This window comes from Hibiscus syriacus, unplaced genomic scaffold (assembly GCF_006381635.1).
Source record: "Hibiscus syriacus cultivar Baekdansim isolate YM2019G1 unplaced genomic scaffold, ASM638163v2 tig00110940_pilon, whole genome shotgun sequence".
Taxonomy (NCBI): domain Eukaryota; kingdom Viridiplantae; phylum Streptophyta; class Magnoliopsida; order Malvales; family Malvaceae; genus Hibiscus; species Hibiscus syriacus.
Genome location: NW_024062923.1, coordinates 1975698 through 2034814, shown reverse-complemented (window position 1 = coordinate 2034814; position 59117 = coordinate 1975698). Strand labels below are relative to the sequence as shown.

The following is a 59117-nucleotide window of genomic DNA, read 5'->3' as shown; positions in this document are numbered from 1 at the left end:
TGAAATCAGCTAGAAAGAAGCCTTCTTTTTGGGGGGTTTTGAATTGATGATGTTGAATTGTTTAAGGTATTTTGAGTTTACTTTTCTCTCTTCTCTTTGTCTTCTTCAAGAAACAGGCCTAAATCCTGGTTTAGTCATCAAGTTGAAATTGAAATTATAACGGGGAGTCTATTATTATGTGATGATGCTTTACCATCACCATCCTATTTGAGGTTGGTTCGAAAATAAAATAATAAAATAACAATTACAAGCAGATAATATACTGAATCGAATGAAAAAAAATAAATACATAATTAAAATAGAAGAACAATAATTTGTCTGTAGACATAAAACTAGATAAATAAAAGAAGAATTTTTGATTAGAAATGAATGAATAGTTTTTTTATCATATCTTCGATGTTTTAAGTAATGTTAAATATTAATAGTAGTGAATAGTCAGAAAACAATATTATCTTTCTCAATCACAATAAATAATGAATTTAAAAGGAATTTTTTTAAGTCTCTTTCTTCTCAAAGTTGTATGTAAATTATGTCTTAAGTAGCTTTCATATAGTAGGCATGAAAGAATTGAAATGAAAAGACAACTTGATGAAGAAAATTTGACACTTAATCAAGAAAATTGTTAAAAGTTTTATAGACATGATTGAATTGATAAAAGGAATTTTTTAAGTCTCTTTCTTCTCAAAGTTGTATGTAAATTATGTCTTAAGTAGCTTTCATATAGTAGGCATGAAAAGAATTGAAATGAAAAGACAACTTGATGAAGAAAATTTGACACTTAATCAAGAAAATTGTTAAAAGTTTTATAGACATGATTGAATTGATACAATTTTAAGTCAATATATATATATATATATATTCTCAAATGACGTGATTTATTATTAATAAGTTTATTTGTCAAGTAATATGATTTATCATTAGTATTAATATTGTTAAATTAAGACTTAATACAAAAATAAGTGTCTAAACACAACTTCGAAAAAAGTTTTGTTCCTAAATAAGTTTTTGCTAAAATAAGTGTTAATGTTTTTCTCAGTTATACTTTTAGGTGTAAATTGTTATATTTTTAATTTTTTTTAAAAAATTTAATAAAAATATTATTTTAAAAAAACTTTGAAAAAATAATTTATTTATAAAAAACCCCACAAACTTTTAATGAATATAAAAAAAACTCTAAAAAAATTAAAATATCTTATTTCAACTCCTATTACCAATTGTCGCTGGCCATTTTCGGCCACCATCGTCACCGAACACTTGAGTTTCAATTGAAATTGCACGGTAGTTCGAATAATGGTCACGGTGTGACTTATGGACTTCGGGATCAGCCGGAATCGACGAAAAACAATGACAATCCGACGAATCTTTGATGTTTTTTACGGTAAACGGTAGCACTTTACGAAAAAAGACCAACAAGTGTTGATCGGGGGTCGACGTCGATGTCAATAACAGTGAAAGTGACGATTACGGATGGCCGGTCGGCGACCATGGATAAGGGGAAGGGAGAAAAATAAAGGGGGGGGGGACGCACTCGACTGTTTGAGTTTTTTTTAATAAAAAATATTTTTTAAAATTTTAAATAAATTCTCAAAAATTATCATAACGTGACACGTGTCACTTAACAACCAAATTTAAAGGCCGTTATGGTCCAAACACTTAAAAATCTTCGATTAAAACGTTAGACACTTATTTTAGCAAAAAAAAATTAAACACTTATTTTTGTATTAATCTATAATTTTTTCTAACATGAAATTGAGGTGAATTGAATTATCTGATCTAAGTTTGATTAGATTTGAAACCCAATTATTTAAACACGAGTAACTCATTTGAAGCAAATACCTCATTTATGCTGGAATCCAACATCTTAAAGGAACACAATAACAGATGATATCGAAGATGACAAATATCGGCTACATGGAAGGAAGGAAGCGAGGGCTTTGGCCATTGTTCTTGGTTCACTATGAAATTACAAGCAAGTTTAGTTTAAAAAAAAAAAAGAACTATTGTAGAATAGACACATAACGTAGATGTTTGGATATATTTGAATTGGACTGTCCCTGGTAAAACCTGTAAGAGGCAAAATCGGGCTTACACTGCACCAACAACCAATTAAACATTATAACTGAGCAGGCAACTTTTTCTCCTATACAGGAAGAACAAAAACACTTGCTTGCAATTCCTTTGATGCTAATGCTAGTGCCTATCATACACTTGCCCACGATATATAATATACAAAAGCTTCAGCTTCTTTATTTGAAAAAATTAGCTGACCCTTGTCCAACGCCAGGTTGATAGTAGTTTCCGTAGGAGACCTCTGAATTATGAAATACCCTCCGTGGGACTCGATCTCACGACCCAAAAATTAAGAGTCTTGTGCTCTACCAACTAAGCAGGATAATACTATTACATATTTCTTTCAAATAAACACTTGTTGCATTTCATTTTTATGGTAATCTTATTTAATTTAAGTGTCTCTTTCAAATTCATATTTTTGACAAAATATTATTTTATCATAATTATATTTACGGTTTTAATGTTACAAAATATAATATGTTTTATAATCATTAAACTAATGTTTATTATACTTAATTATTTTATAATTGTTATCGGAGAATTTACCATTTTATTCCTACTTTGAGTCTATAATATAGATTAATTTTCTATTTCAGTAGATACACACAAGAGATTTTTCTCTTATTTCTTCTTATTCTTTACAAAATTCTTTTATTTTCATATTATAATCGAAGAAATATTTACAACCTCAATTTTTATCTTTTCGAGAATAGTAGTACGACTAACTTCCATTTTAATATTAAGATGTAAGAATTTTGAAAAGTTGTGTTCATCTAAGGGACAACGACTATTTCAATTATCATACTATGGAGATAAATTATTTCTAAATAATGATTCCTTCACGACACATCTATAATTTAATCAATTTTGTTATACATTATATTTTCAAGTCAATACTAATATTTTTAATTTGTAATAATCTATTTTCCGACATAGATGATAGCAGCTATTATATTGAATCAAAGCTGTTATCAGGCTTTGAGAATTTGAAAGTGGGCGACTTGAAGCGAAAATGGTGGTGAAAGCGGCAGAACCTGCCTGCAGTGTAGCAACGGAGAGCTTTGACATGCACCACTCGCGAGCTGCTACAAACGAAACTGTTGAAGCTTTGATGTGGAACGGGTTGCTGCTGTTTGTTGAGCTACTGATATGGCTAGCTCCAAACCAAAATAAATGGCAATCTCCACCACCACCGTATGTGAAGTGCAATATTGGTGCTGCTGTTTTTACCAATGAACAAGCTGCAGGTTTCGTCACCACAAATTATGATCCCTAGATATTGCAGAAGCTTCTATTTTTTAAATAAATTAAAATTAAATTTTTATTTGTATAATTACATCATATCAAAATTTATATATTTTATTATAAAATTATATATAATTTTAATATTCATTCTAAAATAAAATTAACTGAGATATAATATAAAAATGAAAAATATAAACAAAAGCTCATACTATAGTTGGTGTAGGTTTATTCTACCTATCAATAACGAAAGGAACTTGAATAATCATGTTTTTATCTTTTACCTCAAAATTCAAAATTATATGTTAAAAGAATTAATTTATTATTATTAATTCACGAACTCAATTGATATACTTTAAAATATTTAAATTCAATTCAAGTATATTTGAATATAATATATCATAAACCAAAATTTATTTACTATAATTTATTTTGGTATAATAACGAAAACAACAAACAAACTACAACCTCAACGTGCCTATTCCCTTAGCATCCATATCCAGCAAGGGTTAGGGAAGGAGACTAGTTGGAGGTTCATCTAAATCTTATTGTCGTGTTAGTTCTGAATTAGGTTGCCAAATGATAAGCGTACTTATTTCTCTCACGGAATGTGTAGCGCACTTCTTTGATCCAACCATGAACATCGTACAATCCTTAAGATGCACGTTGGGTGATCATCAACAATAATATCATTTAGTACTTCTACTACCCACTTAGCATCTAGCTCTACGATTAAATGTGGTATTCTCAATTTTTTTTTGCTATAATTAATCCTTGACGAGCTCCCCACAGTTATGCTAACAAGCTATTCATGTTTCCAATTTTCATCATAAAACAATGCAATCACCGAACATGCTCATCACGTATTAAACCTCCTGCAGCAGCGAGACCGATGATTTCTTTACGAACTCCATCCGTGTTTAAGATCCATCTTTTTGGGGGTGGAGTCCATTTGGGTTCTACAACAAACAGCCTATTTTCACATTCATGGCCATCCTTATATCTCGAACTAAGTTGATGGCATGTTGAAGTATTTGACTAGAGCATTGAAAATCGTATTGTTACGATGTTTCCTTAGCTCCCAAAGTATCGAAGCAAATAACGTGATCCATTCCAGCCCAAGTACCTCTGTCTTCTATGAGCCACAATTCTGTTTCAGCCAGTCTTGGCTAGCAGAATTAAATTGTGCGTTCAGCTTTGCTATTTTTAATTCTATCCAAACTTCCTTGGCAACATTGCAATGTCTAAGGATGTGATTTATGGATTCATTCTCATTGTTGCATATCGTACAATCTGCTGTGGTGGATATGCCTTTTCTAGGACCAGCCCGGATTTCGTTCGTTTTTTATTGAAAAAACACAGCCATAAAAAGAAGCTTATTCTTTCTGTGGTTGTTACCTTCCAAATCCAGCTGACGTTTTTCATCGCATACCTATATTATTCTGGTTGCAGCTGTAGTTTGTATGCCGAAGATACCTTAAACTTTCCATTACTCTCTAGTCCACATGTGAGGAGATGGACGAAATTTGATGGCTGGTTCAAAGGGATAGGAACTGCTAATATTTTCTGTAATTTTTCAGTCGGTATATTAGATTGCAGCTCTTGTAATGTCCATTCTTTTTCGTTGGATATATAAGTTGCTACTATTTCATCTCTATTGTCAACGTTCTCTACCGTCCCGACTTCATTAAAATTAATAAGATAACTCATATAGAAGTAGATAAACTAATCTTTTAAGAATTAAAAAGATCATACATGGTTATATTTTTTTAACCAAACAACTGATATAAAAATTAAACATCAGCAACACTAATATAAACAAAATATTGTAACGATGACTATAATTGATATTATAGTAACTCAATCGTGACCTATATTTATTGATTGCGAATGCTTATCAATATCCCATTTAAGAGTTTTAAACAAAAATATATATGGAATAGATAATTAAATAAATATCATTTAGAGAGATTAGAGCAAATTTATCTTATAAATAAGTTAAAGAACTAAAATTTATAAAGTAGTTTACTATTTCATAAAAAATAATTAAATAAATATGATTTCAATTAAAGAGAAAAAAAAAAGTAACGATCACGATTAATATAATTGATGCAGGGGAATTTCCTTCAAGCAGGCGAGAGGAATGGCTAATTGACTGGCCGATAGCGTGATAAAACTGGTTCAAAAGGATGACTTGTCTGGAGGGTCATTCCAAGTGGCTCCGATAGTAGTTGAAGCTTTTACGCGGGGGGTATACTAGGATTAGAAAATTAGATTTAGTTAGGTAGTATTTCATCAAAAATATAAATTGATGCCGACGTAAATAATAAAAAGATAAAAATTAAAAAGAGCAACGTAAAGAGAGAGGATATTGACCCAATTAGACTAAATATGTGAAGTTTTATATAAATAAATGGATAAAAGTAAAATGAAACGTAACACATACAATTCAGAATCCAGCTAAGGAGAGCTTTCCTTTTAACTATCAATTCTCCATCAATTGATTTACACTTTTTGAACCATCCATTAGCTTTAGAAAATAAAATATAATAAAAAGAAAGTCGAAAATAAAAACGAAAAAGAAGCAACAAATTCTATATAAAAGGTTAAAAAAATCCACCAATAATTACAGAAACCCAAAAAAATTAATTAAACAAAAAACCACATAAAAAAATTAAAAAAAAGGGGTCAAAACTCGGATGAGTTTATATGTGACCCGTCTTTTCCATCACCGTGTCACAACCGAGTACGAGTCGTCAACTCCGAGTCAAGCAGCGCCTCCCAGTCCACTTCCTCTTGTTCCTCCTCACTCCCTCGTTTCAACATCTCCAACATCCTCATCACTTTCTCCCTTGTCGACCCACGTCGTCCTCTCCACCTTCGCCAACTCCTCCACCGCACCGGCCACCTTCACCAGCCCCTTAAACCTCAACCCGCGTGACTCAATCCATTCAAAACCGCCACACACCCTTCCCGAGTGACTCACCCAACTCATTCCTCCTCAACAAACTTATCAAACAATCCACTGCACCCGAATCCAACATTGCCGCCCGACCGTCAGAACCCGAAGTCAAGTTACACAATATAAGGAACACCCGATCCGTCATATGACCCGATTTAACCATACTCAATAAAACCGGAACCGACCCGTTCTTAACCAATTTACTCCTATTGCTCTGACGAGTGAGAGATGGTAAAGCGCCAAGGCCGAGTCATGCCGAGTCCGCTCAGTCCCTGATTCAGCATGTGCATCAGGGTTGCAAAGCTCCCAAAACTCCGATGGCGGTCTTATTATGATCATCAAGGGCTAAGCTAAAGAGTGCACCGCAAGCATGCTCCTGAGCCTCACGGGATCCTGATTTCAACACATCGATCAAAACGGGAACCATCCCGACCGTACGATCTTAACCTTGTTGATCTTTTCCAACGACAAGTTCACCAACACTGCTACTGAGTTCACTTGAATGTTCACGTATCTGGAGACGATCAAAGACCTGAAAGCTGATAGTACACGTGGCGTGCAAAGAGCAGCCCTGGAACTCTCTTGTGTTCTTGTTATCTTCCTTAATTCAATCAATGCTCCTTCGATGTCGAAAGCTTGTGAGCTTTTCAGTTTCGTGAGAAACGATCTTCTTCTTCGTTGATGTTAGGGGTCGTTAAGGTTTCGATTTCCGAGGAGGATGAAGCGGGTGAGTCGCATCTCGGACGATCCGTGAGTTGCAATGACGGTGTTACGACATTGATCGGAGTCGTAACGGCGGCGGCGGCAACCGATTCTTCGGAGCTGGAACGAGTTAACTCTGTGACTGCATGATCCAACTTCACTGAAGGAACATCTTTAACACCTTGAATCAAATTTCTCTCCGAAATAGACATCCTTCTTCCTTTTCCGATTTGGGTTTTTTGGTTTTTGGACAATAATGTACGAACAAGTTCCTGAGCTCTGGAAAACTCAAGGGGTTTTGGAGGGTTTAAAGAACGATTTTGGCACCAATTATCAATGGTGGATTTGAGAGCAAGGTTAGGGATAACAGTGGATAAATCAGGGACGGAACCATCGCTGAGTATTGGTGTAAAGTCCATGTTTTTACAGGCTTCACACAACTCTTTCGAAAGTGTGACCCGAGGAAACTATAACAGGGTCAGCCATTAAAGACCCTGAAATGGGGCAAGAAAATTCTTCAGGGATCAACTTTGGTTGAACTCGATGATGGCATGTCCTGGAAACGGTTGCAGATGATGATCTTCGAAATAAATCTTCCATTTTGGCTTCGTTGATGCAACTTTCTCCGTCTTTCCCTGGAGCAGAATGGAAAAAATCTCTATGATGAGTTGGTGATTTATGAATCACCAGCTTCATCATAGCTTCCTGGAACTCCATTGCTGAAATTCTTGGGATCAAACTCTGAAGCTTTGAATCAACATGTCAAATGAAACTGGAAGAGACAAAACAAGGATGGAGTGAGTTTGTACAATGTTGTTATAAGGAAGACGGGATCATAAAAGAGAGAGTTAAGGAAGTGTTGGTAAAGACTAAGTCCTAGAAGAGATTGGATGATGAAACCATGATTCGGGGATTCAGGTTGCAGTTTTCCTGTTACGATTCTTTCTTTTAATTTTATTTTTCAAATCTCTCATTTTAGAAGGAACTTCCCAAACTCTAGTAGCTACTTACTTCTAACTAAGCTTTCCACTTGCTTTGGAAACTTTTTTTCATTTTTATATTATTTTACAATGTTTTTTTTAATTTTGAATCATATAATAAATATAGAAATGAAGAATAAATAATTTAGTCAGTGCATAGCAAATTAGCAAGTGTTAACTTCAATTTCTTTTTTTATGGGGAATTTTTATTTTTAATTAAAACTGTTACTAAATCAATAATTTATTCATAATCTGTTGAGGCAATTATTAGTGCTGTTGAATCTCACAACACTGTTGACAACTTTATCGGCTGTTAAAGAAAAAAAACTCACTTATCGGGAATGCTCATTTGAGGCGATTAATATACAGTTAAAAAAAAGTGGTATTTATTGGTTAAAAAAATCGGTATCGGTTTTATTATTATTATGTATAATAAAATCGGAAAAAATTATCGAAAATATTATTATTTCTATCGATTTTATTATTATTTGACATTTTACTGGGTAAAAATATATCGATTTTGTTATTGTTGTGGATAACAAAATTGATAAAATTATCGAAATATAATTATTTAACAAAATAGGTAAAGTCCTACTGGTTTTGTTATTTTTTTACCAATTTTGTTATTGTTGGGCATTTTACCGAAAATATTAAAAAATATTGATTTTAGGTATAAATAATAATGTTTTATGTAATTTTTACCGGTTTTATTAACCCAACAATAACAAAATCGGTAAAAATAAACTTTTTAATGATAAAATTAGTAAACACAAATATATAATTTAAAAAAAAAATTTATTATAAACATCAAATACAATAAAATAATATTTATTAACAAAATAATAATATTTTTTAAAATATTAGAATATTTATTTAATATTATTTATATCAATATTACTATTAAAATATTATATCCATAATTTTATAAATAAAAAATTACGATTATATTTTATTAAAATAAAATTATTATAAATTATATATATATTTATTATAATAAGAATAATATCATTAATTATATCATAATGAGAGAATATGAAACATATGTGTCGGTACATTTTCAAAAAGTATCGACACATATGTACATCGAAACCGATAATTATAATGTAATAGGGTTTACAATATAACCGTTATAATATTGATTTTATGAGAGAATAGGTCAACATAATGTATCGACACAATTTAAAAAGTGTCGATACATTTTGTTTATAATGATGTCAAACGAGGTGCACACATAAAGTGTCGATACATTTATTAAAAGTATCGATCACAAAAACATCGAACCGATAATTTAGAATAGGTAAATTTACAATGTACTCGGTATAAATATACGGTTTTATGAGAAAATAGGTCTACATAATGTATCGAACATTTTAAGTTTGTGTCGATACTTTTTTCCAGAATGAATGCCCAACGAGGTGCCACATAAAGTGTCGATACATTTAAAATTATATCGATCCCAAAACATCGAAACCGATAATTATAATGTAATAGATAAATTTGCAATGTTTTATTTTAAAAATAATATTATTATTTGTTAATAAATAATATTATATTGTTATCCTTTGTAACATTTTAAGTGTTTACTTAATATATTGTAATAACAAATTAAGTAATTAACAAAATAATATTATATAAGCGGTTATTACTTAACTTGTACGTTATAAAAAGTATTAATGAGTTTTTACGTCATTAAAAACAAAAGAATCCTTATAATAAATAAATAATCTTTGCAAATCCTTTAAAATTACGTTAATATGTATGTAATAATTAGATAATAAATATTTTTTACGATTCATAAATAATTTATTTTCAAATAATATTCTTATTATATTACATTGTAAACTTAATTACAAGACGCAATTATTTTTTTCGTTAATAAATGAATATAAAAAATATTATAATCAATTAACGTAGCTTTTTTTTATAACGTACAAGTTAAGTAATAACAAAATAATGTTATTACATTATAAACGTACAAGTTATTTTAAAATAACAAATAATAATTAACCAATTATGTTATTATTGGTAACATTTTAAGTGTTTACCTAATATGTTGTAATAACAAATTAAGTAATTAACCTATTTTATTATATAAGCGCTATCTATTACGTTATATAAGCGCTACCTAATATGTTATTGTGCTTGATAATGTTTCCAGTAATTAACATATTTTATTATATAAGTGTTACCTATTACATTATATAAGTGATACCTAATATGTTATTGTGCTTGATAATGTTTCCAGTAATTAACCTAATTTATTATATAAGCGCTACCTATTTTATTATATAAGCGCTACATATTACATTATATAAGCGCTACCTAATATGTTATTGTGTTTGATAATGTTTCTAGTAATTAACCTATTTTATTATATAAGTGATACCTATTACATTATATAAGCGATATCTAATATATTATTGTGCTTAATAATGTTTCTAGTAATTAACCTATTTTATTATATAAGCGCTACCTATTACATTATATAAGCAGTACCTAATATGTTATTGTACTTGGTAATATTTCCGGTTAAATGATATAACATAACTAGTCTAAATTTTAATCGGTCACTTATTTAACCTGTCACACCATTTTTTAATCGTTTTTTAAACGTCGCACAACATAACTTCCCCTCACTTATAGATATAATTGCACTTCTTTTTCTTCTGGCTTAATGGGTTGGATTGATTATATATTTTTTTATTTGTTTTTGGTATAAATAAAGTTTAAGTTAGAGGTGATTCTTTAAAATAGGGTCAAAGTATATTTAAGATTCGATTAGAATTTATATAAGAATTTACAGATTACGTACCAAAAGTGACGGTGGTAGAATTTGAACTTGGCCTTACAAACTCAAATTCTTATATCTCAACTACTTATGACAACACTCAATGTCAAAACTAAAACTCGAGACATTGTTTAAGCGATATCAAGTTGCTTACTATTTGATCAAACTCTTATTGGTTTGGATTTGATTCGATTTACCGATATAAAATTTTATGTTATATACAATTTTAAATAGTAAAAAATAGATTATTAATAAAAAATATAAAGAATTTATAATTTATAATATTTTTTAAATGAAAAATGATAAAGTTTAAAGTTTAAAAATTAAATTAATAAAATATATATTTTAAAATTTTATGGGATATTTTTTCATTCAATGCCCTCGAGACAAACTGCTACTGCAGTAGATTAATTCCAAAAGTTAAAACTTTTTGTTGGTACTCAAAATGTTAACGGCCACTGATATTAACTAAATTATTAATGAATTCTCTATTTTTTTGGGCCACAAAATTAATAATGAAATCTTAATTGCTAAGTATTTTGCAGCATTTGATTAGTGTTTGTTCTTTTCTTCTTTTTCTCTACCTTAGACTTTTGAAGCGTTATAGGCTGGATGATGTCTCTTTCTTTATCAAAGTGTTCTTCCAATCGGAGCCACCCAATTCCGAGTTCTTTTAAATAAAAAAATTATTCAATCGATTTTAAATTGTAATATCGATTTTTGAACAATAATATTTAATATCAATTAAAAGTACACGATATTTTTTTATTATTATTAATACACTGTATTCCGTTGATAATTTAAGGGAGATTTTTTTATTTTATTTTTTATTGTATTTATTTATTCCTTTCACATTTCATGAATTGTTTCTTACACTCTAACTTTATTGCCATACCTTCCTTTTAGTGATTTCTTTTCAATGTTGATGACAATGAAATCGGGTTGGTTTGGTTTTCACTTTAGAATGCTCATCTCTTTCCATTGAATAAAAAATAAGAATATTTTTAGGAACATTTATTTTATAATAATAAAACCATCATATAAGAGAATATTTTAACTTCATTTATCAGATATAACTAATATCTTATATTTATGAAACGATTTTAGTAGTAAAAATATGTTATTTTTTTAAATGATTCGGATTTAAATAATTTTATTTGTAGACGTATGTGAATCTTTTTAATATTAAAGTGAATTAGACAATTTAAATTACTATCAGGAGAAAAAGAAAGTGCGTTGATGTATTCTCCTAAAAGATATTAACAACGAATCTTATAATTTAATAATGTTGGACTCTTAATTTTAGAGATTAAAATTAAACCTTAAAACATAAATAGGAAAAAGGGTAAAGTACACAAATAATTCTTTCATTATAGGATGTTGTTTTGTTGAGTATCTAGACTATTAAAAATTGCAAAATAGTCCTCAACTATAAGACACTACTTTATTGAGTTCATCGACTATTAAAAGTTACAAATAGTTATTTGACTATTCATATGTTCCAAACTTGTCATTTTCTGTAAAAAAAAAGTTAGCAACCTTCTGAGCTAGATGTAAATGTGTTAACTGTATGATAAAATCTGATCCCGAAAATATTTGAGTTGTATTTTATAGATTAATTCTCCGTTTACGTGATACCATCGAGCCAATGCTTTAAAGAAAATGCGGTGCCATAATACATCATTAAAATATAATTTTTATCATATCTTAGTTGGCATATCAACGTCCAGCTCAGACGATCTTCAATTTTTTAACGAAAAAGAATGAGTGTAACATGTGAGTAGTAGGATGATCATTTTATAACTTTTAATAGTCAAATGATTCAACAAAACAACATCATATAGTCGAAAAACTATTTTATAACTTTAAATAGTTTAAAAACTCAACAAAGTAGCGTTATATAGGTTAGGGACAATTTGTATATTTACCCTAGAAAAAATTATAATTTTGTAATCTTTTTCTATCTTTTTTCATGCAGAAGGATTGACTAAAATCAACACAAGCAAGGGTCCCATGATGTTTATATGAAATAGAATGGACATTGGATTTTGGCTGTACTATTGTATGTTACTATATATATACTCCTGATAAAGTGGATTCTATACCTTTACAAATTGGCATCATTCACCTTTTTGTTTGCGTATAAGTCAAAGAATGATGCAGAAATTAATAAATGGCTCTAAAGCAATTGATTTGTATGTAATTTGGATTTTTATTTAGAAGTGTCGGTTTGAATTTTTGGATTTTGAAATATTATAATATTTATTAAAAACATGTATATAATTTTTCTAAAATTTAGAGACTATTAGATGTATATTTACCAGTGAAAATAAAATTAATATAATTATATTTAGAATAAAATTTATAAATGATTATTAAACTACGACAATAACTATAATGATAGTCATAGAAGTTTAATGATCATTAATATATATATATATATATATATGAACATCAATATCTATTCCTTAAATTTAAATAACATAAATTAATAGACTTAATTAAGTATTCAAAAAGTCAAAGTTAAAAGTTTTAATGACGGTGAATGTGTATAAAAATGTCTCCTAAACATCGATAAACAAAATCTTAAAAAAGTAATAAAAGGATTTGACATAGAGAAAATTCACTTTTTATTCTTAACTTTTAGCTATTGTTTTTATTCAACAATTGAATTTAGTTAAGGACAAGTAATGTGAATCTTACATTCCTATTTATTACACTATTTTATTATATTTAAATATATACTTATTTTTCATATTTTATAGTGAACAAACGATTTCCCAAGATGGGCTGATATGGGCTCCCAAATAACATCAAATCGGCTTGAGCCCAACTAGGAAGCACCGGGGAAATCATAGGCAGCCTATTTTCTTAAAGGTTACGTGGCGTATTACAATTGGATTGCTGTACATCCCATTCCGGAAAAATAAAACCCGTATAAACCGACACCCCGGAGCCCGGCAGCCACGGTCCTTGGAAGTTTCCTTGTAGGCGGATTTGAACACCGAATACGTTACCCGACCGGACCTGGCTTACTCCCCAAGACAAGCCTTTTTATATAACAAATCATCCCCTCGGGCCCAACTCTATACAATTAAACATTCCTCAGATTATTTGTCGAAATCTAATATCAATGGCCGGAGGAGGGACTGAAGCTTTTCCTGATTTGGGAAAACATTGCCAGTTTTCAGGTTGTCATCAATTAGATTTTCTTCCTTTCAAATGCCAAGCATGCCTTAAGGTACCCTTTACTCATCATTCTTTTTCTTTTCCTATTGTTTTCCATGTTCAATACATATATATATATATATATATATAAATATTTCGTTTGTTTTCTATGTAGGTGTTTTGTTTGGAACATAAATCATGTAAGTCTCACGATTGTCCGAAACCGGAACATAACAACAGGAAGCTGATCATATGCGAAATCTGTTCGACGTCCGTGGAGATTACGGGCAAAGAAGATCAAGAGAAGATTATATTGGAAAAACATGACAAGTCAGGGGATTGTGATCCAAGGAAGAAGAAGAAACCAACTTGCCCTGTTAGAAGGTGTAAAGAGATATTGACATTCTCTAACAGAACCGTTTGCAAGACATGTCGATTGGAGGTTTGTTTGAAACACAGGTTTCCAGCCGATCACGCTTGCAAACAGGCTTCCTCCTCAGCTCCGGAAGCAACTAGCGGCGGTTGGAACAAGAAGTTCTTCGCGGCGTTTAGTTCAAGAAATGCGAAGGATTGTGGCAAGAGTGGGTGGCCTTCATCAACAACTACTCCATCTTTAAAGGCCTATTAGGACTTTCATGCTTTTTCTCTTTTATTTTCTGTACAAACGTATAGATTGAAAAGGAAAGAAAATCTCCACATCTTTAATCTTCAATGTTAATTCTTTGGTTCATCAATAAGAATTTAATATTTAGTTCCTTGAACCTATGGTATTTTCGATACAAAGAGAGAGATAAAGAACTATAATCGCAAGTATTAAACAAATTTACCTCTCTGTTGACATACAAATATACATAGATGGAACCTCAGTTTCGCTTTGCTTCACTTGGAAGGGCCACGACTGTTTAAGAAGTAACATTTTAAACGTTGGGCTACATGTTGGCTGTTGTTTGCTTGATTTCTTCCGATGTGATGGTCTGCACATAACGAAGAAAAATATGCATGCATATTGTTAGAGCAAACACCACAAGAAAATTCTGCTATATAAAGGATGGTCGTAAGCTATGTGTCTCCGACTTTATATTTCTTCAAGTATCCGTACTCGACACTCATATAAGAAGTGTATACATGGCTAAATATATTAGTTGAGTTTTAAGTCAGTAGGTGTCGGGAGGTTTAGTGCATGGTTTTGGTTGGGACTGTTTGGAGGATAGTTTTTGGTGATGATGGGTATTGGGTGAGATGAGGGCGGTGGTGGATTAAGGGTTAGGTTCGTTCAAGTGTCAGTGGATTGCTAATGCCTTTGGGGTTAAGGTTTAAGATTATAGATTAAGGGCAGTAAGTGGTTGGTTTTGTTTGTGGTTACTATAATGTGTATGCATATTCCCTTATTTCATAATTTGCATTGCTAGCCCTTTGGTGCCGCCATATTGGGTCCACAAATCCATAATATTTCATTTGTTTCGAATACAAAATATGGGTGCTTTATAAAATAGAAAATATTAGTGACAACTTTATAGGTAAAGAAATCTAGAATCTCTCTTTGGGACTTGATCACTTTAGTTTGATCACCCAAAAGTTTCAAAATAGATGTACATGTCAAATCAATGCCCGCCAGTTATGGTCACAATTCACTGTTAATGTACATATTGAGAGTCAGGCAAGCATGCACTTGAATTTACCTATAAATTTTGTATGCCATTATTAAACAAATGTTGAGATCAAATGTATAAAAATATGCCCTGGTTTTGATAAATTAATTTCGATCGATAGTGCATATGCAGTGTCAATACCAGAAACTTAGTTATCCAGGGATCGAAGTTACTAAACCCTAGTTATATTTAGTATTAAACCATAGCATCAAAGAGTTTCTTCTTTATGTGCACATACAGTCAACACGCTGGTTGATTATTAGTGTGCTAGAAAATTGGAAACAGAAAAAAATAATAAAAATAATATCAATACATAATAAGATATACATAAGAGATGAATTTTGACGTGATTCTATCTTATCTACTTCTATAGATAAGCAGAACAATAAAAATACTTAGAATAAATAGTATGCTCGATGATCTCGGTTATTGATCACCACCTTATCAGTTTTCTCATCAAAGTTTCTTAGTATTTCTTCTTTTCATTTCACCAAGCTGGAAGAAAAAAAGAATTGTATAAAAGACTGATTAACAATGATAATTGATTAAGTATAATTATCAGTTGTATCAAGTTTATTATTCATGGCAACCTCATGAATATCCATGATCAAAATATACTTTTCTCAATAATTTAAGTTATTGAAAGATAATATTTATTCAGAATTTTTTTAATAATAAAGTATATATTTATGCATACGTAACTGTTTTAACTCGAGATCTATAGGGAGAATAATACTCTCTTTTATTATTAAGACCATTTGATGGTTCCAATGATCAAAATAGTTAACTTTTGCAAGAATTAACACTTTTAATTAAAGGATAATAGATTTGAATGTCCAAGTTATAAGCACAAGTTATAAGCATGAGATGAAAAAACCTAATACATACACAACAAAAAGGTACAGTCTTCAGCTATATATGATGAACATGGTAGATCTGCTTGATTAAAGCCTTTACCATACCTTTACTATTTTATCTTGTTAAATCTTAAAGCATAAAAACAGTTGAATATATAACAGATGAGCTTGGAAGAAATGCAGAAAGTAAGCTCACAAAGTAGTTCATATTGAAAGATTGAATTGCAGAAAGTAGAGAGATCTCTTACAGAACATATTGAAGAACACAAGTTTTCCCAAACTATAGGAAACAAAGTAAAAATCTGCTTGGATGGAGCAAATATTTTCGGACCAAGATGCTTGATTCCCCCAAAAGAAAGTTCACAAAAGAGTAGTAGAAGAAGAAAGAGCCATCATCGCTGGGAATAAAAGCTATCTGTTGCTTTTCTTTCTTTGATAAACTCTCCACCCATCTCTTGTAAAAAACATGTCCTTTAGCCTTTGATTCTGAGCTTCTTCTTCTCGCTTTTTGTTTTGATGAAATGATGCTGACATGCTTTGAAGAAGACAGTGGAAGGGTTTGTGATAATGATAAAAAAGGTGTGTGGGAACTGGGAACAATGATGGCGATGGAGAGGATTACGAAAGAAAGGGAACACTATCATTGCCGCTTGGTTGTGGCGTTGAAACAAACAAGATTCATGGTTTTTTCTCCTCTCTCTCTCTTGTCAGACGAGAGAGGGGGAGAGGAGACAGCGAGGCAGATTATCAAAATCCATGAACATCCCTTAGCTTTTAAACATGGCATGCTTTAACCCTAGGTTTTAAATATTAATTAAATTTAATAGTGTTTTAACTTTAAAAAATTTAACAGTGTTTTTTTTTCAAACAAATTGAAAGTTTCCCCAACAACTAATAAATTTCTTGTAAAGTTATTTTCTTTTTTTGGGGTGATCTTTTTCCTAGGTGGTGGTTGCTCATAGGTGGCATGTAGTGCATCAGAAGAGAAAAAATAATCCATTCAGACTCAACAAATGAGCCTCGGGTTAACAAGTTCTCCTGGAACAATGTGGCCGCCGATGTTGGCTTCTCTTACAGCAACTGGATACTAGCTCCGATCTGTTGGGGCAATCGTGGGTTGCTCGTCTTGTAAATGCCTTATTTGTTGAGAATAAAAAGTTGGAATTCTGAGGCATGTTAGAAGTGGGTCAATTGGACTGGAATCTTGGAAATATACGGTAGTCATTATTATTCCTGATGCAGATGCTTTTTCAATGTTCAAATGATCCGTAATTACTGCATTTAATATTTTCACTTTCAGCCTTAGCTGTAAAGTCTAATTTGTCCAGCATTTCAGGTATAAAAAGGAGTTTTAAGTCTGATCTGAATCAAAGAATTTCTTCTTCTTTTTTATCATATATATGGACACACTGAATTCCAAATATTATAATCACCAACTGCAAAATATGAATGTTGTCAGACTTAAGCTTTAACTTTGAATTTTTCTTTTAATATTTATGATTTTTTGTGTGTAGTTTTCAGTGGTAATATTGTCATCAATATTTAATATGAATTCTGAGTTACAAATCTGATGAGAGTTTCATGCTGCCATCATCCCAAATATGAATTGAACCAACTAATTTTCATACTCATATCGGACTAAGCTGAATCAATTTATATTTCTTAAATAAAAATTAAAAATATATTTAAAACAATTAAAAAATAAATCATAAATATCTATATTTAAAATAATTAAAAATAATAATAAATTGATTAAGTGAACCAACTCGATTATGCATTTTAACAACCGACAAAACCCAACTTAATCGAGACCATAATAGATTTAAGCATGGGTGAATCTAAAAGAACGGAGGGGCTGATTTTTAATTATAATTTTTTTAGAGAGGCAAAATGTAATTTTACCATTATATTAGCTTTATAATTTTTCAAGGATTAAATTGAAATTTTACTATTTTGTGGAGCCACGAAACAATTTTTTCAGAACTTTAACCGGAAACTTTACAATTGTTAAGGGACTTAAACTGTATTTTTTTTCATTTTGGGGGCCAAGGCCCCTTCTCCCTGCTTATGTATGAAGCTATTGACACTAAAGATGGTTTGGAAACAATAGTTGAATGACCATTTTATTTCTTTGAAATTTGAACATGAACCATAAACAATACATATACAAAAACTTGTTTGATTCATTTACAGGTTTTCATTCACTTATGTAAGAGCATGGAGTTCCGCTGTTTCACTTATCCATGGTAAATTTGTTCCTGTATATCAATGGGACGAAAAATCAATTAGCATATAATATATAAGCAAAGCAAACAGCTTTGATACTCACGTATGGTATTTGAGGTATTGATCAACTGTTACAGGTTTAGGGCCACCAAACCAGTTAATCATAAAGATGTCTTCCATCTCCAATTTGAAAATTCGGAAATCATGATCTCTAGGCCACCCTGTACACTCCCACCATTGCAAAACTTGGTAAGTAGAATAAACATAAGTTACTCCGACTCGAGTGTATTGTTGAATATTGGTGTATTCATATCTAGATATTGCCAGATACAAGGGCTAAGAATTACCTTTCATCTCTGGATGCTTTGTGAACAGCGCAGTTCGAGCAAATTCCACCTCTTTAGAGTTTGCATCAAGGAGTACCAACTAAAACACCATACGGCACAATGAAATTAGCTTAGAAATCATTAAAAAGCTCATTTCGTTCTCCTGTTTATTCTTTCTTTTTATCCTTCCAACCCTTATAGTAGTAAAAAGGTATCACTTGTCGTATGATTCGGATCAACATACAGAACTTAATCTTTATAAATACGTGAATGAACCAAACTCGAAGAACTAGAACAACCTCGGGAGTTTATTTATACACACACACACTATGTAACAAATTAAGCTCAAAGCAGGTGAAAGAAAACTGGATTTAGCAATGTACCTTTCCCGTCAGTGTGATTTTTGCACACACAGGGCTTTCTGGGTCGGCATTGCCACATGTTCCGAGCGGATACTCACTGATTGTAAGTGAAGACCGATGGTCTTTTAATGCATTTCTAGCTGTTGGATCAAGGGTTGTTAAATAGAAATACGGGACGCCGGTGCTTTTTTCCGGGTACCCCGTCACTGAATGAAACAACATTCCTGCAGAACAAGTTAACATTCTTGACACGTCCATAAAAGTAGCTCTAAATACCGAGTGTTTTATTCGAAAATGAGAGACCTACTGTATAATTGTGTGTCATGACATTGCAAATACGCATCTCAAGGAGAACTAAAGATAAAACACCATGTGAATTTTCAAAGATTGGTACATAAACTACATATCAATGATTAAAGAGCATTTTTATGCTTTTTCAATGGCATGATGGTTGATTGTTACCACCAAGGGTCCCAAATACAAGCATAAGCCGAAGGAAGGAACCGAATGTGTTCAGAATGAGAAAAAATTACCCAAATGGTGACCCTCCCAATTCAATTGATATTGTACTGCAAAATTTAAATGAAAAATAAGTTAAACCAAGAACACAAGTGTTAATTGCTTGTGGATTAGATGATTATTCAATGATTGATCTTTGAGCAAAAAAAAGAAGTCAAAGCTTCATCTTTTGAGAACTAAAATCCAAAATTCAACAATAACAATCAATTGGGTCATCTAATCAAACAATTGAAGAACAAAGAAAACAAAACACAGAATCCAAATTACATATTACAATCCCAAAACAAGAATCAGAACAGCAATCGTTTCGTAATAGTCAAAAAGAGAAAGGAAGAAGAAAATATTTACTTTAAAATCCCCCAAGAATTCTGCGACACCAACCAACGAGCATAGGCAGCAGCAGCATCTCTATCAGGTTTTGATTCAGCTAATAACCTTCCATCTACACTTCCTTGAAAACCCAGAAAAAACAAGACCATAAAGCAGTAAAAGAAGCCTTTGTTTTCCATTTTTTAAATATTTTTTGACAGAAGAAGATGAATATGAAGTCGACTCGACAGTATCTGTATCTAGATACGAAGTTTTAAACTTGGAAGACGAGTATGGGAAAAGGCAACGAATTTATCGCATTGGGAAAGGAAAGAAGATGAGGTATGTTGTAATCCTATGCTGCGAGGCACATGATATGGAACAGTATTATTGGTTCTTAATTCTTATATTGTATCTTTCGTCAAAGTCTTCAACTTTGCCCAACATTTTCAATCCTAGATGCTTAAACGTGTGAATAATTGTAGTTCTGCAAACATGGTATATATTGTAATGAGTTGTAGGAGATCGATTTGAACCTGAAATGGATTAGCTTGAGATTGATTTGGTTGAATTCGGTGGTTGTCAGTTCTGAATGATGATATACGACGTAGAGACAAGAATGATAGCTGAGCAGACAGTACAACAATGATGTTGGATAAAACTAAGAATTAGTAGAAGGATTTTGGGATTTTTGGGATTTTATGTTAGGTTGAATTAATAGATTTTTTAAATATAAAATTATGTTGAATTACAATTAATTTAATAAAATGAGTAAATTTTGAGGATTAATATTATTATTATATTATAATTATGATTAAAATAAAAGTAAAATATAATTTTAAAAAATTAATCAAATGATAAAATAAATGAATGATCAAATAAATAGGTTATTCTGAAAATATTAATACATTTAGGGTTTGTTTATTTGAATGTAATTAGTTTTTCGAAAAATGAATTACTACAATTTGAATTACTGAAAAATGAATTAATGGAATTTAAATTCTGAAAAATGAATTACATTTCTGGAAAACGTTTTCCGGAAAATGTTTTCCGTAAAATGAATTACATTTTTCTTAAAAACACCTAGAAAATATTTTATGATATTTGGAAAATGTTATTTAAACATTTTTTTCACTAGTTGAAGAGTTTTTTAAAAATTATTTATTACAAATATTAAATAAAATAAATAATATTATTTATCATAAAAATTTTTTATTATTAAAAATAATTTATTTATTATTAAATAGTATTTTTATAATTTTATTAATAAAAATATTAATTTTTGTATATTTTAGTGAAATAAAATATTATAAATATTATAAATTATTTATTAAAGTAATAGTGTTATATTATATTTTAAAAATATTAATTAGTATATTTTAAATATTTTTATTAAAATATTATTAAAATATATAAATAATATTATTCATTATTAAATATATAATTTTTTTATTATATATTATTAAAATAAAAATATAATATCTTATATTATTATAATATAATTGATTATTTTATATAAAATTAAAAATATAATATTATATTATTATAAATATTAATAAATTAATAAATAATATTTTGATGAAAATAATATTAAAATATTTTATTTAATATTAAATTCATAAAATAAAATTATTTTGAGTATTTATTATTTGAAATGAAAAGTTCGGAAAATGACTTACGGAAAATGAATCTGTAAGTCATTTTCTAGAAAACACAAAGGAAATTATGTTACTAGGAAAATGAATTACGTTCCGGAAAACGAATTACGTGAAACAAATACAGGAAAATATTTTCCGAAAAACGAATTACGTGAAACAAACACGAGAAAATATTTTTTAAAAAATGAATTACGTAAAATAAATACGAGAATTCGAGAAAAACTAATTCCGTAATTAGAATTACGAGAAATAAACAGACCCTTAGAGATAGAAATAATCTTTGGCCAAAAAAATTAATAAGAATAGTCTCCGTATGACCGAGTCCAAGTCATTATTTTCAGCCTCGGCAGATTTACATGCATTTCATTGGGCCCTTTTCGCTAGGATCTCCAATGAAATAATGACACCTGTTAGTTTTGTAGTTCTAACTGGACAGGTTTCTTTTTTTTATTGCATATAAAGTTTTTCCCCTCTTTTATAGTCAGACCCAGGAATTTGAACCCAAATCACCCAAGAAAAAATAGGGAACAAGTCAAAATGGCGGATCACGATCACCATCAACACCACCACCACCACCACCGTCCCAACCGCCTCTCCGTCCCTCCACGAGCCACCGGATTCACAACCCAAACACCCACCCCGATATCTTACCCTTCGTATTCCTATCCTTCTTCCATCACAACCCCAATTGCAACTCCCTCGAAACACCGCCTTTCCCTCCAGTCTTACAGTGCTTCCTCCTCTTCCCAAAAGAAAACCTCCCTTTCTTTCCTCCTCTTCCTCCTCCTTTCCCTCCGCTCTCTTTACTCTCTCCTCCCTTTCATCCGCTCTTCTTCTCATTCTTTCTCACTATTCCCTTTCTCTTTCCTCGTCTCTTTCCTCACCTTCCTCCTCTCTCTCTCATTTACTCTCTTCTCTAAAAAAAGCCCCAGAAATTTTTCTAATTTCCCAATTTATTCTCTCACCAACTCTCAGCTCAAACTTCTACTCTCTAAGTCTTTCCTTTTGTCGATTATCTTACTTCTCAGGTTCCAAGCTCTTAGATACTGTGGCACAGCTGCTATGATCTTAGCTGAACTATCCGGAAACCTTGCTGGCAGGCTTTTTTCCAAGGAGAAAAACCCGAAGAAAAGGTCTCTCTTCATTGGGTTTTGCTTTTTATTTATTGGATTGATGCTATTATCTCTAAGTTGGGATAGAGTAGATTGTTTTCCTTTAAATAAGACTGGGGTTTCCATGTATCCTAGAGAAGGATGTGTTAGAATTTGGCCTATGTTATTGCCGTTTTTATCAGGGTTTTTAGGTTGTTATGAGAAGGTTTCTATGGACTGGGGGAGCATTAGACAGCTTGGTCCAAAAAGGGTTCGATTGATTTCATTGTTTTTCACTACACTTATGCTTTTTGTTCCTGCTGTTGTTAGTTTCTTTGTTTATGAAAGTGAAGGAGGAGGGAATATTTCTATTGATAATTTAGGTTGGCCTTTGGTGAACATTGTTGTCTTCGGAGTGATTTTGAGTGAGAATTTCAATAATGATGATGATAAGTTAATGAGTTCTAAGGATTTCCGGAGGGAGTTTGTGGTTACGTTCGTTTGTACCATTATATTGGAGTTGTTTTATTTTGAGGAGCTATCACTCTCAGGATTGTTGTTGTGCGGCTTGTTGCTGTACATTGCTGTTCGAGAGCTGGATCCTGTTTATACGAGTTATATTGAATTGGGGATGGAATCTTCGGAGACTTCTAATATGTCAATATGGAAACCTATTCAACATATATTGAGTGAGCGAAAGTCTCGGAAAATTGCATTGTTTCTGTTGATTAATACTGGATATATGGTTGTGGAATTTGTTGCTGGCTTCATGAGTAATAGTTTGGGGTTGATATCAGATGCATGTCACATGTTGTTTGATTGTGCGGCATTGGCTATTGGGCTTTATGCTTCTTATATTTCACGGTTGCCTGCTAATAGTCAGTTCAATTATGGCAGAGGCAGATTTGAGATTCTATCAGGGTATGCTAATGCAGTATTTCTAGTTCTAGTTGGGGCATTAATTGTATTGGAATCCTTTGAGAGGATTTTGGATCCTCAAGAGATATCAACCAACAGTCTGTTAACTGTCTCTATTGGAGGGCTCCTTGTCAATTTGATCGGTTTGATATTCTTTCATGAGGAGCATCATCATGCACATGGCGGATCATGCTCGCACTTGCATTCACATTCTGATTCCCACTCTCATGACCATTATCATCAACATTCACATGATCATGAAAGTCATGTTGAACATCATGAGTTTATAAATGTTTCCGATGGATGTCATGATTCTTGCTCCAGCCATGAACACCATCACAGTAACCAACATCGCAGCAACAATCACCATGGCGAAGATCACAAGAAACACGAGTTTCATGGCCACCATGATCATCATCACAATCAAGCCCCAGATGATTGTGCCTGCCATCATGATCACCTGACCATGGACATAAACATGCTCATAGTCATAGTCATGAAAACCATGATTTTGCCCACCATCATGATCACCATGACCATGGACATGATCATGCTCATGCTTATGCTCATGACAACCATGATTATGCCCACCATCATCATGATCACCATGACCATGGACCTAAACATGATCATGCTCGTAGTCATGACCACCATCATGATCAAGGCCTGCACTCCCATACACACTCTTCCGAAACTAAAGGTCATTTACCGCAGAAGCACCAGCATCGACACATAGACCACAATATGGAGGGAATCTTTTTGCATGTTCTGGCAGATACCTTGGGAAGTGTTGGGGTTGTTGTATCGACCCTCTTAATTAAGTACAAAGATGGCTTGTCGCTGATCCTGCATGTTCAATATTCATTTCAGTTTTAATTATATCATCAGTTATCCCATTGCTTAGGAACACGGCTGAAATTCTGCTTCAAAGAGTTCCAAGGGCGCAGGAACAGGGTTTGAAGAAGGCCATCAGTGATATTACAAACATGAGAGGGGTGCGTCGTGTTCAGAACTTGCATGTATGGAGCTTTACAAACTCGGATATCGTTGGAACAGTTCACCTTCACATAGCAGCAGGAACTGACAAGGCTGCTATGAAATCACGAGTGTCGCATATCTTACATGATGCCGGAATCAAGGACTTGACGTTGCAAGTTGAATGTGTGGAACAATAGTAAACTGATGAGCATGGAAACTAGTAGCTCATTCATTGTAGGACTGAATCTAAACATAATCAAAGTCAACAGTTGCTCCGATTGATATGTTGTTGTTAAGGAGTGCGGCTTTCTCGGTTCTATCTTGGAGCATTCATATACTCATAAGAGCCGAGTTCAGCATCCATGTTTTACATCAAGGAATAGAAAGGAAAGTATATATATATATTTGTTGCAGATGGGGTCAGGGGCAGTGTCTTCAGAACTAAAGAGGACTGTTAAATTCTCACAGGTTCAGGTGACTGAAATCCAAACAAAAATATTTAATTGGTAATGTAATGAAACAAGCAGTGTTACATTATTTCCTTTTGTGTGATTTGCAATCCTTTTCTTTATTTTATCCTTCACCAACTTCCTTATCTGAGAGATTAATGGATGGGAAACCTACCATACAGTCCATAAATGAGATATCAACTTATAGACTCTTTTATTCGGTATTTAGCCCAACTTTTTTTTAATAGAGCCCAACTTATTTTTAAATACAATTAATTAGATGTTCATTTTGGTGGAATTTAATTTTTCTATGCTTAGGATTTAACTTCACACCGAACAGATAATATCATTCATTACTTCATGTTAATAATATCTTAATCCATTAACGCATTTAATAATTATTACGATAAATAATGAATTAATTAAAGTGATAAAAACACATGGTAGCTAATCCCATTGGTATAAATATGGATGGTCTTGGGTTTGATGAGTCTGGTTTTTGGTTTATTTGAATTCGATTTAAAAATTAATTTTTTTCACTCGTACAAGTTGACCTAAGTTTAAGGGGGTTTAACTTGATTCAAAATTTGATCAATTTTTAGGTCAAAATTCACATTTAATTTGACCTATATATATATAATTTATTTTATTAAATAAAATAATGATCTAATTGAAGGAAAAAAAGAGATATTATTACAATTATATCTAAATATATATATAACTATAATACTATGTTGAGTTATGTCAATTTTTTTTCCACTTTAAACTTGAACCTGACTCTATTCAATCATACTCTTAAAAAATTCTGACTCGAACATAAATTTCTGAAAAAAAAAAAATTTAACCGGTCAAATTAAGTCGGAACCAATCAAGGTCCTGGTCAAATATACATCCCTAAATATAAATTATCATTTAAACTAAAAAAAATTAGTAAAAAAGAGATACATTTATTTAATACAGAATAATTTTTAAATAACAATTGGGCGGTTGAACCAAATTAGCAGTGATTTAGACATTGATATGACTTTGAGTCAATGGAGCAGCTGAAACGGTTGTAGATTGAAACGGGGCGGCAGACAACATCGTATTTGGTCTGAACAAAGTTAGTTAAGATTGTCACTCAAACCAATTGAACTCCTTTCAGTGTCCAAACCAAACTTAAATCCCAGATTTGAACTGAACCAAATCTCACTTGACTATTTTTTATTTCCCTATCTTCTCTGTAACTAAGGATTTATTTCAGAAGATCTAGGGGTTTTGTAAATGGAGATTTCGGAAGAGAAAGTGGTTGCTGTGATCATGGTTGGTGGACCCACCAAAGGTAACAACTTTAGCCTTTGTCTTCTTCGTTTTCAGGCGATTTTCTCGTTGGGTTTTGATTTTGAGGATTGTTGTTTTTCTTACTTGGATTTTCTTCTCTCTTCCAGGGACTAGATTTAGGTCTTTATCATTCAATACTCCAAAACCTTTGTTGCCGTTAGCAGGTCAGCCAATGGTTCATCACCCAATTTCTGCTTGTAAACGGGTACTATTTTCACTGCCCTCTAATTAATTTTCTATATAAATTTCAAAGCAAATTGTCGCTTTATTTTATCTTTTTTGTTATTTTGATCTTACGTTCCATGATTCAACGAGTTTGTCCTATGGTCATTCCTACAAATTAACATATATTTAGACATTGGTACTAGAGTATGACTATCTAAATATATGAAAATAACTTCAGGTAAAGAACTTCAGGTCGGACATGTATCACACTCATTCTCTAGTCTGAGCCTCTGAGGAACATAATGTTTTCTTTTTTGTTGTAATTTCAATCATAATGATAATATTCATTGATTTTCCATGCCTTTGTTTTTGTTTGTTCCATAGATACCGAACCTGGCTCAAATTTTTCTAATTGGATTTTATGAGGAGAGAGTTTACATTATATGTCTCTTCGATCTCTAATGAGTTGAAAATACCAGTGAGGTGATTAGTGCACTGATTTATTATATTTTTTCTGATTTTAAGCTTTTTACCTCTATGATGGATCTCACTTATATTATCTTTTTCTTTGGTTTTCAAATTGATTGAGTTAGATACTTGAAAGTGTTAAAAGTCAAATAATTTAGGCACCAAATGGTGCTTTGTCAAAGTAAAAAATTAGGCACCTAATTTTTGTTGAAATTGGGTAATGAGATAATTAATTTTAGTCATTGTAATTTAGGGTATTTATAAGATTAGTCCTTAAGTTTCAACTATAAATACCCTAGCTCATATAGCTTCAAAATCATCCCAAAGCATTCTAGCTTTCTTCCAATACTAGAGAGATTTTAGAGAGTTTCTTGAGAGTTGTTTTCTCCTTTTTATCTAGAGAGAATTATCATTGTTTTCTCCTTGGTAGATCGAGAGAGGTTGTAATTCCTATTTTCTCATAGTGAAATTCTTCTACCGTTGCCCGTGGTTTTTACCCTAAATTTTTAGGGGTTTTCCACGTAAATTTTGTGTCTCTTTTATCTTCATTTTTATTTTCTCAAATTATCAGTTGCGATTTTGCTCTATCCGATAGCCGTCTTCCGCAATAATTGGTATCAGAGCTAGATTAGAGTGTGTAATATCTGCTTATTGTCTTTGTGGTTGCCACCAAAAAGTGGATCCTCCAACATAAGAAAGTAAGAAGTTATTACCCATTCTTTGAAGGTTCCAGAGATCTATTCACGATAGTGAAATAGTGGGAGTTATCCGTAAAACGAAGCAATGGCAACGAAATTTGATATTGAAAAGTTCAATGGGAGAAATTTCTCATTGTGGAAATTGAAGATGAAGGCCATCCTGAGGAAAGACGGTTGTCTAGCAGCTATCAGCGAAAGACCAGTAGATTTCACAGACGACAACAAATGGATCGAAATGGACGGAAATGCTATGACAAACTTTCATCTAGCAATAGCAGATGAAGTATTGTCAAGTATCGAGGAGAAGAAGACAGCTAAGGAGATATAGGATCATCTCACCAAACTGTACAGGGCCACATCGTTGCACAATAAAATTTTCCTTAAGAAAAAATTGTACACTCTCCGTATGCCAGAATCTACTTCAGTGACGGAGCACTTAAATACACTGAACACTTTATTTTCTCAGCTTACATCCTTAAGCTGTAAAATATGAGAACAAGAACGTGCTGAACTTCTACTTCAAAGTCTATCGGATTCGTACGATCAACTCATCATCAACTTGACAAACAGTAATGTCACCAGTCTAGTCTTCGATGACGTTGCAGCTGCTGTTCTACAAGAAGAAAATCGGCGCAAGAACAAGGAAGACAGACAAGTAAATCTGCAACAAGCAGAAGCGTTGACAACGATGAGAGGGAGATCAACAGAACGTGGCCAAAGCAGCAATCATAAACATGGTAGATCGAAGTCGAGGAGCAAGAAGAATTTAAAGTGCTACCACTGTGGAAAGAATGTTCACTTGAAGAAGGATTGTTGGAGTCTAAATAAAAACTCCAATCCACAAGGCAATACCGCAAACACTTCAGATGATGGAGATGCTCTATGTTGTGAAGCGTCAACCACCATGGAAGACAGAAAAAGATTTGCAGATATATGGCTCATTGATTCGGGAGCGACATATCACATGACATCAAGAAGAGAATGGTTCCATCATTATGAACCTGTATCAGGAGGATCTGTGTATAGTTGCAATGATCATGCCTTAGAGATCGTTGGTGTGGGAACCATCAAATTGAAGATGTATGATGGAACAATTAAAGTTGTTCGAGATGTGCGGCACGTGAAAGGTCTGAAGAAAAATTTATTATCCTACGGATTGTTGGATAATAATGCTAGCAAGATTGAAACACGGAAAGGAATCATGAAGGTGTTCCGTGGAGCGCTTGTGGTGCTGAAAGGTGAAAAGATAGCTGCAAACTTGTACATGCTGAAGGGAAAGACATTGTTAGAAGCAGAAGCCTCTGTTGCCTCATGTAGTTCAGATTCTGCAATGCTATGGCATAATAAACTTGGACACATGTCAGAACAAGGAATGAAAGTCCTTGTGGAGCAAAAGCTACTTCCAGGCTTAACAAATGTATCACTTACTTTGTGTGAGCATTGCATAACAAGTAAGCAGTACCGGTTGAAATTCAACACATCAAATTCTAGAGGCAAAAGTGTTCTAGAATTGGTTCACTCTGACGTATGGCAAGCACCAGTAACATCCCTAGGTGGAGCAAAATACTTTGTCTCATTTATTGATGACTACTCAGGAGATGTTGGGTGCACCCTATTAAGAAGAAGTCAGATGTGTTTTCAACTTTCAAAAACTTCAAAGCGCGGGTGGAACTTGATTCTGGAAATAAGATCAAGTGTTTCAGAACAGATAATGGAGGAGAATACACAAGCGAAGAATTTGATGACTTTTGCAAGAAAGAAGGCATCAAAAGACAGTTCACAGTGGCGAACAGTCCTCAACAAAATGGAGTGGCAGAGCGGATGAACAGAATCTTGTTAGAAAGAACAAGAGCAATGTTGAGGGATGCAGGCCTAGAAAAATCATTCTGGGCAGAAGCAGTCAATACCGCCTGTTATTTGGTGAATCGAGCTCCATCAACTGCAATAGAGCTGAAGACACCAATGGAGATGTGGACTGGTAAACCAGCTGATTATTCAAACCTTCATGTATTTGGAAGTGTCGTGTATGTGATGTACAACTCCCAAGAAATTTCAAAGCTGGATCCAAAATCCAGGAAATGCAAATTCTTGGGGTATGCTGATGGAGTAAAGGGGTATCGCTTGTGGGATCCCACTGCCCGCAAAGTGATCATCAGTAGAGATGTTATCTTTGTAGAAGATAAACTACAAAGAAAAGAAGACGATGATAGCGCTGAAAAGTCAGAGACTACTCAGATACATGTGGAAAAAGAGTTTGAAGAAGGAGATTCTTCTGAAGCAGAACCAGCACATGATGAACAAGAACCAGAGAGTTCTGAAGCTCCAACAACTCGTCAATCAGATCGTGTGAGAAGATGTCCCAATTGGCACTCAGATTATGTTATAGAAGGTAATATTGCATACTGCCTTTTAACAGAGGACGGTGAGCCATCAACATACCAGGAGGCAATAAACGGCTCAGATGCTTCACTGTGGATGATGACGATGCAAGAAGAAATCGAAGCCCTTCATAAAAATAATACATGGGACCTTGTGCCACTACCACAAGGAAGGAAGCCAATTGGTAACAAATGAGTCTTCAAAATCAAGCGAAATGGTGACGATCAAGTTGAGAGGTATCGTGCAAGACTGGTGGTCAAAGGATATGCTCAAAAAGAAGGTATTGATTTCAATGAAATATTTTCTCCTGTGGTTCGACTAACAATAGTTCGAGTAGTTTTGGCAACGTGTGCTACATTGAACTTACATCTAGAGCAACTAGATGTTAAAACAGTTTTTCTTCATGGAAATCTTGAAGAAGAGATTTATATGCTCCAACCTGAAGGTTTTGAAGAAGACGAAAAGAAGAACTTAGTTTGCAGGTTGAACAAATCTCTGTACGGTCTAAAGCAGGCGCCAAGGTGTTGGTATAAGAGATTTGATTCCTTCATTATATGCCTTGGATACAACAGACTTAATGCAGACCCTTGTGTTTATTTCAAGATGTCTGGTGATAACGATTTTGTTATATTGCTGTTGTATGTGGATGACATGTTGGTTGCAGGACCCAACAAAGATCATATTGAAGAATTGAAGGCACAACTGGCTAGGGAATTTGAAATGAAAGACTTGGGATCAGCAAACAAGATTCTAGGGATGCAAATTCACCGAGACAGAAGTAATAGGAAGATTTGGCTTTCACAAAAGAATTACTTGAAGAAAATCTTGTCACGATTTAGCATGCAAGATTGTAAGCCAATTTCTACCCCTCTTCCTATTAACTTCAAATTATCCTCCAGTATGAGTCCTAGCAGTGAAGAAGAGAGGATGGAGATGTCTCGAGTACCGTATACATCAGCAGTGAAAAGTTTAATGTTCGCTATGATATGCACAAGACTAGACATTGCACAAGCAGTGAGAGTGGTTAGTCGATACATGGCGAATCCAGGCAAAGAGCATTGGAATACAGTAAAGAGGATCTGAGATACATCAAAGGGACCTCAAATGTTGCATTATGTTATAGAGGATCAAACTTACTAATCAATGGGTATGTAGATTATGACTATGCAGGGGATTTGGATAAAAGCAAATCTACTACAGGATATGTGTTCAAAGTTGCTGGTGGAGCTGTAAGCTGGGTTTCAAAATTACAATCAATTGTGGCTACATCCACAACAGAGGCAGAATATGTAGCAGCTACACAAGCCAGTAAAGAAGCAATTTGGTTGAAGATGCTATTGGAGGAGCTTGGGCACAATCAATAGTATGTCTCTCTGTTTTGTGACAGTCAAAGCGCCTTGCATCTAGCAAGGAATCCAACATTTCATTCAAGGACAAAACACATACGAGTTCAGTACCATTTTATTCGTGAAAAGGTGGAAGAAGGAACAATAGATATGCAGAAGATCCATACCAAAGACAACATAGCAGATTTCATGACGAAGGCGATCAACGCTGATAAATTTACCTGGTGTCGATCCTCCTGTGGCCTGTCAGAAACGTAAGCAACATGAAGGTACAAGGTAGAAAGAATGGTGTAAAGATATGATTATTCCAATCAAATCTTCAAGTGGGAGATTGTTAAAAGTCAAATAATTTAGGCACCAAATGGTGCTTTGTCAAAGTCAAAAATTAGGCACCTAATTTTTGTTGAAATTGGGTAATGGGATAATTAATTTTAGTCATTGTAATTTAGGGTATTTATAAGATTAGTCCTTAAGTTTCAACTATAAATACCATAGCTCATATAGCTTCAAATTCATCCAAAGCATTCTAGCTTTCTTCCAATACTAGAGAGATTTTAGAGAGTTTCTTGAGAGTTGTTTTCTCCTTTTTATCTAGAGAGAATTATCATTGTTTTCTCCTTGGTAGATCGAGAGGTTGTAATTTCTATTTTCTCATAGTGAAATTCTTCTACCGTTGCCCGTGGTTTTTACCCTAAATTTTTAGGGGTTTTCCACGTAAATTTTGTCTCTTTTATCTTCATTTTTATTTTCTCAAATTATCAGTTGCGATTTTACTCTATCCGATAGCCGTCTTCCGCAATAATATTTTTTCTCATTTTAAGCTTTTTACCTCTATGATGGATCTCACTTATATTATCTTTTTCTTTGGTTTTCAAATTGATTGAGTTAGATACTTGAAAGAGGACAAACCCCATGGTTCAGCTGGTGGCGTCTATTACTTTAGAAATATTATCATGGAAGACAACCCGGTTTGAATTCTGCATTCCTTTTTGTATTCATTCATTCTCATTTTTGCTTTAGTGTTTTATTATTTCCTTTTCCCTTCGAAGTTCTGAGTCTCGGTCCTTTATAACTTCTCAGACAGTGCTAAATCGATGTGCAGATGCTTTGAATTATTTCTCATAATGTGTTCTTTTTGTGCAGTCTCACATCTTCTTGCTAAATTGTGATGTTTGTTGCAGTTTTCCGTTGACAGACATGCTTGGTAACTTTCCTGTTACTCATATAATTATACACTTCCAAGCTTGCTTCCCTGAACATTAATTAGACGCTCGTTTCTGCAGAGGCTCACAAAAGATACGGTGGGATGGGAACGGTGTTAGTAATCAAGGAAAGTTTCTTTTTCAATTTTCTATTATCTGTAAATTGATTTTATAATTTACTTTAATTGCAAAAACTTTATTCTTTGATGTGGTCTTCTTTTGATGTTTTCTTCTTGTTTCCCATCCAGGTTTCTGCTGAAACAGCTAACCAGTTTGGCGAGTTGGTTGCTGACCCAATCACGAAAGAGTTACTTCACTACACTGAGAAACCCGAGACTTTTGTACGTATACGGTGCAAATGTAAACTTTCACTTATTTTGTATGAGGAATTTCTAGTTTGTTAATAGTCCTAAGCTAGCCACTTCTCTTTGTTGTTTACATTTGATGGATTGCAGGTAAGCGATTTAATTAACTGTGGAGTTTACATCTTTACTCCCGATATCTTCACTGCCATTCAGGAAGTCTACACATATCGAGGAGACCAAGGTTGTACATATGTTCATAATTACAGTTTATGATGCCTTAACAAGCATGGTGTAACCTTTGTATGGTCTTGCAGAAGATATGAATATGCATCATTGAATATTGCTTTTCTTTTTTCTTTTTTCTTTTTTTTTGGGTTGGGGGGGGCGCACCTGCTGCATGTTGCAGTCTTCATGCTTTTACATGGTTGCTTCTTTTTGGTTGTATTGCAGCTAATTTTCGCCATTTTTCGAGCTTTGAGACGCTGCACTCTCCGACAAGGTTGTCTCTTTCAATAGACTTACTCACTAGTCTTTCTGTGTTTGAACAGTTATCTTTTACTGATTTACTTTAAAATATTTAGGACGATAGATGACATACTTTTGCATACATCTTGATTTTATTTGTAACTTTACGATTGATTTTTTTCCTGTACGAGAAAACATCCTTTTGCACATATTCCTCAGGTTGCACAATGATCTGAAACATTATTTCTCAAATATCTATAGACTATAGCTGCGGTTTTATTTTTCGTAAAAAGGTCGAGATCAGACGCTTTAGTCTTTGATACTTTTTGATTGCCTCTGCTCCTAAGAAAATGTTTGGCATCTTTTTCATTTTGGGCGCATTTATTTGTTGTGAAATGCCGCTGTTCCAATCTTAATGCCTATATCTATTTCCTCCAGGGCTTTTTCCCTCGACTTTGTTAGATTGGATCAAGATATTTTGTCCCCATTTGCGGGAAAGAAGCAGTTATATACATATGAAACTATGGATTTCTGGGAACAAATCAAGACTCCAGGGTAAAATGTTAGGGATTGATGTTGCTTTTCTTTTCTTTTTCTTTGACGAGTTATCATTGATTCTTCTCCATTTTTAAATCTGTCATTATCCATACAGGATGTCTTTAAAATGTTCTGGTCTTTATCTTGCTCAATTTCGGTTTACCTCCCCTGATCTATTGGCTGGTGGAGATGGAACTAAAAGTGCTTTGATTGTTGGTGATGTTTATGTGCATCCCTCAGCCAAAGTACATTCGACCGCAAAGGTAATCCAGTTAGTCTTTTTTATTCGAGCATTCTCGATGTTTGTTGCCCAATCATGGAACTAAGTGCTAAGTCGCTTTCATGAACAGATTGGCCCCAATGTCTCTATTTCGGCAAATGTTCGTATAGGAGCTGGGGCAAGGCTTATAAGTTGTATCGTCTTGGATGATGTGGAGGTTCAGGTGAGGAAGTTGATGCTTGGGGGGGAAAATCACAATTTTCATTGTGTTGAACCTGTGCTAGTATTTATTCACTCGACAAAAGTATAATTTGATGTATTTTCTCCCGGCAGGAAAATGCGGTTGTTATTAATTCTATTGTTGGATGGAAGTCGTCTAAAGGGAAGCGGTCTCGTGTCCAGGCAAGCTCTGTACCCTTCTATCGATACAATATTATACACCGTGTTCAATTAGTATTGTTTATAATCGAAGCATGCATGAACCGTTTCCTTGGTGGAGTATAGAACTTGATTGATGATTATATGAAAACTAGATAGAAATTTGTTGAAGGAAATTACTAAAAATTTCTGAACTGGCTGATTTTTGACCTTATTTTTCCAGGCTGATGGAGACTACAATGCAAAGCTCGGAGTTACTATCCTTGGTACTTTTCTGTACAACTAAATTTCTAAATGGTTTAGTATAATCTATTTTTAGCAGATAAAATCTCTGATGCACTTGAAGAAATGTTGAGCTTTAGTTTAATTTCTGTTGCAGGAGAGGCTGTAATTGTAGAAGATGAAGTTGTTGTGATCAATAGTATTGTTCTTCCGAATAAGACCCTTAACTTAAGCGTGCAAGATGAAATCATTTTGTGACGGTGGAAAGGTTCTGCGAGCCTCTTTCTCGTGGCCTTCCTGATTTTCAGCCAGTGGAAAAGAAAAATGACCGTCAAGAATATCTGCAACGGCAACGATAAGGGCATAAGCGAGACTGAAGTACAGCTGCTGAATAGTTTTACAACCAAAAACTTGTGATGGAAGATAAAAGTTTTTAGTTATCGATTTGAAGTTTAGAATGTTCTCAAATTCAGAATGCAAAAAACCTTGAAGAGCTCTCTTGATTGATTTTAGTTTGGTCCACTGTTTCGGAATATAGATTTTGTGTCCTGTAGAATTTTTTTTTCCGGGATTACTATCAATGTATCGAAGATTAGTATTTAAATTGATGGTTTTTAGAAAATGAGGTTCTTATAAGGTTTGGATTATCAATAACTGGCAGGTATCATGTGGAAATATTTAAGGCAGGGCTGGCAAAAACCCGACTCGATCCAACTGTGTTTTAAAAGAAAGATCATGGAGACATCTCTAGACTCGAGGTCTAACCATTTTCATTTAAGAGACATAAAATAAGAGAAAAAAAAGGCTACTGTGCATTATATATCATCATTCTCAAATAAGCAATAATATGCAACTCTATCTATTTGGAACTCACTGAACTAATCCTGGCACATTCTTGATTCTTAAATTCAGAAAACCTATGATATTGCAACGAAACCAGAAAAATGAATTTCTCAGTCTTACAAAACTATCATCATATTGTAGCTCAATGAAGGAAACCCAACTGTCCCGAGAAATAACGAGCTCTGAAAAGTTTCATCTAGTCTTGAGGTTGGAATCAGTCTGAGATTTCATGAAGTAGCAGAGCACAGAGTTAATAATGAGTAAACCATGATCATGTTGACAGTGGGGATACATTTGTCACGAACTCCATTCAATCCACATCAGTAGGGACGTAGCTGTTAAATTGGCCCTCTGCATTCACTGTCGTGGCCTTAATTCCAACTTGTATGCTTGTATTTCCATGGGAGGGATGATTACACGTCCATCGTCACCGAATTGCTCAGTGTACCCTAGCATCTCTGTGTCGTCATGCAGAAGATTTAAAGATGTTGCTTTCGCATTCAACACTGCAAGATCTTTGAACATGTTGAACAGATTAACAGGCTCATTGGCCACAGTTGTACATCCAGAACGGGCCTTCTTGCAGAAAGAAGAATCCCACTTTCGCCTATGCAACATTAAGACAAACCGAAGATCTCCGCGCTGCTGCTGCTGAGAATATTTTGATGGTTGCGGGACTTTGAAACTCACAATATGCAGATCACATGGTAAGGGAGTAGCTAAAGGAGAAAAGGATCTTGGGTGTGTCGCCACAGAAATTTCTTGTGGTTTCTTGGCAATGAATGCATGTAAAGGATAGTTCAATTGGGCATTAACACGATGAGAAAGAAAAGACGGGCTCTGTGGAGGAGTATTCGAGGCAGGATTTGAAATTGAAGAAATGTTGGATTCCGTCAGGATATGGAAAACCACATTCATGACTCGGTTGTCCATCACTCCTTGTCCAAGACCACGTCCATCATCTCTCACCAAACGACGGTCCAGCATAATTTCTAGCCACCCTTCTCGAAGGCTTGCCACACCAGCTGCCTGTCGAGAATGAACCGAAAACCTCTGGCCGTTTGACGCTTGCATGAAAGCAAGAGAGGGCATGGGGTAGTAGTTTCCCTGCAACGGAATCTTATCATATGTTTCTCTCCGGCTCATCTGAAAGCCATTCAAGTCAGAGTAGAAAATTCTTTTATTGTCGGTATCTGTCTTATATCGAACAATTAACTCTCTGTCATTAAAATCCCTGCCAAGAAGCTCAACATGGTATTCCTTCTCTATCAAAAACTCCTGTACTGTAGTGCCTCTGTTGTAAAGGCGAGTACTATGGGAAACGGGTGTTTTCTCCCATGAAGTTTTAGGATAAGAGTACATCTCTTGCATCAATGGTCCCTCAGAGATAACCAAATGCCCGCCAGGCTGAATTATAGGCTGAGCATCCCCGTCCGGTAAGAAAAGGTATGCACCTCCTGAACTTGAGTAAAGGCCTATCTCTTCAACCACAACATTTTGCGGACCATTTTTGTGGGTTACTTTCTGCAACAGACCATGCTTGACATCAAAGGTGAGAACTTGACGCCGGTTCATGATTTCAACAGTATCCCCTTCAACTTTTGAGCAAGCATATGGTGCAGGGCACTGAATTGAACTCAATTTTGAAAAGAACTTCAGTTTTGCCGGTTTAGCTTTTTCACATCCGACAAAGCTGTTAGCAATATAATATGTCTGCAAACCCATCGCAGGAACGGAAGCTTTCCAGTGGAGGCGATGCCTGCCTGTAAAAATCTTGCTTTCATCATGCTGCAATTCAGGAGAAACCTGGCTTTGAACACAAGTCCAATTTGAGTCCAAAACGGTAACATCTGCTCTATTAACAACTACCATCACAACCTCCTCTCGTGTTTGCTCGAGCGGATTAAAGAATACAACCGACTGTGCTGTTCCTTTGTGAGTGCTGATTACTCTACGCACAGGCAGAGCATCATATTTAGATCTCACTTGTTCAGGATCAAACAGCGCAGGGGTCAGATCAGACTTCTCTTGGCGAATTCCGAGCAAAACTTCAATTGCTTTGGACATGAAAATCTGCAGGTCTTGTAAAGAAGTGTGCATCCGAGTTCCATAATCGAGAACAACATGATCCTTAGCAGTTCCCGTCACCCCATCATGATGCTGAAAAAGAGCTAAATTCCTTCTTGCAGCTGTCAACTTATAAGCATACCTCATCGGCAACTTTTCACATTGTGGTCTCTGGCAATGACCAAGTAAGAATGCCATTAACATTTCAGAAGCACGAAGCGTTTGTTCTAGTACCCGGTCAACAGCTTTAAAGAAAGGTCTTGAAACATAATAACCGCTCCAATAATCCTGCTGCCTATCAGCATATGTAAAGAAGTCACCTGATAAAGAAGGGAAACCGCCAATCTGACTGGAGCCAATTTCTCCATGAAGGGAATAGTTTATTCTGTCAGCCTCCTCTCGAAGGGTCTGAAAATAGTCATCCAAAGTGCCAAATTTCGCTTCCGCATTTAAACTGGGAGTGGAGTTGATATAGTCAAATATCATTTGATAATTTTGAAACTGAGCCTCTGCTTCTTCAACACTGACGTAGCGGAAATCATCTCCGAGAGGTACAAGAAGTGTATTAGTCCTGTATAGGGTTGACTTCTTCCTATATTGATCTAATAGTTTTAGTGCCCTCTCCTGCAGATTTTCCTGGTTAGTCTCTTCAGGATGTTGTCCCCACGGGCAGAGTTCATAAGAGAAGCGGTGTGTACGAGCAAAATCAAACTGACAACAAATTGCAGGCTCCGGTCCACAAGTATGAGGAATATCATATGAATAGAATGGCATCATATGCACGAAAATGTCGGTAGTTTCATCAGCATCCCAACTCTGACGCCAGACATATTCCAAGTTTTTATGCCAAGCAAGTTCCTTCTTCAACTCATAATGTGTCCTTTGAATAAGCATATTCTCAAACCCCATACGGCGGAGGAGATAAGCCATGGTAGGTGAGTAACCAAATGGATCTATTGCCCAGGAATTTTTCGGGACAAACCCAATGGTGTCATTCAACCACATATTTCCCTCAGTTATCTGCATTTACAAATATCGGAAAATCAAAGTAAAGAACACGGGTTCATAGAATTTTCAATGATATAAAACTATGGGAAATAAAACTTGTTCATCATTGATGCAAATTAGAAATAGACAAGCAAGGAAAAAGATCATTTAACGGATTTCAACAAATGCATGTGTAACCCTGGTTTTTAGAGGATCTTTCTAGTGAGAATCCATAAATTTATGTAAAGTTGATATTTTCACACATGGTATCCATGGAATCATGATCATTGACATGAACATAAAATCACAAGATCAATGCATAGCATAAACTTCTGAGATTAAGGTATCATAGAGCCAAGTACAATAAACAAAGAAACGGTGTTCCAGGATTACCTGCTCGATTATAGCAAAATAATGTGAATTTGCCTGTATCAAGAAAACAAAAGGTCACTAAACCCAAATGAAAACCACATAACAGGGAATAATATCTATTTTGCTCCAACTATTTATTTTTGTTAAAGAACCCATGTCCGACACCCTTCCCCCCCAAAAAAAAAATATCCGAACATGGGGTATTGGGATATGAATTGAATATAGGCATGTTGAACACATCCGTATCCAACAATCACACCCTACTCTGAATAATGTAAGTGGCTATAACGAAGTACAATGCATGGAATCTCTCGGATTATAAGAGCTTATAGGCATACCTCATCATTCATAACCCAGCCACCTACTACTATTTCTAACTGACCATTCTTCATCAAATTTGTGAAAGACTCCCTTTTATCCTCCGAGGCATCTCTCCACCATCTTTCCAAATAGGACATCTCTTCCCATATGAACTTTCGCCGAGGATCCTGAGAATACAGTTTCAGAAGACATTAATGCTATGTTTGGTAACATGGTTACGAAAATTTGGGTTTGGGTTTCATTAGTTATATAAATTGTGAGAATGAAATGCATACTTCATGTATATTTGAAAGGTAAAAGAACACGAATTTCAAAATCATCTGTGTGAAATATGCATATTCCAAGATATAAATCAGCCTTGAACTAAAAGGTTTAAAACTACATTAAACTATCACAACACGATCCACTGAGTTCACCGACATTAACTTCGGATAATGATTCCCATATCTACTTCAGTAATACTCTAATGTTAAGGTTATTAGGACAATTGATTATTATTAAAGAATTCATGTTTGTTTGAACATGGTTTCATGCATATTAGCTTCGAAAATATGAAATAAATTAGGGATACTTGAACATGTTCTATCAGATATATACCAATATCCGACACTTAAACCCGAATCAAGTTAACAAAGATCCGATAAACATCAAACTTTACTTTCCAAAGTAATCGGAAGGGTAACTGAAATTTCATTTCTATGGACGGGCAAATATAGATAAGAACATTCCCATTATTTCATTCAGTTCACCTTTCTTCAGCACTGAATCTCTAACTACGTTAAACACTAAATATCAATAAAAAGGCAGAAATATAATAACACTAGCTAGCTCCAGACCTGGTGGATACTATGAACAAATCTCTAAATTCGCTCAACGCTAAATATCAATAAATATATGAACCGATCAAGCTAACCGTTTATCAAATTCCAACTTTATTCAAGCATTTAACCATCTTAACACAAACCCATCGAAATTTAACCTCCTCAAATCCCAAAAAATTATTAAAAAGAAGGGAAAGAACTCACCTTTGATAAAGTGTGTACAATGGTATCAAGTATATGCTTTGTCTGCCTCTCATAATACTCCTCCACAGTGAATTTCCACCCCGGATCATTATGAGAATGAGGTACCACAAAGATCTTCAATTTTTCAGTATCCCATTCATTTCCTTTATAGCTAACTTTCCACCCTTGTGTCCAAGCCCCTCCAGGTTTATCCAAGAACTCAATTTTATCATACAAATCTTTAGTCGTTATATCGACGGCGGCACCGGTTAGGGTCGAGTTCAACCTGGGTTGTTTCGGGGTCACTGGTTTCCGGGTCGTGATCCTTCGGGGAACGGATGGGGGCTTGAAATGGGATGAAATGGGTCCTGGGATTCCAAAGAAAAGGAGAGTTAAGAAGAAGAATATGAAGGAAAGGCAAAGAGCTATGGTGAAGAAGTTGGTGAGCAAGAAGTTGATCAGAGCCGTCCGTTTTCGTGACTTCCGAGAGGCGTGAACTTTGGGGGTTGATTTGACGGTGGGTGATGACGAAGGGAGCAATGACTGAGCCCATCCTCCGCCGCGGCGGGTGTTGCCAAGGTAGAAGGACAAAGGCATGTTTTGGACTTTTCTCTTCCTCTGTTTCCTTTTTCTTTTGCTTTCCCTTCTTCCAAACAGGGCCCTCTTGCTCTGTTTTTATATCAAAGCCTAGTCTTCATGTAACGGGATCGAACTTCAAGGAATGCTAAAGTTCTTTCTTCTTTTTGACAAATGAAAGAAATTTACGGTTGTAACTTGTGTTTTGTTGAAGACTTTTCAAGACGTCTAGACGGACTTTTCAAGATTTAAGGTAGAAAATTTGGAATTTTCCCCTTCTTAACAGATGCAGATCTATATAGAAAATTTGTAATAAAAAGACACTGATTTGTGTTGTTTTTATTGGGTACATGATTTGTCATTGAATACCATTACTACCTACCATTTTATCCCTTCATAAACTATATAGTAATAATGTCAAAATGTAAATCTATTCGGATCACTGCTGATGAAAAATATAAAATTATTTTTCGGTTAGAGTTGGAGTTTTCTCTCTTTTACCTTATATGTGGTTGATTCCTCTCTTTTAACTTTTATTAATGGATGAGGACATTAAAATTGATATTAATTGTTTTTGTCGATATTTTTTTTATACTATATATTTGATTTTTCTTAATTTTTCTTTTTAGATTTTAATAATTATACCTCTATGACACTTATTTATTATTATGTTGATCTTCTTTGCTTTAGACCTTCAGATTGAATTTGGATACATGAATTGCGTTCGTGGATTGTTTTTTTACGTCGCTCGAATATGATTTATGGTTTGTTAGTGTTCTTTCAATAGCTTCATCTTTTTTTGTGATTCTTTTTACCGATACAGTCAGATCTATTCGTATTTATCTTTTATTCGAGTTTTTATTAAGTTTTTAACATTTTTCTTATATAATCTTTGTATGATCTTAAATGATTTATTTTTATGTGGTTATAGAAAAATATATTAACTATATATTTAATTTACTTATAGTTATAGGTCTATATTGTAATTCGTTACACGATCTCTACTAAGGTTAGAGGCTTGGAGCAGACTCAACTCCAGATTTGGTTTATTTACACTTCTCTTTAGCCAACTGGGTTTGGGTCGTGACCCAAAATTCTTTAAATCCATTTTTCGCGGAATCTGGATTCATTTGTTGGTTCCTTAATCCTTTCACTCATGTTTTTAATAGTTATAGTATTATTTATTAAAGAATAAATGAATTACGTTTTAATGAATTAAGTTATGTTTGTTTATTTGTTTTTTAAGATATTCATATTTAGTTTGTATTCGTTTCAATTTTCAGTTTTGTATTTATGTATTTTTATTTTGTTTTGAAGGTGTTTATATTTGTTTGTTTAGCATTCGCAAACATGTTTATTTAATGTTAAACAACTAACACTCTCTTTTCCCTCTTATTTACGAGCTAAAAAAATGGTGAAATCATAGTGCTAGTGCTTAGATTCCTTAGGTTACACAATTCAAACTCTAAAGTTCACCTTATATTATATTTAATCTTTGTTTTCATCAATATTTAAAATGTAAAAAGAATAAAAGAAAAAAAAACTAAATAAACGAGCTTATAAAACGAGTCGATAAATATATTTTTTCGTGAACATAAACGAAACAAACACACATCTGTCTGTATCCTTTCATTTATTAAATCAACATAAAAAATTTGCTCATATTTATTTATTTAGCTTTATAAACAATAATAAATGGATGCCATATGAACGATTCATAAACATTTCGTCGAATATTTTGTTCATTTACACCCGTAAGTATCTGTTCAGAATTGTTTAATTAATTTTAAATATTAAATATTATTATTTTTTGAATAAAATGTTAAAAATTATTTCTATGCTAATAATTTATATATTTTATTAAATTTAAATAAAAGTTAATTAGTGAATGATAAATTAGGTGGGGTTGACTTCATAAAATTCAAACCCAACTCATCATAGGTTAAGTTAGATAAACTAAATTGATATTCTGATCTCTAAAGAAAATCATTATATTATTTATACATTGTTTTAAACTGAATTAAAATAATTTAGGGGCTACCCATATAAAAGCCATTATTTCATTCATTCTAAATTGGTCCAAATCTGAATAAGGATCCTTATCTTCTCTAACCTCAACCAATCCCAGGGCATTATAAACATTCATTATCAAGCTTTTTGTCATTATATATATCAAACTTTGAAGATACTTCTTTTGTGTGGCAAAGTTGCAGTTTGAAGGATCAAAATCACTAGGTTTTGTGGTTCTAAGCCTCAGATGAGAAGCCATGAGAGCCACTTGAATTACCCTTTTCATATGAAAACATCTATTTAAATTCTACCAAGCAAAATACATCTATTTTAAGATGGATTATCTTTTCGGATCGATAAGTTTAGTTTGGCCAATCAATTCTTAACTTTGTTGATAAAATGTTTCCCCCTTGAATAGTCTAAGTGATTGTAAGATAATATCTGTTTAGAATTTTTTAATTTATTAATAAGACAAACACACTTTGCACCCCTTTAGAGAGATTAACATTCTCTTTTATTATCGAGGCTACTTGATGAGCTTAAAATGCTAAAAAAAAATTAAAAAAAATATGGGGAGTGATATTATGCACAAATTTATACATACGTAAGTTTTGTTTAAGTTCATTTTAATCTAAATTTAAATATATTTCAGTTATCAATCTTCTGTTGTACATTATAATGATTATATTTGTATATTATATTAATTAATTTCATTTATAATTGTATGAATGTATATTGATTGTGATTGTAATTATATTTCTTTTAAGAAAAATCATAATTAAATTTTAAATTAAGTTATTCTTGTTTTTGTGGTACAATAAATATATTATTTTTCATAAAAGTAGATTAAATTATTTTGTATTATCATTATTGATTTTTCTGATCAGAAGATAAAATAGACAAAAATCTCCATCATTATTTTCAGGTTTTCAGTCTTATACAATATTTCAAGAAAAGTAATGCATTAGACAAGAGGACCCCTTATCCTTTACCTGTTTGATATTTGCATAGATGTGCTCCCAGACCATTGGATTTTGCTCTAGAAAATAATTTTTTATTAGATTTAAGTAATTATAAGATCATATTTATTTAAAATATTTTTAATTAATTGATAATAAATATCTTATATTTTATAATCGCCGTAGTTAAACTTGAGACTTTTTAAAAAGATAATATTATCTTAAATCAATGAAATTACTTATTTTTACAAATGTGAGTGTAGACTCTTTGGTGGGAATTTAGTATATTTTGGCAACCGAGTCCTAAAACTGCTAATAATTGGAATGAGAGGAAATAAAAATATATTAAACTAAAAAATCATAAACAATTTCTTAAAAATAAATTATATAATTATTCAATTGATCCTTTCGGACCGGATTAAACGAGTCTTAAATAAAAAAATTCGGGTCATAGCCCAAACTGACCCGGACCGCAGTTGTAATCTTGAATTAAAAAAAAACACAAAACCAAGCTAGTACGGGTAAGAAGATTAAGACTTAAGAGGAAAAAGAAAGCTCCAGAAGCGTCATCTCCGATGGCATCGATAGCCACGGTCCGAGCTCTCATCTTTTCCCGCGTCACCGCGCTGTCAGCCAAACCTCTTTCACCTTGTCTTTCTTGCTTCCTCCCTAACTTTCGCAACCGTCCATCTCCCTCTGTAACCGTCGGCTGCTGCTTGAACGGTGGCGGAGGCTGCGATGACTATTCTGTTTCAACGCAGAAATCGAATTTGGATCGTGGATTCATAGTGATAGCCAACATGTTAAAACACATAGAACCACTCGACACTTCCGTTATTTCCAAAGGGGTTTCCGATTCGGCCAAAGAAGCAATGAAACGAACTATCTCCTCCATGCTTGGAATTCTCCCATCTGGTCAATTCTCCGTTTTGGTTTCCCTTTCGGAACCTCCTCTCCATCGCCTCCTCTTCTCATCTATTATCACCGGGTAATAACTTATTTTCAGCTTCCAAAAAGTTTTTTTTATGAATTAATTAATTAATCTATTTATAAAAGATTATATTTTTATTTAGATATACGTTGTGGAACGCGGAGTATAGGATTTCATTGACGAGAAATCTGGAAAGAGCGGCACCGGCGGATGAGGCGGTGAAGCAGACGGAGGAGGGAGTTAAGCAGGGACAGAGAGAAGTACAATTAGTGGAGAAGAATAAGGAGGAGGTTAAGGGTGAAAATGGTGAATTCGATGAGTTGGAGGATATAAGGCCGAGGGTTTTCGGGGATCTGTCTCCGGAGGCTTTGAAGTATATTGAGAAGCTGCAAGCTGAATTATCTTATATGGAGGAGGTGAGGTTTTTATTTTTTTTACTGCTAATTTTATCAAAATCAAATAATAATGGCTAAATTAATTGTGAACCATTGGGGTTTCAGCAAAACTACTGTTTTCCCTTTAGAAATTTGCATAACCAATAAATAAAAGGGAAGTTCTTCCCTAAGATTAATTTAAGGCAAACTCTTTGAATTTGCTTCATGTTATTTTAAGAGGGGTAGGTATATATTTCGATACATGAATTTAATTTTAAAATTAAATTTCTGTGAGTTTTTTCTTTGGAGTTCAATTAGATTTATCTTTATGTTCAAATTGATTTAAATAAGATTTTTACTGTAAGTATCAATTCTGTCTAAAAAGCTAAGTTTAGATACCAATTTAGATATATAAAAAAAAGGTCAAGTTCAGACAGCAATTTAAACCATAAAATTAAATTCAAGTACTTCATTAGATAAAAAAAACTTAGATATCAAGTTAAACATTAAACCAAGTTTGATTATACATGTTTTGTCAATATATTTAATACCGCCCTTATCTTGTTATATTGAACTTCCTTTTATTGTTTTTCAAAGTTTTGACATATTCGAGCTGTTCTTTAATGGTGAATCCATTTTTCCTCCGTTTGAGGGATCATAGTACCCAACACATTGTGAATAGTTTGATATAATGCGTTTTTGGATTCCCTTGATATAAGATGATTATTGTGTGTTGTTTCAGGAACTAAATGATCAAAAGAAGGAAAATGTGCGAATAGAATGTGGCAGGGGAAACATCAATGGTTTGTTGGAGTATTTACGATCCTTGGATGCTGACATGGTAATGGCCATAAAGTGCTGCTTTTTAGATTATCTTGCTATGAGATTGAATTAACTTTGTTTTGATACCACAATTAACTCGAAGCATTTTATTTTTAAATTTTCATTTTCAGGTGACAGAATTATCCCAACCATCATCGGTGCAAGTGGAGGAAATGATCCATCAGCTTGTCCAAAATATATTGCGAAGGTTCTTCAAGGATGCTTGTATGAGAGATTCAGGGATAGTAAATACGGGAAATCATCAAGATGCTGCTGATGAAAATTGTGGCACTTTTGGCACTTCCCGTGATTACCTTGCAAAGCTGCTTTTCTGGTACGTTTTCCATTTTATTTTAATGCCCTTGCTTTTTACAAGTTAGGTGTATTATAAAAGTGGACATCGGCATCGCTATACCCTTATGCATGCACATTGTAGTTGTCGAGAAGGGTGAAGAAGAAAATCTAGGAGGCTCTTAGATTTGAAAGATATTCTGGATTTTCATTCATAGCATAACTGAAAATGCAGCAAATTCTTTGTTTTAAAGGGGGAAAAAAGATGAATGATCACTTGTAATATATCAAATGTATTAATACTATTATTTTCCGTATTATTTCCAACAATTGCAATTGGGTTACAAATTATGACATCAAAGTCGGCCTTTTTCCCCGGCAGGTGTATGCTATTGGGTCATCATTTGAGAGGCTTGGAAAACAGATTGCATCTAAGTTGTGTTATTGGGTTATTGTAAAGTAAGTTGTATGACAAATGTAGAATATTTTCCATTTTTGTCTATTTTCTTTTTGGTTGTAGTTTTGGTTAATCTGATAATGTACATTTCCCTTGAAGATACTTATGATTATCACATAAAAATTTTATGCAGCCTGCTTTAACATAACTTATTGATTCATTTTTTAGAACTTTAAAATGTATTATCAAATAACTAACCTATATATGCAGCTCTATACTATGTTGCTTGGACTTGGACGTGTGTAAGATGTAGGTACCTGCTCGACATGGCATGTTTAAAACTTTTTTTTTCCCCAAAATTTTTATTTGGAGAATCCTTAATCTCGTACTCATATATGAGAATATGTTTGACATGGGTGTTGAATACAAGTAATTTAAGAAATATGAAGAGTTGATGACAGAGACTATGAGGTTGAGTACTGTCCCTAGTTTTACCCTTATCTAAATTGAAAGGTGAGACCAAGTATGAACGTTTGCATGGTTATATTTCAGATTCTGTCTATATGAGACAGGCAGCATATTGTATGAAACATTAAGCTTGCTGGATTTTGTATCTTATTTTTTAGTGTCATGTTCTATCTTCCATCACTGAATGGCCATTCAAATTTGCAATAGAACCAGAAAGAAAGAAAAATCAGCATAATTGATTCTTCCTAGTTTCACTACTAGAAGGGCCAACAAGCAGAGCAACTATTAACATTCAAGAAACATCATGCTCCGAAACCTATAAAGATCTGACAAACCCTTTTTTCTTTTATAAATCTATTTACACAATAATGGTAGATCATTGCTCATATCAACTTACAAATATGCTACATTTCCCAACCATTCTTCCTTGTTTCACTACTAGCATGACCAACTAGCAGCCACTATTAACATACAAGAAACATATTTGTGAGCACAATGAAGATTACTACCAGATTTGAAATTCTCAAGATTTAAGGATCTTGGTTTTGCTAGTTTACCATTTGCGCCGGTGCGAGGCAAAAATGGCAATATCATTGTGAAGCAGATAAAAATCTGTGGAACCTTTGTACTCTTGATTGATTATCATACGGAGGTTTGCTATGAGGTGATTTCCTTCTACGAAAGAAGAAATCTTCAGTGTCCAACACATAGGAAATCTGCCAACATAATACACAGATCATAAGAAAAGAAAAAGAAAGACCCGACAAACATCGCAATGGATAAGTAATTTACATTCAACCACATCGGAAAGGTCATGTAAGAGAGGTAAAGATTAAACAACATATTGTTAACCGCAAAATACCTTGTATGAGTTGCAAGCTATCTTATTCTCTAAACCATTAACCAGTTCAACACCTTCCATGGCCATGCAAATTGCAGCAAATTCATCTAGAATTGCATACTTTTTCTTGTTTCTGCAAATATCAGTAAACAAAGTAGATTAAGCATGCATGAATAAGACTTGGGTGTTAATATAAGATATGGGTATGTGTACCATATGGTTATATTCAAATGTTTTCTAAGTTATGCAATATTTCAAGAAAAATTGAAACTTGAAGCAGTATCAGAATAAGCATTTACTAATCTTTCCTTTATTAAAATAATCTCATAATAATTATAATATGAGGCTGACCAAACCTAACATTTACATGTCATCAGTTACTACCTCCTCAGTGTAATGCCATGTGGCTCCTTTTTGCTGGGAAAAACTGACAGAAAATCATTGTGTAAAAAAGCTGAAAAGTTAGGCTCCATGGAAACTGCAAATGCCTCTGGCTTTTCGATGACATTGTCCATCAGCTGAATAGACAAACGAGATGGCGAAGAAGACTGCAAAAACAAAACCCAGACAAAAAAAAATGCATAAACAAACATGGAGTTAGAAAGAAAGTGAAGAATGCAAACTTACACATTTCAGTTGGTATATATTCTCCTCATGAAGGAGAACACGGGCATTCTCGTAATACACAGAATCCATTGTCTTCCCATGTTTTCGGGATTTTTCATACTCAAACAATTGGAGAAGCTTATTATCCATATCATCGACAGAGACAGCTTGAAGCTGAAATGAAAACTAAAATTCAGAACTGCAGGAGAAATCAGAATAAAATAATGAAAGACAAACAAATTAGTAAAGCGAACCTGCTTAACCAATTTATATAATAACTTGTCCAATGTGAATAACACATACGACTGGTTTCCTATTATAGCTCGACATTCATCCTCAAACTTCGCATTATCAGCAGATCCATCAAGCAGACCATACAGTGCACTCATAAATCTGAATAGTACAGAGATTAAGTTTTTGAAATTAGAATGCATTGGACCTTTCATATTGTTTCAAAATAAAATTTATATGTACATCACCTGTCATATAAATCAGTAGGACTAGCTTCTTTTGAATTTTTCAACTTCATTTCAGAACCCATTGAATTTATTTTTGCAGACAATATTCTTTCATATAGGATCTAACAAAAATCAAACATCAAAGAATACTTAAATGCCTGAGAGAAAAATTAGATGAAATAACTAAAAGGCTTTTGTCGTTCAACATACTTGATGAAGTCTGAAAAGAACATAGAAATCATCATTTGTGTAAAACACGCAAGAACTGTTTCCAGCTTCTTCAGGTAAAAGTGAAGGTACGTGCTTTGCAAGAGGCTTCACCGTGAGCAGACACCGTTCCAAGACTGACAAGGGAGCACAATCTCCTCCCACATGTGTATCAGCTATCCCTTCGGCTTCCCCTTCACTCTCTGCTTTACCATCAACTTCATCCTGTTCTACCTCTTCCTCCTCTTCATGGGAGCACTCATCACCTGCAGACTCACTGCCGGATGCGTCATTACCTGCCTCTGAGGCATTTTCACTATCCTCCTCATCAGCATCGTTTTCACCTCCAGCATCCTTGTAATTCAACTCTTTCCTGTTTATAGACCTGTACTGTCTGGTTTCACCATCATGATTTGCCTTGGGTACAGCATTTGGACCAGTATCCCCATATGCAACAAAATTATCCTCCTCAAAATCACCATTAGGTGATAATTCACCTTCTTCTTTCTCAATTTTTGATGGACCGACGGATTCATCATGGAATCTACTTGCATTGGAGCCATCAGTAGGCACCCCATTTGCTAATAAAACGTGTTTCATTACATCACCCTGAAGTACCAAGCAAATTTGTGTTAGCATATTACAACTAGAAGTCAAAGAAAAAACCTCCTTGCTTTTCCACCTCAAAGTCGTCAACAAGGATTATGTTGCCTGTGTATGGTCATTTTTCGTAAAGTATCCATGTCCAACATATATGGGCATGGTGATGAAGCTACGACTCTTTATGGACCCTTCAAATACATAAAAAACTTAGGGGGGAAATGAGTAGACCAATGTCAAACACATACCCGCATCTGACACTCGCAACTGAGTCCAAGTGACAAAGGAATACAGTAGTCGATATGCATAAATCCATACCTCTAATGAATGTACGAGACAAGCATTAGCTTCAGGTTCATGATCCTCACTAGCAGAAATGCAAGGTCTAGATGCTGTTGCACCACATGAAAATCAAACTAAACTCAGTATTGCAACATGATTTTGGAAAGGAAGTAATAATTAGATAAATGTAATAACAGAACTAGGTTAACGAACAAGAAAATAACAAATGATTGTTAACTTTTGTCTGACATATGCACCTGATGCCCCTTCAACACCATTTCCGATGTGATTATTTTCTGCTTCAATTGCAAGGGCTCCAAGTCCACTTGTATGTTTGTTAATTCCTGGCCTTCTATCAGCTATAAATGTGATCTCTTTCTCTAGCTTTGAATCATCTCTACATACACGGTCCGTTCGTTCTTCGTTGGGTGAAGTTTCCTCATTTGTCAAGTCCTTTCTGCAAGACTTAGTTAGTACTGGTGAACTGTTCCCATCTCTATAACTAGCAGCCTTCTGTTGCCTGGAACTAACAGCAGCAACAGCTCCAGGATTTCCATCACTTTCAGCAATGCTTGATGTGGTGCAGTTTACGGCAGGATCCAGAGCTTTACCAGCATCATTAGAAACTTCTCTGCCATAAGGTCGAGGAGGAACACCCAACATTGGCTCCAAGAAAGTGGTCCAGAGCCTCATGACTTTATTTAACTGTTCTTTGGTTGAGCAAATCTCTTCAGACGAATATAATATAAGTTTATATAGGTCTTCGTGAATGTCGACATCCAAATATTCATATTCGAGCTGTGGAGCAACGGGTTGCCGGTGACCAGCAACGCTAGCTACAAGAACATCATCCTCTTTCTGGTTCTTCTCTTGCAACTCCTTGATTTCAGCCACTAAGGCTGCAATTAGAAAATGGGATCAACTAGACTATAAGAGATAAGTGATAAGAATATAGAGGGGCATAGAAGTGGACACACTCTCCTCAAGAGACCATAGAAAAGCATGCAACCAAACTTTTAGAATCTAACAAACTTTTGGATTTAGTGCAAATGAAAATATTAAAACCATTCAGCCGGATATTGCAACATTTGAAAGATAAGTAATAAACATGTAGTTAAATGATTTCACATATGGTTTCTAAGTCTACTCTTTTAGGCAACTATTAGAACAAGTTGTTAAGAATCATCTATCAATCTTTCGATTGGATTTTGCAACATAAGAAAATGCAGCATGATATTATCATATGGAAATTCCACTTACATTTTGCGCTCAAGTTCTTTGAATCCTGCTGTTTGAAGTAGAAACTGCGGTGATCAAGTGATTTGTAATGGTTTTTTGAATAAATTTCAGCCCAAACCTTGTTAAAATCTGAACGGCATTTTGTCCACTCTTCTTGCTTCTGCTTCAGGCGAATTAAAATGACTGACAATGCAAGAGCAGGAGTTTTACGTAATATTTCTATTACATCAAGACCATGGTCACCATACAAACGCTCAATGCACCTTAAATTTAGAACTGCAGTAAGTGGATCAGAAGTAAACATTAAAAGATGAATAATGTTCACATAGCAGAAACACACATAATTTAATCAATCTAGTAGAAGAACAAACCAGTTAAGTGTTCTTCTACACGAAATGGAGACTCCATACTGATTTTATTTTCATTAATGCTGTTCAGCAAGTCCTCCACACGCTTGGCAGTTGAGCTCACAGATTCTAACAACATATCCAGCTCAAATCTAAGACCATGAAACAAGAAGTTAATTATGTCTAGGACTTAAATATCGAGAACTTCAAAGGAAATAGAAAACATAACTAATAAGTGGACATTGAACTTTTTTTCAGTAAAACTCGCTCTCACCTTTACAAGCATTACAAAATATCATAAAGGGAATAACAGAATAAACAAATTACAAAAAAGAGACAAATAATCACTATATTGATCTATGTTACTCAAACTCAAGTGTGAATGTCAGATACGGGTATGCATAATTTATTTTTCAAAAGTTTTTCCATGTATTTGGAGGGTCATATCCATATCCAACTGTGCATAGGACACGTGTGCTTCAAGAAAAATGAAGACTCAAGGGCAACATAGATATCAATTGCATACAGGGTACTGGGACAAATAAAGGAAGACCAACAAATTTTACCTATCGTCCTCGCATCTAAACAAACTCTCTTCATACTGATTTCTGCGCATATGCTTAAAAGAATAATCCTCACTTCCCGAAGTCACAGATACCCAATGATCATTCAGCACTTGAGCACCAAGCTCTGATCTCTGACTTGCTGAAGGTAATGGATACTGAGAGAAAAACACCAAAGGATGTCGATATCAGTACCGAGCCATGCATGGTTTGCAAGTTGGAAAAAAAATCAAAAGTTAATACATCATCAGGAAGAAGCCGATAGCTTGGAGTACAACGTTGGCAGTCAGAAAGGTCAAGCTCTTGTATGGATTTTTCCATGTATTTCTCCCTGGATCTCTCCTTTTCCTTAGCTTCCTCCATTTCACGTTTATGCTCTCTATCTTTCTCCAATTTGAATGGCCTTGATGCATGTGCATCACTACTAAGTGATTCTGCAATCAGGAGGTAAACATCATTGCAGGTTACATACATATAAGAAAAGAAATCGCATCGAACAAGACTAAACTAGGCACACCTAGGTTTATGGAAAATTAGAAAACACCAATAAGAATAAGAAAATGGACAAAAAAAAAAAGCTATCAATTACATACTTTTACTAATGACACCAGCAAGGAGCCCATCTGCAGGAAACATTTAAATTAAGAAATGGCCTTAAAGATAAATAACCAAATAAAACAACTCAAAGATGAAACTTCAGTAGTTACCGGTATTCTCACAACGCTCCAAGAACTGATTGAACTCGATCATAAGATCGGGATGCTTGCCAAGTAAATCCGTCACCTGAAATACACATAAAGCAAGGTAACAATATAATTAGACTACCAGCACAAATAGGTGAGATGTATTTCCTGATAATTCTACAAAGATAAGAAGAATGATACAAAAGTTCAACGATAATTGCAAGAGATGTTGCAAAACATACCAAATTTTGCAAATCATTTCTTTTGATAATTCCATTGCTATAAATATTAAGGCACTTTAAGAACGCTTGGTAGTCATCTGAGCTGCACAGTCTCTCCTTAACTTTCTCACAGAATATGAACCCTTGGTTGCACATGCCTGAGATTGAAATAAAAAACTAAAACTTCAAGAGGTTGATATATTTCCCTCAGATTAAAAAATTCGCTTCCCTAAATATGATAACACCCCAAAAGAGCACATAAAAAATTGTTAAGAGCTGATATAGCTAAGAACATCAATATGCAAAATAATGATAGACAAACTAACCTTATATTTTTAAGAGCTGATTTAGCAAAGAACATCAAGATGCAAAATCATGATAGACAAACTAACACAATATTGCTCACTACTGGATATCAGTTGCTTCAAAATTACATGAAACATATGTTGTGTGCCAATGGAAATTCCTTAACAGTCAAAAGCATCATTTATAAGTTGCAACAAGCATTGGGGGGTCTAGGGATCCCGAATTTATCACTCTTGAACAGAGCTTTATTGGGGAAATGGGTATGGAAGTTTGCATCAGCCTGGTGGAAGAGGGTGGTGTGTGGCGTATACAACTTGGATCCGAATTCCATAATGATGGGGAATTCGTGGACAGCTCGTGCCTCGTGGATTTGGAGAGGTGTGGTTAAAAACTTATTTTCCAATGATGGTTTTGGGGATGTCTTAGAAAGAATATGCGTTTGAAAACTGGGAATGGGAAATCTGTGGAGTTCTGGAATGATGTATGGTTGGGAGAAGTTCCCCTGAAAGTTCAGTTTCCTAGACTCTATGCTCTTTCGAGCAATAAATCGGGTAAAGTGATGGAGTTTACGGTGAATAATGCCTCTGGCTGGGTGTGGGATATTCAAATGAGAATAAATTTGGCGGATTGGGAGGTTGAACAGTGGCTTCAGTTGATTTCTATGTTGATTAATATCTCGCTGTCACCTTGTGAGGAAGACTGCTGGATTTGGTCAGGGAATTGAGAGGGCTGTTTTTCAGCGAAATCTTGTATCAAGATGGTATTGTGGAGAATCATGAGACTTGGGAGAGGCATATTTGGGTAGGGATTGCACCTCCACGGGTGGAAACATTTGTTTGGCAAGTTGCTCATCAGAGAGTGGCGGTTAAGGAGGAATTATTGAAGCGAGGTGTGGCAGGGATTGATGATCCTTTATGTTCACTGTGTGGTAGGGAGGTGGAATCAGTTTCACGTCTTTTTTTGTATTGTGAGGTAGTATGGGGCCTGTGGTCTAGATTTTTGGATATTTGGAATTTGTCCTTGGCGATTCCAAAGAATATCATTGACTTTTTCATTTTGTGGGATGATTTACTGCCGAACTCTTTGATCTGGAAATTCATTCCAAGGGCGGTTATGTGGTCAGTGTGAAAAAGTAGGAATGAGGTTATTTTTCAGAAAGGAAAGCTGGATGTGGTGAGACTGTTCTTTATTGTTTAATTTAGAATAGCTTCCTGGTTTGTTGCAAGGTTCAACAAAGTGCATATCCCTTTAGACTCCCTAGTGGGTGATTTAAAACTTGTTGATTCGGTGGGAAGACAGGGAAAGGGTCGCTCTCAACCAACTTGTTGGGTTCCTCCTCCGGATAGGTTCTTAAAGCTAAATGTTGATGGAACGATGGTAAAAGGCTGGGATAAAGAAGGTATTGGTGGTCTGATTCGGGACAGCAGTGGTTTGTTGCTTCAATGGTTCTCAGAAAGAGTTGGGGCTGGTCCTCTTATCATGGAAGAATTATTGGCAATTAAGAGGGGGCTATGTCTTCTAGAAGACTTAGGTTTTGTTCTTAATCAGAGGTTTATTCTAGAATCGGACTCAAGTAATACTCTGAAGTGGATCAAGAATCCGGGTTTATGCACCCCTATGTTTCAATCCTTGGTGAAGGATATAGTCTCTCTTATGGCAGGAAAGGATATTACTATTAGGCATATTTTTAGGGTTGCAAACTGGGAAGCTGACAAATTAGCTAAAGATGGGTAGTTGGTTACTTGGTTTTTGTTGGTTGTGTTGAGGTGCAAGAAATGTTATTTCCTGTGTTGTAAGGAGTTTTGTTTCAGTCTTATGTTATTTCTTTTGGTGTTTTAGCAATATGTTAGGGTCTGGCAATGTACTATTGTTCAGCTTAATAAAATCTTAGGCACTCTTTTCCTCCTTCCATTGTCCTTCATGTTACTGATATAACATGAAGGGTATGAAGGGGATTTTTAATGAGGCCTAATCTTCTATCAAAAAAAAAAACAAGCATGATGAAAGCATATCTCAGCATAAATAAAACTACAAGCTCGTTCTTACAATCAAAGCACACTAATGATTGATGGAGAAAGACATTGAGAAGGATCCATTATTAGAAGTATATAGCAAAAGAACAAAAAAAATGTTGTCCTAAACACCAGTGAAAAATATATAACTATGATATGATTTCTTTTTTGTGTTTTGTTTGTATTTGGTGGTTGTCTTTGGGGTTGGTTTAAAGGGGTTTTATGTTGTATTCTATGTTCTAAACTAGTTGTATCTATTGCTATAGTAATAAATCTTTGGGCTCTCTTTTCCTCCTTCCTATGATCATTGAGTTTCTAGGAGCTTAATGGTTATGAAGGGGTTTTTTAATGAGGCCCTATTTCTATAAAAAAAAAAAGAGATGTCAAAAAGGTTGATAAACTCACTTTTTAAAGTATCCTTGTCATCATAAGAAGCCAATCCTTCAATTTTCCTTCCCGATCTTTTCTTATCCGGAAAACACTGCATGTTAAAATCCCTGTTTTCATGCTCAGGATCATCCTGATCACGAGTTCTCCGATCCCTATTTTCCTTTTCCACACGCTTTCTATGCTCCTTTTGCATTTTGACAATAGCTTTGTCGTCATCCAGGTCATGACAATCAACACTTAGATCCCGATCAGCATGGGAAGTAATCCTATCCCTCCGGCGTTGCTGAAAAAGGAATGATAAGTATTATTTCATATCACAAACACGTAAAAATAGCAACTAACAAGAACACAAATATTATAAAAAGAATAGTTACTTTGTCCATTTGTGCATGACGAGTGTTGGGTGTGGCAGAACTTCGCTCATTATAACGCGGAGTTGAGTTTCGACCATATGGAACTTGTTGTGTCAAAGGTGCTGCAGAAGAATCTGGTAAAAATCTAGTGAACTCCTCGAGCAGATCTGAATGGTCCTCAAAAAGAGAAGCAACCTGGAAGCAATGAAACAACAAACAAGTAACCTTTTCTGAAAAAATAGTTTATAAGATCTGGTTACTACCAAAGAGTCAATTTAGTAACAAGCCAAATAAGACATTTTACCTCACTGTAGACCTCATTTATGTCCTTGTGTTCCTTCCGGTACATATTCAAGATATCCAGGAATGACTTATAAACATGCTCGTCATGTTGGAAACGTTTCTGCTTGGTAAAATGGATAATTAGACGACTGAACATGGCCAACAGGAAGGTGGAAGGTTACGCCTCAATGATTTTACCTTTATTTTGTTTACAAAACTGATTGCTTCGTCAAATTCAACAGTCTTTTTAGGAAGAGCCTCTTCCTCATCAAGGGTTATTTCATAGCCCTTTGGCAGGAAGGTATTAAATCCATAAATCAAGTTGTTATGCCCTCGGAATAATTCTTTTACTCGAGCAATGACACCAACTGTGTCAGTTCTGCAGAAGAAAAAAAGACAAACTGAGCGTTTAGAAGTTTAAAACATGAATCCATTACTCATTGGCAAACTGTTTCCATTTCGAATGAAGATACCTTTGAGCCTTGAAATCCTTCATTACTTCAAGGAACATGTCATACTTCTCCTTTTGATCCTGAAACATCTCCTTGACTTCCTTTAGATATGTCAAGGCATCATTTGTAGTCAATTTCTGTGGGGTACTTCCCCCTCCTGGCCCCATCCCTCCCATTGCTCCACTTCCACCACCTCCTCCTACTCCACCGCCGCCACCTCCACCCAGCATTTGGCTTTGCTCATAGCTTCACAGGTGAAAATAATAAGATTTCAGAATTACAACCAGTTGACGAACATCAATAAAAAACTTGAAAATTTTATGATAAACCTATTTTACTTTTCAATAGATGACTAGTGTGAAAAAAGGTCCGAAAGTTTTCATCAAAATAGAAGTAAATTTACAGAACATTAGAAAACCAAGTGATATATCCTACTTAAGAGTCCCAGAATCAGAAATCCAACATCATTCAAACAAAACATGGCAAGCAAAAAAAAAAACGTGAGAAATCACTCAATTCAAGTGGTGAATAAAATAAATCCACATCCAAATTCCACAAAATTCCCTGACAAACCTCACTAAACAAAACCCTCAAAAAAGGCAATAAACTTTAAGCATATTACAGAAAACAAAAGAAAAACATCTTACGATTCAGCTCTTGAAGAGCCAAATGGACGTTTAAATTGGGAACCAGAACATATATCATCTCTTATTCGCTTCATCCTGCAAACAAGGAGAAGTAAAAAAAAAAGTGAATTTTACCAAGAAGAGTATCTTTGAAGGAAAAAAAACCCATTTTAAGAATACAATTAAAGGGACTTACTTTCCTCTGTAACAGATCTTACAAGAGAGAAAGAGAGAGAGAGATAAACCAAACCAGTTACTTTATTTCTTGAGTTTTGTCTTTTTTGTTTTGGTTGTAGAAGAGATTAAAAAGCAAAAATTGAAGGGATAGAATATTTAGGAATAGGTGAAAGGGAAGGCAGAAATGGTTTTATGTTTGGTTCATTTTCTCTTGTTTGCAATTCGATTTTGTGAGTATTAGTAGCGTTCTGAATTTGGACACAGGTTTTAGCACTTGTGCTGGTAAATGTGTCTCGTTCTTTGTTTCTGTTGTTTCCTAGTCTGAACTTTTACCCTTTCTGTTTCCAAATTAACCGATAGGTCGAACGAGTCTTTTTCCCCAACCCCCACCTTTTGGTTTGGGGTTGATTTTAGTGAATTAGGGTTTTGAGATACGTTTATTTCGATGTCATCACAAGCGGTTTATTTTATTATAAATAAATAAAATTATTATTTTTATTTTACTTGATTTAATCATCATATTTAATTTATTTACTGATTAATTTAAATTAGATATTGCAGAATGTAAATGTCTATTATAGGAGATATATTTTCAATTAAAATTTTTCTATTTATAACAAAAGAGAACATATTCCTATATATGAGTATGAGAAAATGAACATATAAATGATAATACCTTTAAAAATTATATACATGACACGATGTTATACTGCTTGTCTCAATCTTAAAACTATGAAAAATATTAGTATAAATACTGTATATTATAAATAATTTTATAAAAGACACTTTGAACTGGGGATCTGAGAGTATATAAGCCCTAAATGCACTGTTAGAGGTTAGAAAGTTTGTTGACAATGGTAAATATGCTTCACCTCTTTAACTTTTTTATTTAAAAAACATTTGTGTTACCTTTGGCCATTGTTGATTCCAGTAGTTAACGATTTCGTTTGTAATCCTGAAGCAATCTTTGGTGCCAGGCGGGGTTATCTCTGATTTCTGCTGCTAAACTTTCTGCTGATTTTGTTCTGCTTTTATGTTTGGTCTTTATCTCGCATCTGGTTTGTTTCTCAAAGTCTCGTGTTGCTTTTAGA

At 34.1% G+C, this 59117-nt stretch overlaps 5 protein-coding genes and 3 pseudogenes across 6 annotated transcripts; 4 read left to right on the top strand and 4 right to left on the bottom strand.

Annotated features, from left to right (window-relative positions):
• Positions 1-5935: 5935 nt before the first annotated feature.
• Positions 5936-7930, bottom strand: LOC120147397 (annotated as a pseudogene).
• Positions 7931-13845: 5915 nt separating this feature from the next.
• LOC120147425 (zinc finger AN1 domain-containing stress-associated protein 12-like) lies at positions 13846-14592 on the top strand. Its single transcript, XM_039160802.1, has 2 exons — positions 13846-13985; positions 14088-14592. Exons 1-2 carry the CDS (start codon positions 13878-13880, stop codon positions 14538-14540), a joined length of 561 nt encoding a protein of 186 aa, XP_039016733.1. The 5' UTR covers positions 13846-13877; the 3' UTR covers positions 14541-14592.
• A 4091-nt stretch (positions 14593-18683) lies between these two features.
• LOC120147657 lies at positions 18684-20495 on the bottom strand (annotated as a pseudogene).
• A 1826-nt stretch (positions 20496-22321) lies between these two features.
• LOC120147393 (zinc transporter 5-like) lies at positions 22322-25357 on the top strand. Its single transcript, XM_039160768.1, is given in 3 exon segments — positions 22322-24258; positions 24330-24653; positions 24656-25357. Coding segments are annotated over 3 exon segments (2574 nt in total). The 5' UTR covers positions 22322-22355; the 3' UTR covers positions 25003-25357.
• Positions 25358-26454: 1097 nt separating this feature from the next.
• LOC120147600 lies at positions 26455-35461 on the top strand (annotated as a pseudogene).
• A 336-nt stretch (positions 35462-35797) lies between these two features.
• LOC120147408 (alpha-mannosidase 2-like) lies at positions 35798-41282 on the bottom strand. The gene is made up of 5 exons (XM_039160783.1): positions 41233-41282; positions 40575-41192; positions 39567-39716; positions 39250-39282; positions 35798-38889 (listed from the first exon to the last, which is right to left on the bottom strand). The coding sequence occupies exons 2-5, from the start codon at positions 41148-41150 to the stop codon at positions 36160-36162; spliced, it is 3489 nt and encodes a 1162-aa protein (XP_039016714.1). The 5' UTR covers positions 41151-41192; positions 41233-41282; the 3' UTR covers positions 35798-36159.
• A 3358-nt stretch (positions 41283-44640) lies between these two features.
• On the top strand, positions 44641-47471 carry LOC120147429. 2 transcript variants are annotated; one of them, XM_039160811.1, is made up of 6 exons: positions 44641-45086; positions 45172-45445; positions 46146-46244; positions 46357-46559; positions 46899-46986; positions 47418-47471. In XM_039160811.1, exons 1-5 carry the CDS (start codon positions 44674-44676, stop codon positions 46972-46974), a joined length of 1065 nt encoding a protein of 354 aa, XP_039016742.1. In that variant the 5' UTR covers positions 44641-44673; the 3' UTR covers positions 46975-46986; positions 47418-47471. The 2 variants fall into 2 exon arrangements, with proteins under 2 accessions (XP_039016742.1, XP_039016741.1); XM_039160810.1 differs by lacking the exon at positions 47418-47471 and having other exon boundaries at positions 46899-47106.
• Positions 47472-47706: 235 nt separating this feature from the next.
• Positions 47707-58189, bottom strand: LOC120147739 (paired amphipathic helix protein Sin3-like 2). The gene is made up of 23 exons (XM_039161045.1): positions 58046-58189; positions 57871-57945; positions 57245-57469; positions 56970-57150; positions 56794-56892; positions 56511-56684; positions 56152-56419; positions 53450-53586; positions 53232-53307; positions 53118-53147; positions 52768-52958; positions 52528-52682; positions 51986-52113; positions 51636-51890; positions 50633-51274; positions 50412-50485; positions 49497-50102; positions 49308-49408; positions 49083-49221; positions 48850-49002; positions 48607-48770; positions 48244-48355; positions 47707-48097 (listed from the first exon to the last, which is right to left on the bottom strand). The coding sequence occupies exons 2-23, from the start codon at positions 57942-57944 to the stop codon at positions 47972-47974; spliced, it is 4110 nt and encodes a 1369-aa protein (XP_039016976.1). The 5' UTR covers position 57945; positions 58046-58189; the 3' UTR covers positions 47707-47971.
• Between the last annotated feature and the right edge of the window lie 928 nt (positions 58190-59117).

Excerpts from the sequence above, each read along its gene's own strand:
- LOC120147425 (XM_039160802.1), top strand. The coding sequence starts at position 13,878 with ATGGCCGGAGGAGGGACTGAAGCTTTTCCTGATTTGGGAAAACATTGC. Across the intron at positions 13,986-14,087 it reads AATGCCAAGCATGCCTTAAG|GTGTTTTGTTTGGAACATAA; the intron begins GTACCCTTTACT and ends TTTTCTATGTAG.
- LOC120147408 (XM_039160783.1), bottom strand. The coding sequence starts at position 41,150 with ATGCCTTTGTCCTTCTACCTTGGCAACACCCGCCGCGGCGGAGGATGG. Across the intron at positions 39,717-40,574 it reads TTGTACACACTTTATCAAAG|GATCCTCGGCGAAAGTTCAT; the intron begins GTGAGTTCTTTC and ends CTGTATTCTCAG. Across the intron at positions 38,890-39,249 it reads ATTTTGCTATAATCGAGCAG|ATAACTGAGGGAAATATGTG; the intron begins GTAATCCTGGAA and ends TTGTAAATGCAG.
- LOC120147429 (XM_039160811.1), top strand. The coding sequence starts at position 44,674 with ATGGCATCGATAGCCACGGTCCGAGCTCTCATCTTTTCCCGCGTCACC. Across the intron at positions 45,087-45,171 it reads TTCTCATCTATTATCACCGG|ATATACGTTGTGGAACGCGG; the intron begins GTAATAACTTAT and ends ATTTTTATTTAG. Across the intron at positions 45,446-46,145 it reads AATTATCTTATATGGAGGAG|GAACTAAATGATCAAAAGAA; the intron begins GTGAGGTTTTTA and ends GTGTTGTTTCAG.
- LOC120147739 (XM_039161045.1), bottom strand. The coding sequence starts at position 57,944 with ATGAAGCGAATAAGAGATGATATATGTTCTGGTTCCCAATTTAAACGT. Across the intron at positions 52,114-52,527 it reads TTTAGATGCGAGGACGATAG|ATTTGAGCTGGATATGTTGT; the intron begins GTAAAATTTGTT and ends TCATGGTCTTAG. Across the intron at positions 48,356-48,606 it reads CATGGCATTACACTGAGGAG|AAACAAGAAAAAGTATGCAA; the intron begins GTAGTAACTGAT and ends TGATATTTGCAG.